Source organism: Cannabis sativa, chromosome 5 (assembly GCF_029168945.1).
Source record: "Cannabis sativa cultivar Pink pepper isolate KNU-18-1 chromosome 5, ASM2916894v1, whole genome shotgun sequence".
Taxonomy (NCBI): Eukaryota; Viridiplantae; Streptophyta; class Magnoliopsida; order Rosales; family Cannabaceae; genus Cannabis; species Cannabis sativa.
The window spans coordinates 37,750,682-37,822,770 of NC_083605.1; the positions used below are offsets into that span (position 1 = coordinate 37,750,682).

The 72,089-nt window shown below is 36.4% G+C and overlaps 1 long non-coding RNA gene across 1 annotated transcript; it reads right to left on the minus strand.

Annotated features, from left to right (window-relative positions):
• Window positions 1-17,667: 17,667 nt before the first annotated feature.
• On the minus strand, window positions 17,668-34,017 carry LOC115701527 (uncharacterized). Its single transcript, XR_004008568.2, has 4 exons — window positions 33,433-34,017; window positions 32,758-32,842; window positions 18,341-18,419; window positions 17,668-17,944 (listed from the first exon to the last, which is right to left on the minus strand). It is a non-coding gene; the product is annotated as an uncharacterized LOC115701527 (long non-coding RNA).
• Window positions 34,018-72,089: the final 38,072 nt, after the last annotated feature.

Below are 72,089 nucleotides of genomic sequence, written 5' to 3' on the forward strand. Positions count from 1 at the left end.
GCAATTTCTGAGATATATCTCGTATATCTTCAAGCTTCCAAGTCATGGTACAATCGCTACATTCATGGGATTGGTTCATGTCTTCAAAGAATAAAGCAATTAGCCTAAGTTTTCTATTTTCTTCATTGTAATTATGAAAATAAACTAGTTTCCCATTAATTTCATGTAATTAGTCCCTATAAATAGTGGACTCATCTCACTATTCAGGGACACGAAAAGATTCAGTGAGAGAGAGAGAGAACACTCAAGAGAGAAACCTCGATCTAAGAATAAATTGTTCAGAGATCATTGTAAGAGCTTCTGAGAGAGAATAAGTCATTCTTTTTCACCTTCTCACAAGTTAATACTACAAAAAAAAAAAAGAGTAGGCTATTACCAACTATAAAGGGTCGAACCTCAATAAAATCTAATGTTTTTTTGTACTTTATATTATTTTCATTTTGTAACATTATTATTCTCAATCACAAGTCAAATTTAATGTATATGTTGGATATGCTCTAAAAAAATATGGAATTTGACTATAAATTTGTTTTTTTTTAAGGGAAAGGGAGCCCATTAAAGGGAAAGAAAATCACTAAGATTGCAGGGGTCATCGCCAATCCAAATTGCTACTTCGTCTAGCCCCGAAGCCCATTTTCAAGCTTATCTGCAAATGTATTAGCAGATCGATTAATGTGGGAGACACGGATCACAGGGAGGTGAGACAAAGCTTCTTTGATTTGACTTATAAGGTCACCAAAGCATGAGATATCCTCTGTAATGACCGCTCTAGTAATTTGGATTAGTAAGGGCAATTAGTACTAATTTTTATTATTTTATTATTATTTGTGAATTTATTTAATTGTGGACCCCAATATTTAGAAATAAATATTAGAGTTATAATTTCTCAATTCTGGAAATTTTATTAAACTCTAGGGGTATTATTTAGCTTATATGGGTAATATGTTATTTTTGTAATTTTTGCTCGGTGACAACAGAAAATGCGATGGATGGCTAGATTGATCACATGGGTAAGTTTAGAACCTTATTTCATAGTGGGAAATATTTTAGAGGAAATAAATTATCGGGGTTGAGCGGGGTTATGGAATTTGACCATTTTACCCCTAGCTTTAGAAATACCTAAGTTATACCTTAAAGGGCATTTTTGTCATTTGGACAAATGGGGAATATGTGGCTGCCTAGGTGTTTGACACCTAGCCTAGAATTATTTTCAGCAAGAGTTATTGGAAAAAACTCTTTTCATTTGTAGAAAATTAAGAAAAGAAGAAAAAATTGGAAAATTGTATTATTCTTGAACTCTCTCTCTCTCTCTTTCCTTCGGCTGAAGCAAATCAGGGCAAGGATCAGCTTGTTCATCTTGTTTTTCTGGGATTTAGCTAGAATTCAAGGAGGTTTCATCTAAGGTAAAGCCCTAGAACTTTTGAAGATGTGATTTTAAGCTTTTTCTTTGGTTTGAATATGTGAAATTGTAAATTAGGGGCTGTTAAGGTTTGAATTGCCTAGGGTTCGAATTTTAGGATCTTGTTGAGTTGATTTTGAGTCCTAGCTGCTGGTTTTAATGATTGATTTAAGTTTTGTACAATTCTAGGTTTAGAGTTCAAAGCTTTGAGCTTTAATGGCAAATTGATTTTGAATGGTTTGTTCTGTGAATTGCTGGCTGGAATATGTTGTTTATGCCCTAATTAGGTACTGTGGAAGGTTTCATGGCATTTGGTGGAAGATTGAGCATTGAATGAAATGCTTTGGGGAAACTGGTGCAAACCGGCTAGCCGGTTTGCAGGGCCACAAAAACCGGCTAGCTGGTTTTGGCAAGGTTCCCCGAGCCTTTCATTTTCTCAATTTTTGCCATTTCGATGCCTCAGTTGGGTGTTTCCCCATTTCCAGAGTTAGAATAACCCTTTAAGAGCATAGCAGAACCTAGGGTTTTGGTTTTGGGATTCCCGGGATTAGGGTTTTAATCATGTGACTTACCCGATTTCAATATGTGATTAGGGCATCCATCTAGCACGAGATTTCCATTCAGGTCGGCCAGCACACTTGAATTCGGAAAACATGTAAGAACTGTGTATAATGTATGATGTGATTATCTGAATGTATGTATGTGTTAATATGTATACATGCTTATTTGTTGTGATTCATACACTACCAACACTTGTACGGTTGTGGTACGGAGTGCATTGGTAATGTGTATGATTTTTGGAAGTACATCATGGTGTTACCAGCACTTGTACGGGAAGGTATAAGGTGTTTGTGGTACAACACTTGATAGTACTCAAGGTGCGGTCAGACCCTACCTACACTAGTACGAAGGTATACTGGGTGCATGAGGTACATGGTACATGGTCGTATCCTAGTTAGAACGTTCATACTCATCTGTTAAGCTCTGTAAATAGGTGTATGGGCGCCTATTTACAGGTCGGAAATTATATGATATGTTATATGCATTTCTTACTGAGTATGTTGACTCACAATTTCTGCTTCCTTGTGTAGGTAAAGGAAAGGCGAAGGCTGAACAGGAGTGAACCTGAGCTCAGGGGAGATTGTACATGTCAAGCAGCGCGACCTGCAGTGTTCGGTCTAGGGACATTTGGGAGTTGTATTTTGAAAGTCCCTGTGCGACCTATAAATTTGTGTATTTTGGAATGTATAGTTTGAAAAGTAAATTTTACAAAGTTTGAAAACGGGATCCCGGCATTTGTAAATATTTTATTATATTACAAAGTTTAGTATTTAATACAAAAATTTTGATTTGACACGTTTTTCGAGAAATTTCTTTGATTAGCAAAGATTGCACAATAATTGAAAAAGCACTGTAGCGTGCCATAGCATTAGGGCGTTACATCCTCTTTGGGGTGATCCAACACATCAATAATAGCTTTCCAATCTGTTTCTATTGCGTGGACAGGGAAATGCTCTTCTATACACCACCGCAGAGCGACAAGGAGGGATTTAGCTTCAAGAATGGCTACATTTTCTGCCTCCTGTGTAGGGGGAAGCAACTGCCGCAACAACGAGACCTTTACTGTTTCGAATGACACCACAGAAGCCAAATTTCGCTCTTCCCTTGGAAACTGCAACATCCACATTTAGCTTGAGGCGAGCAGGTTCTGGGGGAGACCAGGTTATGATTGCGGAAGACTTGTTGGAGTGGGCATGCGGCGTTGGAGCCAACGCTGATAATTTGTAGTCTTCCAGAAAGCTTTTTGCCAAGTTCACTATGGCGTGGGTCTGATCTTGTGTCTGTCCTCTAGGAGCTCTGTTCCTGATAAACCAAATAAGCCAAGCAATACAAAGAAAGTATTTTATATCTTCGTTGGTTAAAGAGACATATATCCTGTGTGCAATATCATGGAAAGTAATTACAGTAGAGGTAGCAAAAATATAAGGATAAAAATCGTACCTTTCCAGACTCTTCGAATGCTCTCACAGTAGAACAAGGCATGTGACACAGATTCTTCCTGGATTCCACATCTATCACAAGCCGAAGACTGAATAATTTTCCAAAAAGCTAGATTCCTACGTGTGGGAAGGGTAGAATTAGTAGCACGAAAAGCAAAGTGTTTCACCTTGGGAGGGATTTTAAGATGCCATAAGTTTTTCCACCAAGGCGACAGCGAGGAAGAAGAGGGAATATCGAAGTGGAGCGTAGAAGAAAGACTGAGGTGGTAACCTGTTTTGACAGAGTAAACTCTCGATTTTGAAGGCTCCCGAATCAGCTCATCATTGGAGGGGTGGAGAGGAAGGGGGATGGACAGAATCTCCTCAACACCTTGAGCGGGATAGCATCTCCTAAGGCTTGGAATGTCCAAAGTTGTATTTTATTTATTGTTTTTAATGTTATATATATTTTTTGAAGTATAATTAATTAATAAATTTTTCGTAATTAAATAATCTATTACTTTTAAGCGCTTAAAGCAACACATGAAGCTTATTTTTATTTTTTGAAGTGCAAGTTGTAACATGGGCGGTAGGTGAAAATACGCACCAAATGAAACTTTTTTGAAAGAAAAAAAAAAGTCAAAAGGCAAAGATTTTCTTATTCTTTCGAAGCTCAGTCGCAGCCCTCCGTCTACGAGAGTAAGGCGCACAACTGATATTCATGTATCGTTGGCGTCTCAAGTCCCATTGGCGGCTCGAAACACAGTCACCACGTAGCTCTCTCCTTCCCTTCTCCATCTCCACCGCTTCACATTGGAGCTTCTAAGCAAGGGTTTTCTTTTGAACCCTGTATCACAACAATGGTGTTTTGGTGGCCTTTGATCATTCTTGCCTTTGCTTGCTATTTGTAAGTTCCTCTTGATGTTTTGTCCCTTCAATGTTCCCTCCATTGAGGTCAGTGCCCGATGGTACAATTTTCTCTCTTAGTTGTAAGAGTATACTTACTATATTTGCTTCAATGCAGACATGGATGACCAAAATCAAATTCAGGAGAACAGTATTATATGTGTGAGTTCTTCGATGCAATTCAGTTCAATTAGACGTTTTTAATATAAAAAGTTATTCTTCATTTAGTTTCTCTATTTCTCAGGTGTACGTTTATTACACTTTGTAATGAGTAGAAATTAGTTGTGAAATACTTGAAAATTCCCCTTACTAAGAAATAATTGGAGTGTTGTCTTTCTTTTAGTTGTGTGAATACTTAAGAGTCAAATTGGCTTGATTTACTTTTTAGTTGATCTGAGTTAGATTGATTGGCTAAAGAATAATGTTTTGGTTTCTGTTTTAGTCCAATTTCTATTACCGCTAAGTGTCTCAATCTAGCAAAGTACTCAATTTAATTTGGATGTGACAAGTCGAGTGCTAGTTTATAATGAGAATCTAAACCACCATATCAGCATATTAATCCTAATTTACATTAACCTTGTCTAATTGATAGAATTTCTTAGATTAGAAATCTGCTATCAAGTATTCGAATTCCCTGAATGAAATCCCTCAAAGAATTGTCTTTTATTTATGAATAATGATCAAATTACACCTAGCTTTCGAGAGGCTAGTCTCTCCCAAGTACACAACCTTTCGAGAGGGTTGTTCTCTCCAAAAGACTTCTCTTAATACTTAATTCCCTGCCTATAATGAGTTCTAATCTCTTATATATATACATAATAAGCCTGCCACATCAGCAGCTCTAATTAAACCCAAGTGACCAATACAAAAAGACAATTCAACCCTTAAATCAATTTGAATAAAACTCAACTAAAGACATAAGTGTGGCCTTTAGGCCCCTCTTTTTCTATGGTAAACAAATCTAACCAGGGGCTTATCAATACCCTCCCCTAAAACCTTCACCTTGTCCTCAAGGTGAAAATTTGGGAAGCGAGTATCCATAGCTGAGAAATTTTCCCATGTAGCTCCAAATTCTGGTAAAGATTTCCACTTGATTAACACTTCAGAATCAGCAAGGGTGCCTGTGGTTGTAAAACGATGTTGAAGCACTGTCTCGGGCTCAACGTGCAATTCTAGGTCTGATGTAAGTTGCGGTGGAATCGTGGGAGAAGAGTGGACATCACCAATGGCTCGACGGAGCTGGGAGACATGGAAAACCGGGTGTATTGTTGCCGAATCCGGTAGCTGGAGCTTATAAGCCACGACCCCAACCCTTTGTAGAACGGAATAAGGGCCATAGTATCGAGCAGAGAGCTTTTCATTGGATCGTTTGGCTAAGGTGCGTTGTCTGTAAGGTCTAATTTTTAAAAACACCTTGTCTCCCACTTTAAACTCTTCTGGACGGCGTTTTCGGTCCGCTTGAGCTTTCATTCTCTGTTGTGCACGTAAGAGATGCATCCTCAAATCATCTAAGATCTCATCTCTTGCAGCCAGCAGCTCATCCACCGACGAAACCACTGCAATACCTTTTTTATAAGGTAATATGGGTGGTGGATCTCGACCATATAATGCCCGAAAGGGTGTGGATTTGAGAGACGTGTGGTAAGATGTGTTATATGAATACTCAGCCCAAGAAAACCACTTTGACCATTATCTCGGGTGTTCATATGTGAAGCAGCGGAGGTATGTTTCCAAGCATCGATTAAGCACTTCTGTTTGACCATCAGTTTGGGGATGATACGCCGTGCTTCGTTTGAGGAATGTTCCTTGCAGCTTAAATAGGTGGGTCCAAAAATGACTCACAAAAATCCTATCTCGGTCAGTAATGATGGAAATGGGCAGACCATGTAGCCGCACAACTTCACGCATAAAAAGGTCAGCCACTGTTACGGCAGTAAAAGGATGTTTAAGCTTGAGAAAATGAGCATGCTTGGTCAAACGGTCCACAACTACCATTATTGTATCTCCTCCTTCAGATTTGGGAAGACCCTCAATGAAATCCATTGTGACTTCGTCCCAAACTTGTGCTGGAAGTGCCAGCGGTTGTAGTAATCCAGCAGGTGAAGTGGTGAGGAGTTTATTTTGTTGGAACACTGAGCACCTACGAACAAAGTCTTGAATATCACTGCGCATTCCTTCCCAATACAATTCAGCTGCAATACGCTTGTAAGTTTTCAGCTCACCTGAATGACCCCCAATCGGACTCTTGTGAAATGCATCCAAAATTTGTAAAATACTGTTAGATTTTTTTGGAATGACTAGACGATTTTTGTAATAGAGGCTGCCATCTAGGATGGTAAACCCATGGTGTTGGTGTTGGCCTGATTGAAGATCGGCACGGAGTTGTACCAAAAAAGGGTCAGCGGCTATTTCTTGTTGAATTTCTGGCCAAAGTGGCCATTCGGTTGTCACCAAAACCTGCAAGTCAGCGACATTTGTTTGGCGTGACAAAGCATCGGCGACCCTGTTACTAGCTCCACATTTATACTCAATGTCAAAATCTAAGCCCATTAGTTTAGAGACCCATTTTTGATACTCCGTTCCAATTACCCGCTGCTCCAACAAGTATTTAAGACTTTGTTGGTCGGTTCTAACTAAAAATTTTTTGCCCATTAGATACGGTCTCCATTTGGAAATAGCATAAACAATAGCCATTAATTCCTTCTCATATATCGATTTTCTTCTAGCTTGGGCCCCTAAAACTTGGCTGAAATACGCAATAGGTTGCTGGTTTTGAAGAAGAACCGCCCCTAACCCATGACCAGAGGCATCTGTTTCGATCACAAACGGTTTTGAGAAGTCTGGTAATGATAGGACAGGAACTTGAGTCATCTTAAGCTTGAGTTCCTGGAATGCCTCATCTGCCAATTGGTTCCAATTAAACTGGTCCTTTTTTAATTGGTCAGTTAGTGGTTGAGCCACCCGAGCGTAGCCTTCCACAAACTTCCTGTAGTACCCGGTAAGGCCAAGGAATCCTCTCAAAGCTTTCAAAGTTTTAGGTGTAGGCCAGTCCAACATGGCCTTCACTTTATCAGGGTCGGCTGCCACTCCCTTGTTGGAGATTATGTGTCCTAAATAGGATATTTCAGCTTTCCCAAAGTCACATTTTTTTTTGTTGACGTAGAGCTGATTTTGGGCTAGGATTTGTAAGACCTCATCTAAGTGTTTTTGGTGTTCTTTCACGGATTTGCTGTAAACCAATATATCATCAAAGAAGACGAGAACCGAGTGGCGAAGATGGGGTCTGAATATGCTATTCATTAATGATTGGAATGTAGCTGGTGCGTTGGTCATCCCGAAAGGCATGACTAAGAATTCGTAATGCCCATCATGAGTTCGGAATGCTGTCTTGTGAACATCTTCAGCCTTGACACGTATTTGATGATAACCTGATTTCAAGTCCAATTTAGAAAAAATTGAGGCACCATGAAGTTCATCAAGTAATTCATCAATGACTGGAATAGGGTACTTATCTGGAATGGTGACACGGTTGAGTGCCCGGTAGTCGATGCAAAATCGCCATGAGCCATCTTTCTTTTTTACCAATAGCACCGGACTTGAGAAAGGGCTGTGACTTGGTTGTATGATGCCAGTGGCCATCATATCTTTCATGAATTTTTCAATTGCTGATTTCTGAAAATGTGGGTATCGGTAGGGTCGCACACTCACTGGAGATGCACCTGGTTGTAAATTGATGGCATGTTCATGGTTTCGAACTGGTGGTAAGCCACTAGGTTGAGCAAAGACCCCTTCATGTTTGAGCAAAATCGGTTGAAGGAACTCCGGAGTATCGCTGGCTGTTTGGTTCTCCTCTAGGCCCCCAAAATTAAATTCAATTAAAAGGCCATTCCCCTCTGCATACATTGTTTTAGACATGGTCTTAAGCGAGACGAGGCTTCTCTCAAGAGAAGGGTCTCCTTTGATAGTAACTTGTTGGCTGCCAATTTGGAATTGCATCGTTTGAAGTTTCCAATCCGTGTGTGTCATCCCTAGAGTTGCCAACCATTGAAGTCCCAAAATAACATCAGCACTCCCCAATTTTAAAGGTAGGAAATCATCAAAAATTTCTACCCCTTGTAAGTGTAGGTGGACATTTTTGCATATCCCTTCATTGCGCATGGAATCTCCATTGCCCATTGTAACACCATATTGACTGGTCTTAACAATAGGAAGCTTGAGTTTATCCACCAACACTTGAGAGATGAAATTGTGTGTGGCGCCGGGATCAATTAAGATGACCACTTCACATTGTTCAATCAGCCCCTTCAATTTCATAGTCTTATTTGAAGAAAGACCCGCTACTGATTGTAGAGAGACTTCCACTGTACCCTTGAGTTCTGCCATTTCTAAATCAGCCACACCCTCGTTAGCCTCTTCTGAACCTTGTTCTGAATTGATACCTTCAATTTCATCAGCGATAATTACCACATTTATCTCTTTTTGTTTGCAGCGATGTCCCGGCGACCATTTATCATCGCAACGAAAGCAAAGGCCCTTCTCTCGCTTGTATTGAATCTGACTGTCGGTATATTTTCGTATTTCGGCGGCTGGTTTTTGGTATGTGTCTTTCATATGCCCTGGGGTAAAGGAAGTATGAAGTGGTGGTGTCGTGGTGCGGTTGAAACCAGAAACTTTTGGTCTGTAGTGGGTGGTTGCGTTCAACTCTTCCTCAATGTCTTGGGCAATTTCCATTGCCTCATCAATATTTCTTGGTCGTTGCACACGGAGTTTCGCGCGGATAGTGGGACGAAGGCCATTAATGAAAGTACTAAGTTGTATTTCAGGTGAGACATTTTCTAGAGGAGCCAAAAGTCGGATAAATTGCCTCTTGAACTCGATCACTGTACCCTCTTGCCTTACCGCCACAAATTGATCATATAAAGAACCAGCCCGTGTATCTCGAAAGTGCCTTAACACCAATCGTTTCATCTCCTCCCAACTCAAGATTGCTCGCTTTTTATTCTCAAACTGATACCAAAGGAGTGCGTCACCCGAAAAAGAGATAAACGCTGCCTCTACCTTTTCTTCCTCGCTGTAATGGCAGCAAGCAAAAAATCGCTCTGCTTGCATAATCCACCCGTCGGGATTTTCCCCTTCAAAGGTTGGCATCTTGAGTTTACGGAGCCGCTGATCGTTTCGATGATGGGGATTGTAATAATTTCGTTCCATTGGGGCATCCACTGTTATTGGATTTCTGCCACTGTTGAAGATGCGGGAAGCACCAGGACTCTTTTCCTCAGACGCATCTCGAGTGTCGGATCGGCGGAAGACTTCTCCAATATGTTCTTGGACGCTTCTTGATTGTCCGTGATCATTTCTTGGTCGTTCTTGGACCTTTCTTGACTGTTCTTGAGCCTCCAAAATAAGCTGCAGCTGCTGCTGCAATTGTTCATGAAGCTGGCGACTCATTTCACTCACCGAGTCATTAATAATCCTCTTGACGGAATTTGTGACAGTTTCCGTGACCGATTCCAGAATTGATTCTTGGACCGATTGCATCGTTGACTTCAAAGCCTCCTCTTCAGGGATGGACTCCTATTGACTCTTCTCTGCTGGTTTCTTCGGCATTGTCCGCAGCTCACCGCACCAAATTGATAGAATTTCTTAGATTAGAAATCTGCTATCAAGTATTCGAATTCCCTGAATGAAATCCCTCAAAGAATTGTCTTTTATTTATGAATAATGATCAAATTACACCTAGCTTTCGAGAGGCTAGTCTCTCCCAAGTACACAACCTTTCGAGAGGGTTGTTCTCTCCAAAAGACTTCTCTTAATACTTAATTCCCTGCCTATAATGAGTTCTAATCTCTTATATATATACATAATAAGCCTGCCACATCAGCAGCTCTAATTAAACCCAAGTGACCAATACAAAAAGACAATTCAACCCTTAAATCAATTTGAATAAAACTCAACTAAAGACATAAGTGTGGCCTTTAGGCCCCTCTTTTTCTATGGTAAACAAATCTAACCAGGGGCTTATCACTAATTTACTCAATTATGTTCCTTGATCTTTCAAGTTCTTTAGGTTTTTTACTTGTTGTCTTGTTGCAGGCTTCCAAGATGATCCTATAAAATAGAAAGAATTCTTTGTTAATGAACTTAAATGAAAATTGGTGGGACTACAACAGGTGAGAGATTATAATTGCCAACTAAAACAACTGTATGAAGCATCTAATGAAGGGGAAAATATATGAAGGATTTAAGTAATATCCGTTGGAGGTTTGTTATTAACATGCTCATGTTTTGTTCATTTATTGCCTGGTAATCTTTGTAGCTGGACAAATTTTCATTCCCCATCAGACTTGTTCATCTCAGAGGGATTAACATTAATAATAATTGACTTTGTGGATTTTAAAATCTAAATTAATGATGATGAACTTTCGATTTACTCCTGCATCCCTAGCTAAGTGTCCCAATCTTGCGTTCAATTCACAAAATTTTAGTACTATACATATATAAATATACTGCATATTTAACATATAATAAACTGTTTTATTTAAAGTTCCATTTCTAAATCTATTTTTATTCTGTCATCAGAAGCTAAGATCTGATTGATTATGAAAATCTTATCAGCCAAATGGTTATAAGATGAACTGGTAAGAGGCCTTTCTACTACACTATTATTATTACTACTTCTGCCAATAAGAAATTAAAGGTAACACTAACACATATGTAGAGAAATATGCCATGGCGTATTTAACATTTACTAACATTCAAAACTTATTTTTTGCTTTCTTTCATATGACCAAATTTTATACTTTATAAACAAGGATAGAAGTTGAAGAATAGAATAAACTTTTGCAGGAACTACAACACCGTCTGGCAGAGATAGAGATCAAAGTTATTGAATGGGAGGTAAAGTTTGTGTTGGTCACTTGGTCTGTGTACCATCATGAGGCCTAGTGAAGGATTCTTTATAAGCTCTCGTTGTTTATTTGTGTCCATAGTGCTCTCTTTGCTCTTGCTAATCATTATCTATGACTTGTCATTCTCATGAGCATATACTCAGTAAGTTGGATCCTTTGCTAGCTAGATAGTTTGCTAGGCCTTAGGATATTAAATAATGAGAGTAAATGAGTTATTGTAATAGGGTATTGAAGTAGTATATATAAGAGTGTATAGGAAATGGTTGAGAGGGAGAAAAATGAATTAGTTAATGAGCAGTAGCTCTTGGAACTCTCAAATACCCAGCAACATTGTTATCCTCTTCATCTATATCAATATACGATTCACCTTTTAGTTATATTTGCTACTGATATACTAAATTGATAGAAAATCCCTATCAAATTGTATCAAAGCAATCGATCTATGGGGTAAGGTATGACGGAAATTCGATCGAAACAAGCTTCTAATCAATTGGAGTTGATGAAATCATTGTTTCAGGCGACGATTGAAAAGACCATCGAGAAACATGTAGGCTTGATGATGCATCAACTTACTCAATTGATATAGAATGCTAGAGAGGCATGAAACCAATGACGAACAAGTGGTGATTGAGGATGAACAATTGATGCCCTCAAAAAGTTGTTCGAGGATGTTGCTGCCACAAGAAACAAAGGCAACGAAAACTGTAGAGGAGGACAAACTACGCGACGAAGCTGATAAAGGTGAAGCAACGACAATTTCATATTTGAGAAGTGTCTCGCTAACACTTCCAGCCAAACACCACGACATTGTTCTTCGAGATACGTCATCAAAGTCGAACCGTAACTCACCAGAGCTAGAGAAGATAATCGACACTCAACAGGAGGATAATAACACCGGTATTTTCTCTGTCCTACCTGGTTGAAGTTGGTTGGAGGTCTTTGGTTGGGTGAGACACAACGCCCCTTAACGGTGGAGGAGCAGCGTTCTCGACCGCTGGCATCAAGCTCATGCAAGTAGCAGTGTCGATTGGCGTCAGAGAAGACATTCTTCTTTCCATTAGACACCAAATGTGATTGATATCCTCTCAGTTTACCTGCTTTGAGTTGGGTAAAAATTCTTAGCTGGCAGGGATAGATTTCGACACGAAACCTCAACATGGTTGACGTGGGGAACACTCACCACTCCTCGTCGGAAATGCAGCGCCGTCGACTGCCGAGAAGGTGCCAGGGGAGCCGTCGGATCTGAACGAGTGTGCTAGAGATGTTCGAAGCTTCAGTATAGTTAGGATTGGAATTGTAGGCTCTGGGCTAAAGACTCCTTGTCATAGTCAAAGGCCCACTCACTGTGACCTAACCCATGAGGGCCCAATAAGTAAGAATATGAGCTTAATGTTTGTTTTAGGTATCATGGATTAAAAAAATGGCATCCTCGTAAGGCTTTATCATTTTCTAATCGCACGTGGTAATAAGAAGGGTTGCGACTTACAAACCCTACTTCAAGGCCGCTAGCGACGGGGCAACTAAGGAGGCTGGCTAGGACAAAGGAAACATGGTTGAACTTTTTATTCGATCAAGTGTGGAGGATCACTACTCGCTGGATTTTCAATAGAAGGAGAAGAGTCAACTTTGTGGTAATCGTAGTTTAAGAGACTAATCCAACTTTACAATCACGTATCTTTAGTAATTGTTTCTTTCCTTCATCTATATTTTAGACTTGCTTGGTTTATTTGGAGGGGTTTTCAAACAAACATCTTCACAAGAGTTGGACCTTAGATGATCGTGCTTCGACATTCAACAAGGTGATACATTTCATATGCATGTATTCTTGGCCTGGTATTCGTGATATCACACTGGCAAGGGTGAGTGTAGAATCCATTTACTATGGGTTTTATTTACCTGCGCACTATTCTCTCGAAATGTTCACTCTATTTATTATCGAAGCACACAAATTTGGGTTAGTGAAAGAGAATAGACTATGACACCCAATTTCTATAAATATTAATTGAGAATAAAGAACAAAAATGTGAGAGAACAAGCTTTGGACAAGAATAGACTGTGGAGTTAAGAGGTAAGTCCTTGTTGCCACTAAATTTGCACTTTGAAATTGGAATACAGTTGTCATCTAAAGAAGGTGCACTCATCACAGTTAGTTTTGAATTAATCTATATCAGCTAGCCACATCTTCTTATCCAGTCAGTTACTCAAGCTCATTTTGCTTGGGCAGATTACATTAGTTTATTGGAAAGGTTTAAGAGGAACTTCTTGTACAACAAATTGCAGAAGCATCACTTACAAAGCTGGAAATTTAATAACAGCTGGCAGACATTTCTCTTTTATGGTTGTGCAACCAATGTGTTTCCTTTGCACTAGGCTTCTACTTTTAGAGTTGAGGAACTTGTTCTGAGAAGGGCCATAAGGCGTTTCAATGGAGAAGACAAGCTTTACAATGCTCAATTACAAATTTTAATAGCTCGGCTGGTCCAATTCCTAGAGTCGTACCGAGATATATGCCACATGCGAAATTTGGAGATACATACTGCAGTTAACTATCGTAGTGGAGTGCCATTTCGTAATTGGTTTGTTGACAGAGGAGGAGCGCAGCAAGAGCAATTAGAGCGCGCCAGCTCTATTTAGACACTATTGTGTGTTTTTCATGCTCACCATTATCATTATCCGGGCCTATTAATGCAGCTAGCAACTACTTTTTGATTGGGGGACCATCGACATACAAATTTGAAAACGCCTAACCTTGCTGCCACATTTCAATGATCACTTGTTCATCCTACCAAAGGCGGGACTACGACTTTACTCTACTAGTTTTTTGAGCGAGGTTTGCTTGTTAAATGGTTTCTTCACTTTCGCAGTGTGAACAATGTGCATCTACTGACTTGGTTATTTGGTGGAGGACGAACAAAGACTGCCGTGGAAGCTTGTTGCTCTTCACCTTGAGCACAAAGTAAATTTCGAACTGCTGCTATTGTTAGGCCTTAAGATATTAAATAATGAAGGTAAATGGGTTATTGTAATAGGGTATTAAAGTAGTATAGATAAGAGTGTATTGGAAATGGTTGAGCCGGAGAATGAATTAGTTAATGAGCACTGGATCTCGAACACCTAGCGACACTGTTATCTTCTTCATCTATATCAATATACGAATCAATATTTTGTTATATTTGCTACTGCTAAGTTGATAGAAAATCCCTATCAGAGTTGTTCCTTGTTCATTCATAACACTGTGTCAAATCACATTGTCAACATACCATTTCAAGTCAATGAGGCAAATTTTCCTAGCTATCATTTAGGAGAGCTTCAAAGTTGTATTTTTTTAATTGTTGCCTAATTAAGGGGGCGTTTGGTAACACTTTTTTAATTAGTTTTTTGTTTTTATAATTAGAAAAGTGAAAATATTTTTCAAAAACATGTTCTATAAAACTGTTTTCACTTATAATTTTTTAATTAAGAAAAAAAATTTTAAAAACAAAAAAAAAATCTTTGAATATTTTTTTAAACATATTTTAAACTCGGACTAGATCGGACCCCAATTCCCCTCCCACGGCCCTGGGGCTGAACCCGGCCTCTGAGCCGAACGCGAATCCATCTCTGGACCTAGACCCGACTTAAATAAAATCAAAAAATGAAAATGAAAATGAACTTTACAGAACACGTTTTTTTTCTGTTTTTAAAATTGAAAAACAAAAGTGGTTGTATAACGCATTTTTGTTTTTCAAAAACAAAATTTTTAAAAACAAAAATTTTACTTTCATTTTGTAATTAAAAAATTAGAAAACAAAAGTTCTACCGAACGGCACCTAAGTAATACATTTTTGAAGTTTTCACGCCTATGTTCCTATTCCTGGAGAAAAAAAAAACGTTACACCTTCCTAAGACTAAATTAGGCAGAGAGGTAATTAAGAGGATTGCATTCGCTTATGTTATCTAAGTGATATTAAATTTTAGGAATGTGGTATTCGAATAGTTCAATCCATTGCTTAAGAAGACCACACAAATTAAGTGTAGAGAAGTATTGTGTCCTCGTGAGCCATTAAAATAAGTACCACGCAAATTCAATATTTTGAGGATGATGATAGACTTTTTCACAATTGACTGCGATGGTTAACTTCTGGCAAAAGTCAATGTAATGTTTATTATTAATTTCTAACTTTATCACGTTATTTAATATAATCAACTCGTGCAATAATAATTTTGGTTTTTGTGCCGTGGAAAGTTCTGTTACTTAATGGATGAGCCCAGTAAAATACTTGAATATTGGGCACAATACGATTGAATTGATGAAATATCTATATATATTTTTTATAATTAATAAGAGAGAATATTTACACATTTTTGTTGCATAAAGTATATGGATATAGTTAGAAGGCTAATTAGTAATTTTATTTTAACATGTACTAAATTGTGTACTTTGAACTTTTTAGGTCTTTAAAAATTCTTCTGAACTATTGAGATTGTTAAATTTAAGAACTTTTGTCTAATTTTAGTAAAAAAATTCTATCATCGATGAAAGTTCAAGGGGCATGATTTAGTACATGTCAAAGTTTGAGGGGCATGATTTCGTAGATATCAAAGTCTGGGGCGCATGGTTTAGTACATAAATAATCGCTGAAACAGTAAAATTGAATCAAATTAGATAAAAGTCCTTAAATTTAACAATCTCAATAGTTCGCGGGAATTTTTAACGGCCAAAAAAATTCAGGAGGCACGATTTACTATATGTCGAAATTCAGACGGAAAAATTACTAATTATCCTAGTTAGAATTATTGTAGATACAATTTATTACAATGGTGAATATAGAACTTATGATTTATATAATTAGAGTAAATTTTATTATCTAGCTTATTGCAATATCTGCCCTATTTTGAATTGGTTGTATAAGAAGCATGGGATTTTTGGTAAAATATATATGAAAAAGAAAAACAAATTTAACAACACTTGCCAATTGTGCGGAAATCGACTTACGATGCAAAACCTTCATAGGCTGCTTGTTAACAACCGACCTACCCTATTGAGCACTAGAGGTCTGTTTGTACAACGGACTCGTTGCACACCATAGGTCGATTCTATAACCAATCTCCCATGTTGCACAAAATATGTTGATTAGGCACCAACAGACTTCCCATGTTCTAAATAGTAAGTCATTGTATGGGAGTTCAACCGACTTCTTAAGTAATTTTTTTGTAGTAGTATATTATATTATTTTTTAACACATTAGTGATGTAGAATTATTTTTAATAAAAATCCAGCTATTTTTCAATGAATTTGTGTTGTGTATACATATGTCTTCTCTTCGATGTCTATAAACAATGCATTTATGATGATCATGAGGGATCCATATTCAAAATATCAGGTACTAAGAGACATGTATATACAAGTGCAAGTCTAGCTACTCATGTGATCTCTCTTTTGGCTTCATAATATCGTACAAATTACCACAAAACTTATGTGCATTTTCAATAACTCAAAAAGTAACGAGACAAATAGTCACTTTCACATTCATATTCATCTAAATGGTCAAGCTACCAATTAATGCTTTACAATACAGTTTCAAGATCAGCATTTTTTTAATGTATATAAAAGACGGTGTAGTTAAAGTACACTTGATTGGAATAAGATGAAGGCAAAACCATCATCATATGAATCATGTTAAGAAAAAGAAAAAAGAAAATAAAACACTCCTATCAACTTTAGTTGAGATACGCAAAGTACACAAAAGGCTTTTTATGAGACAAGATGAACAATCTTTGTTTAGAACTTAAGATATAATTTCTTAAGATGGAAACTGACACTAATATTATATGTTATTATTTGCAGTAAATTTACCTTTTCTTGTTTTTGTTTTAATGAAATAAACTTACAAAAAGCATAATGTTTTTAGTGGCCTTTCCCTAAATTACTGTCCTCATGTGCGATAAAAGAGACAGCTAACTTAGGTCACCATTAAAAAAAAAAAAATAGAATTTGTAATAAAATAAAAAAATAATATTCATAATACCAAATATATGTTGTAATTCAGTGATAATTTATTACATTATAATTAGACTGAGATAAAAAAAATTAAAAAAATGGCCAAATATAATGAAGGGGCTTTTTCATTTTTACATTTCAAAATAATTTTTTTTGCATTTTTACATAATTCTACATAGAAACCCCTATTACAACTACACTACAAAAAATTTGGCCTATCTCGACGGGCATGGCCCTTCGTTATTGCTCTATCTCGGCGGTCATTGCCTGCCGTGAATTTGAGCGCCGAGATTGAGTATGTTCTATCTCGGGGGGCCTAGCCTACCGAGATAAGTGAGCAATGTCGGTGGGCCTAGCCCTTCGATATAGGTGAGCTATCTCGACGGGCCTAGCCCTCCGAGGTAGGTGAGCAATCTCGACGGGCTAAGCCCTCTGCGATAGGTCATTTTTTTAAAAAAAAAAATATTTATTTTTTTTAGAGATAAAAATTCACATGCTGCCAATATTATTTGTGTATATAATAACCAAATTTAAACCACAAATATCAAACAAAAATGATCTCTATACAAATAGTACATAATTAATAGTAAAAATCTTTCAAAACAAATATACAAAGATAAATGTTACATACACATTTCGTCACTTTACAAGTATGGCAACCAATGATATCTCCTCTCATGAAAGTAACAACCAACTATTTTTTATTCCTAATCCTCATTTTCCAATAGTGGCTTATCCCCTTAAGTGCAACATTTTCAAGAATATTAACAACCTGCATACAAGAAAATCATTAAAGCAACATATATTCATATGTTGAACACAAAAATAATGTTGTAAACTCAAAAAATTATGTTGCAATTAAACAAAATATTTGTAAATATCATGTTAACTAATATAATGAAGAACAATGATATGCTTTACAACAAGAGTGAACTAATAGGTTTTTTTCCAATGCTATTTAGGAAGCTAATCATAACACAAATGTATATTTTAATTTTTATAGAATATGTTGTTAAGGCTTGATCACCGGTTATTATTACCTATGATTATTAACTTCATATTAAAAGACAATCCAATAACTCTCAATATTTAGATTACCATAAATGTTATAGATACAATAAAATATATTTTAGCATATATGTGTGAGTGCATAAGAAAAGACACTTACCAATTAATGTGATCAGCCTTCCAGTTTCGATAATACATTGGTTGAATCTGCTCTAATCCTAAATAATTTCGGGGGCACCCTGTAAAGAATAAATTAAAAAGTTATTAATCATAGTAAAAAAAGGTATTTAATTATCCACTATGACAAATTAGGTCAACATCAGAAAAATAAACAATGAATAATTAACCTAGTGGCTAATGATCCAAACTGACAAAGAGCTAATTTTTTTTTTTTTTGATTAAGTACCTCATAACCATTCCAAGTACAATAAGTAGTGGCAAACAATATAGTAATTCCCTTCTTTACGCCGGTTGAGGTTATAGAATGACCAAATATCTCTTTGCCATAGCTAAACTATAACATCCGAGTCACTTTTTGTAAAGCCCGCTTAGCTAATTTGGAAATTATCAGTTAATTGGGATTAATTATGAAATTATTTATAGCTATTTAAATAATTTATGATACTGTTATTTATGTTATTCAGTAGCTTGCATATTTTGCATTTCCGGTGTCCGGTATTTTGGAACTCGGCGTTTGGCTCAGTAGAAATCACAACTTAGTATGTTAGTAATTTGGGGACGGGTTTTAGACATTGGGAATGTCGGGAATGGCCGGGAATTTCGAATTTCCCAAAAATACCCCTTTAGTATGATTTATGTGATTTTATGGTGGAGGGGCAAAATGGTCTTTTTGCCCCAATGACTTTTTGTCTTTTAGTGACTTTTATTTGGAAATTAAATGTTTATTTTAATTGTTTTGTGGCTGAAATAAATGAGATAAATGACTTTGCTTTATTCTCCAATTTTTACAAAATTTGACTAAGTGTTGAAAAGAAAGAAAATTTCAAAGATCACTCTCTTTTCCTCTTCATTTTCGGCTGAAGCATTTGGGGTGCATGAACTGATTTTCTCTTTGATTTCCAAGCAACTTTCATCCATTCTTAAGATCCTTTGCAAGCTAGGTTAGCTCATCTTCTTCCTTCCTTAAATTCTTGAGTTTTTGATGAAAAATATGAGTAAATGCATGTTAATTTGTATGTTGTTTGTGACAGTCAGTAGTCCCGTGATCCGTAAGGGGAAACACCGGGTAAGCTGTGCAATCCCACACCGCCTGGGGAAGGTCAAGTGGGATGATTCTGAGACTGTGTAGGTATGGGACTACACAGTTAAAGAGAGCTTAAATGGATTGATTGGTACTACCTATATCAACAAGGTGCATCTTGTTTTTCGGTAGCCCATCTCGAAAGAACTCCACAGTTAAGCGTGCTTGGCTTGGGGTAATTTAAGGATGGGTGACCTCCTGGGAAGTTTTCCCAGGAAGCGTGCGAGTGAGGACAAAGCATGCTGGAAACACTCGTGTTGGTCTGTAGGGTCAGTCGTCAGTCCATGAAGCAGCCAGAGTGACGTACTCGTGTATAAGAGCCATTCATTCCGTGGGTGTAAGGACCCAATGGAGGCTTGAAGCGGGGACGTTACAAATGGTATCAGAGCCTTGACCCAGCCGGAAGTGTGGTCGACGAGGACGTCGGACCCCGCAAGGGGGGGTGATTGTGACAGTCAGTAGTCCCGTGATCCGTAAGGGGAAACACCGGGTAAGCTGTGCAATCCCACACCGCCTGGGGAAGGTCAAGTGGGATGATTCTGAGACTGTGTAGGTATGGGACTACACAGTTAAAGAGAGCTTAAATGGATTGATTGGTACTACCTATATCAACAAGGTGCATCTTGTTTTTCGGTAGCCCATCTCGAAAGAACTCTACAGTTAAGCGTGCTTGGCTTGGGGTAATTTAAGGATGGGTGACCTCCTGGGAAGTTTTCCCAGGAAGCGTGCGAGTGAGGACAAAGCATGCTGGAAACACTCGTGTTGGTCTGTAGGGTCAGTCGTCAGTCCATGAAGCAGCCAGAGTGACGTACTCGTGTATAAGAGCCATTCATTCCGTGGGTGTAAGGACCCAATGGAGGCTTGAAGCGGGAACGTTACATTGTTGCTGCTGCTTGTGATTGTTGTTATTTTTATGTTCAAAATACTGGATTAATTATGTTTAGTTAGGTTGGAAAGCATGCTAGATACGTTGTGCAAAGCTTGAAATTTTCTATGCAAAATGTGTGATTTTGATGAAATATTGTGTAATCTGTTACTATGTTGTTGCTGTTGTTCTTGTGTGTTTTCAGAAGCTTATTCATGCTTAGTTGAGTAGAATTAACTAGGTTTGGATGCATGTTAGTGGATTTAACCAAGTTTGAGTTTTGGAACTCAAAGCTTGGTCTTTAATGGTGATTTTTGCCTCTGTGTTTTCTGGGTGGTTTTGAGGCCTTAGATTTGTTCTTTGGGGTGTTTAGAACAGGTCTGGAAAGTTTGGTACCAATTGGGGTTGAATTGGTCGAGTTATGAGAATTTTAGTTGGCTGCCTGCGAGGAACCGGAATTCCGGTTGTGCATCCGGAATTCCGGATGAGGGTTCTGAATTTTCCAGAACCGGAATTCCGGTTGGGCAACCGGTCTACCGGTTGGGGAAAATTCAGGGACCCTAGTTTTCCTCGTTTTTATGTTTTTAGGGGTATTGCCATGCTTTTTATCGATAGGGAAACTTTTAGTTTCAAGTTTTAGTCCCCGGGAAGTGATTTAGCGTGTCACTTATAGCGTTGTGATTTTTATGGTTTAGGAGCCAGTAATCCGCCACTCAGCTTCAGTTCCAGTCAGGTTGACCGGCACACCTGAAATCGGAATCCAGGTAAGATTAGTATAACAGTATGCATATGTAGATTACATGTTTAGCGTGCATGTAGGAAGCCTGCTAGATTACATTAGTCATGTATTTAGGCTTCGAACCATCCAACCCTGTCACGTCGGTACAGGCTGGAGTATGACCAGCAGCCGGAGTATGACCGGTTCGACCGATCAGGCTGACATTTGGTTGGTGGTTCAGTGCTATTGACCTATCCCGTCGGTACAGGCTGGAGTATGACCAGCAGCCGGAGTATGACCGGTTCGACCGATCAGGAGGATACTTGTCAATAGTACCGTCCCTATGAACGTTCAAAACTCAGTACCATGTTGGACATGGCAGTAGTGGCTCAGTACCATGTTGGACATGGCAGTAGCGGGACTCAGTATCGTGTTGGACACGGCAGTTAGTTTTATGTATGATATTATTATGCTTTTCTTACTGAGTCTGTCGACTCACAGTTTATGTTCATGTGTAGGTAAAGGCAAGGCTATAGCTGATGGACCGTGAGCGAGCTTATGAGATTGTACATGTCGGGGCGGTTAGGCCTGGAGCGTACGATCCTCGGGACAGCAAGGCTGAATTTTTGTAACTGGTCGTTAGACGACTTTTATTTTGATGTAATAGTTAAACAGTGAAACTTTTTGTAAATATTTTTATATCGGGATCCCGAGTCTTTTGTAATATGTTTTATAAGTTTAATTAAAAAGCAAAATTTTAATTAATCACGTTTTTCCATAAACCTCGTTGATTAGCAACGAGCTGCACAGTACGTTTAAAAATCACGTAATACGCCTAAGGTAGTTAGGGTGTTACAATTTGGTATCAGAGCCTTGACCCAGCCGGAAGTGTGGTCGACGAGGACGTCGGACCCCGTAAGGGGGGGTGATTGTGACAGTCAGTAGTCCCGTGATCCGTAAGGGGAAACACCGGGTAAGCTGTGCAATCCCACATCGCCTGGGGAAGGTAAAGTGGGATGATTCTAAGACTATGTAGGTATGGGACTACACAGTTGAAGAGGGCTTAAATGGATTGATTGGTACTACCTATATCAACAAGGTGCATCTTGTTTTTCGGTAGCCCATCTCGAAAGAACTCCACAGTTAAGCGTGCTTGGCTTGGGAGCAATTTCAAGGATGGGTGACCTCCTGGGAAGTTTTCCCAGGAAGCGTGTGAGTGAGGACAAAGCACGCTGGAAACACTCGTGTTGGTCTGTAGGGTCAGTCGTCAGTCCATGAAGCAGCCAAAGTAACGTACTCGTGTATAAGAGTCATTCATTCCGTGGGTGTAAGGGCCCAATGGAGGCTTGAAGCGAGGACGTTACAAATGGTATCAGAGCCGCCAGGTTGTCTTCCGAAGATCGTCACGACATGTACAATCATCATCAGCAGTTAGCTCGGTTCACGGTTCAGTAAGCCTTTATTGCTTTAGTAGTTTATTTTATTCAGTTATGAAAAAGAAAAGCCTGTTAGGAAGCATGTTAGTAGCCTGATAGTAGAATAGGCGCATGTTTCGTTTTTAATTTCCAAATTAAGCGGCATTAGTAAGCTCGCCTTGAATACGACCTGATATGCCAACTCTTGGTTTCGCAGGCGGTTCTAATCAGATGGACGCCAGGCGGACTACCAGGAGTCAGGGCAACTCCGTAGGGTCGAACCAAGGACAGGGAGCTCAGTTTCCCCCACCTGCCAGGGGCCGAGGTAGAGGTCCCCGAGGCAGGGCTCGTGGCCGGGGTGATGAGAACCCGCCACAGGCTGCCCAGGCTCCCCCAGCCGATCAGGGAGCCCCGAATTGGGAGTTGCGGTTTGCGGAGATGCAAGCCCGGATCGAAGAGCAAGACCTCGAGATTCAGAGGTTGAGACAGCAGGGTGCTCCTGCAGTTCCAGTGCCTATAGTTCCAGTGGCACCTGCCCCTGCTGCCCAGGCCGAGATAGTGGTGGCGGCCCATAGATTGGAACCATTGTATGAGCGGTTCCGGAAGCAAGCACCTCCGGTATTCCTGGGAGGTCTGGACGTGATGAAAGCCGAGCAATGGCTGACGGTGATTACCAAAATCCTGAATTTCATGGGTGTCACCGGTAACGATAGAGTGGTGTGCGCCACATTTCAGTTTCAGGAGGACGCCCTAGTATGGTGGGACATGGTGTCTCAGATCCATGACGTCACCACCATGACCTGGGAAAGGTTCCAGGAACTCTTCAACGCAAAGTATTACAATGAGGCGGTCAGAAGCGCCAAGAGGAAAGAGTTCGTTCACCTGACCCAGCGGGAGAACATGAGCGTCACTGAGTATACTACTCAGTTTGATCGGTTGGCGAGGTTAGCCTCGGGAATTGTGCCGACCGACTTCAGCAAGAAGGAGAAGTATCTGGACGGGTTGAATCCCAAGATCAGGCATGATCTGATGATTACCACCGACGACAGCACCACCTATGCTCAGATGGTGGAGAAGGCATTGCGAGCTGAGGGCGCAGTGGGGTGCATGTCAGAATTAGCCAGTACTCCGGTTAGTGGCGGAGCTCCTACCCCTCCTGCATCAGGCTATAGCAGGGGGAGTAGTGGTTCGGCCATTGATCAGAGGAAGAGGGCACCCACTGCTTCCGGTGGCTCGAGTCAGAACAAGAGGTTCCGGGGGAACCAGAACAGAGGGAGTCGTCCTGGTGGTACTGAGACCCGATTCTCCTATCCCGAGTGCCCTATCTGCAAGAGGCACCATCGGGGTGAGTGCAAAGGTCAGGGATGCTTTCATTGTGGCATGCCCGGACACTTCAAGAGGGAATGTCCCCAGCTCCGGCTAGAGGCACCGAGAGCTCCAGCGATACCCACTCCAGCCAGGGTGTTCGCTATCACGCAGGCTGATGCAGATGCCAGCCCATCAGTTGTCACAGGTCAGCTTTTTATTAACAACTCGCTTTATTCAGTGCTGTTTGATTCTGGGGCTACACATTCTTATGTGGCGGCCAGAGTCTTTAGTAAATTGGGTAGACCCTATGATAGATATGAATCAGGGTTTGGAACCCTGTTACCTGGCGGAGAATTGGTTATCTCCAATAGGTGGATTAGGTCTATGCCGATCAGGATAGATGGTAGAGAGTTAAGCGCTGATCTGATAGAGATGAGCTTAGTCGAATTTGATATTATTTTAGGAATGGATTTCCTATCGAAATATTCGGCGAGCATTGACTGTAAAAGGAAGATGGTGGTCTTCCAACCGGAAAGTGAAGAACCGTTTGTATTTGTGGGTTCAGTTCAGGGATCTCGGATCCCTGTGATCTCGGCTATGTCAGCGAGAGAATTGTTGCACGGCGGTTGCTTAGGGTTTCTGGCCGTGGTGGTGGACACCACTCGGCCAGACACCATTCGGCCAGAGGACATCAGAGTGGTTCGGGAATTTTTGGACGTTTTTCCCGAAGAACTTCCAGGGTTACCACCTCAGCGGGAGATTGATTTCGTGATTGACTTGGCACCAGGGATGGAACCGGTTTCCAAAGCCCCGTATAGAATGGCTCCAGCTGAACTTAAGGAATTAAAGATTCAGCTCCAAGGGTTGCTTGACATAGGGTTCATTCGGCCCAGTGTATCACCCTGGGGAGCCCTGGTTTTGTTCGTCAAGAAGAAGGATGGATCTATGAGGATGTGCATCGACTACAGAGAGTTGAACAAGCTGACGGTGAAGAATAAATATCCATTACCTAGGATCGATGACTTGTTCGATTAGCTTCAGGGGAAGACAGTCTTTTCTAAGATTGATCTCCGTTCGGGTTATCATCAGTTGAGAATCCGAGAGGAGGACATTCCAAAGACGGCTTTCCGCACTAGGTATGGACATTACGAGTTTCTGGTTATGTCATTCGGACTAACCAATGCTCCTGCAGCATTCATGGACCTGATGAATAGAGTATTCAAGGATTTCCTCGATATCTGTGTGATTGTGTTTATCGACGACATCCTCGTGTACTCTCAATCAGAAGAGGAGCATGAGTTACATCTTCAGATGGTACTGCAACGACTTCGAGAACATAAGCTCTACGCCAAGTTCAAGAAATGTGAGTTCGGTTGTCTCGTGTGTCCTTCCTCAGTAAGTAATATTGTGAGTAAAGATGGGATCAAGGTGGATCCCGGGAAGATTGAATCCGTCGGGGATTGGCGAGAGGCGAAAGACAGTGACAGAGATCAGAAGCTTCTTGGGTTTAGCTGGGTACTACCGTAGGTTCGTGGAGGGGTTCTCCAAAATTTCAATGCCCCTAACCGAGCTTACAAAGAAGAATCAGCGGTTTATCTGGTCAGATAAATGCGAAGCTAGTTTTCAGGAGCTGAAACAGAGGTTGATTACTGCTCCGGTACTAGCTTTGCCTTCGGACAAGGAGAAGTTCGTAGTCTACTGTGGCGCATCCAAACAGGGTTTGGGGTGTGTATTGATGCAAGCCGATCGGGTTATCGCTTATGCCTCCCGTCAGTTAAAGGATTATGAACAGCGATACCCGACTCATGATTTAGAATTGGTCGCAGTGGTTTTTGCACTGAAGATTTGGCGGCATTACCTTTACGGGGAGAGGTGTGAGATCTATACCGACCATAAAAGTCTCAAGTATTTCTTTACTCAGAAAGATTTGAACATGAGACAAAGGCGTTGGTTGGAATTAGTGAAGGATTACGATTGTGAGATCCTCTATCATCCCGGAAAAGCCAATGTAGTGGCCGATGCCCTGAGCAGAAAGGTCCCCGGCAAAGTAGCTAGCATGGTTCAGATCTCACCTCAGCTAGCAGAGGATATGGTTAGATCCAGCATTGAGTTTGTGGTAGGTCAGCTTCACAACTTAACGCTGCAATCTGATCTGTTGGAAAGAATAAAGGTTGCTCAGATGACAGATCCGGAGTTAGTGAAGATCCGAGATGAGGTATTGGCTGGTCAAGCCAAAGACTTTTCAGTGTCAGACAGTATGATGCTTTTGTATAAAGCCAGGGTTTGTGTTCGAACAGGTGCGGAACTTAGAAATGAGATCTTTGAGGAGGCTCATTCTACTCCATATTCTCTGCATCCCGGCACCACCAAGATGTACCAAGATTTGAAACCGTACTTCTGGTGGAACGGTATGAAGAAGAATTTGGTAGAATTCGTATCGAGATGCCTCACTTGTCAGCAGATCAAGGCTGAACATCAGAGACCAGCAGGGTTGTTACAGCCTCTAACCCTACCAGAATGGAAATGGGAGGATATTACGATGGATTTTGTGGTCGGGTTACCTAGGACCACGGGTATGTATGATTCCATCTGGGTAGTGGTGGACCGATTTACGAAATCTGCTCATTTTCTGCCGGTTAGAACAACGTTCACAGTGGATCAGTTGGTAGAATTGTACGTCAGAGAGATAGTGAGACTTCACGGGGTACCGAAGTCTATAGTTTCGGACAGGGATCCGAAATTCACCTCCAAATTTTGGCAAAGTTTGCAACGGGCAATGGGTACAAAGCTAAAATTCAGTACAGCATTCCATCCTCAGACAGATGGTCAGTCCGAAAGGACAATTCAGATATTGGAGGATATGTTGAGAGCCTGTGTTATGGACTTTGAGGGTTCATGGAGTAAATATCTACCATTGATAGAATTTTCGTATAACAACAGTTATCAGAGTACGATAGGGATGGCTCCCTATGAACTGTTGTACGGTAGGAAATGTAGATCCCCTATCCACTGGGATGAGACAGGGGAGAGGAAATACCTAGGTCCAGAGTCAGTTCAGCGGACCAATGAGGCAATAGAAAAAATAAAAGCTAGAATGCTTGCCTCACAGAGCAGACAGAAGAGTTACGCAGATCCGAAACGCAGAGATGTTGAGTTCCAAGTAGGGGAACATGTGTTTTTGAGGGTATCTCGGATAAAGGGGATTAAACGTTTCGGGAAAAGAGGCAAGTTATGCCCTAGATTTACAGGACCTTTCGAGATTCTCGAGAAAATAGGTCAAGTGGCATATCGGTTAGCATTGCCTCCAGCCTTATCAGCAGTGCACAACGTATTCCATGTCTCAATGTTGAGAAAATACGTTTCAGACCCCTCTCATATACTCAGTTATGAGAGTCTTCAGCTTCAGCCAGACTTGTCATATGAGGAACAGCCAGTGCAGATCCTGGATAGAAAGGATAAAGTCCTTCGGAATAAGACCATAGCATTGGTCAAGGTTCTCTGGAGAAACAGTAAGGTGGAAGAAGCCACCTGGGAGGTAGAGTCAGATATGAGAGCTCAATATCCAGAGTTATTCAGGTTAGATTTCGGGGACGAAATCCTTTTAAGGGGGGGATAGTTGTAAAGCCCGCTTAGCTAATTTGGAAATTATCAGTTAATTGGGATTAATTATGAAATTATTTATAGCTATTTAAATAATTTATGATACTGTTATTTATGTTATTCAGTAGCTTGTATATTTTGCATTTCCGGTGTCCGGTATTTTGGAACTCGGCGTTTGGCTCAGTAGAAATCACAACTTAGTATGTTAGTAATTTAGGGACGGGTTTTAGACATTGGGAATGTCGGGAATGGCCGGGAATTTAGAATTTCCCAAAAATACCCCTTTAGTATGATTTATGTGATTTTATGGTGGAGGGGTAAAATGGTCTTTTTGCCCCAATGACTTTTTGTCTTTTAGTGACTTTTATTTGGAAATTAAATGTTTATTTTAATTGTTTTGTGGCTGAAATAAATGAGATAAATGACTTTGCTTTATTCTCCAATTTTTACAAAATTTGACTAAGTGTTGAAAAGAAAGAAAATTTCAAAGATCACTCTCTTTTCCTCTTCATTTTCGGCTGAAGCATTTGGGGTGCATGAACTGATTTTCTCTTTGATTTCCAAGCAACTTTCATCCATTCTTAAGATCCTTTGCAAGCTAGGTTAGCTCATCTTCTTCCTTCCTTAAATTCTTGAGTTTTTGATGAAAAATATGAGTAAATGCATGTTAATTTGTATGTTGTTGCTGCTGCTTGTGATTGTTGTTATTTTTATGTTCAAAATACTGGATTAATTATGTTTAGTTAGGTTGGAAAGCATGCTAGATAGGTTGTGCAAAGCTTGAAATTTTCTATGCAAAATGTGTGATTTTGATGAAATATTGTGTAATCTGTTACTATGTTGTTGCTGTTGTTCTTGTGTGTTTTCAGAAGCTTATTCATGCTTAGTTGAGTAGAATTAACTAGGTTTGGATGCATGTTAGTGGATTTAACCAAGTTTGAGTTTTGGAACTCAAAGCTTGGTCTTTAATGGTGATTTTTGCCTCTGTGTTTTCTGGGTGGTTTTGAGGCCTTAGATTTGTTCTTTGGGGTGTTTAGAACAGGTCTGGAAAGTTTGGTACCAATTGGGGTTGAATTGGTCGAGTTATGAGAATTTTAGTTGGCTGCCTGCGAGGAACCGGAATTCCGGTTGTGCATCCGGAATTCCGGATGAGGGTTCTGAATTTTCCAGAACCGGAATTCCGGTTGGGCAACCGGTCTACCGGTTGGGGAAAATTCAGGGACCCTAGTTTTCCTCGTTTTTATGTTTTTAGGGGTATTGCCATGCTTTTTATCGATAGGGAAACTTTTAGTTTCAAGTTTTAGTCCCCGGGAAGTGATTTAGCGTGTCACTTATAGCGTTGTGATTTTTATGGTTTAGGAGCCGATGTCAGCCACTCGGCTTCCGGTTCCGGTCGGGTTAATGGCAAGCACCTGCGAAATCGGAATCCAGGTAAGATTAGTATAACAGTATGCATATGTAGATTACATGTTTAGCGTGCATGTAGGAAGCCTGCTAGATTACATTAGTCATGTATTTAGGCTTCGAACCATCCAACCCTGTCACGTCGGTACAGGCTGGAGTATGAGCAGCAGCCGGAGTATGACCGGTTTGACCGATCAGGCTGACATTTGGTTGGTGGTTCAGTGCTATTGACCTATCCCGTCGGTACAGGCTGGAGTATGACCAGCAGCCGGAGTATGACCGTGTAACACCCTAACTATCTTAGGCGTATTACGTGATTTTTAAACGTACTGTGCAGCTCGTTGCTAATCAACGAGGTTTATGGAAAAACGTGATTAATTAAAATTTTGCTTTTTAATTAAACTTATACACCATATTATAAAAGTCTCGGGATCCCGATTTATAAAATCATTTATAAACGTTTTAACTTTTACATCAAAATAAAGTCGTCTAACGACAGTTACAAAAATCTCAGCCTTGCTGTCCCGAGGATCGTACGCTCCAGGCCTAACCGCCCCGACATGTACAATCTCATAAGCTCGCTCACGGTCCATCAGCTACAGCCTTGCCTTTACCTACACATGAACGTAAACTGTGAGTCGACAGACTCAGTAAGAAAAGCATAATAATATCATACATAAAACTAACTGCCGTGTCCAACACGATACTGAGTCCCGCTACTGCCATGTCCAACATGGTGCGAGCTACTACCGCCATGTCCAACATGGTGCGAGTTTTGAACGTTCGGGGGACGGTACTATTGACAAGTATCCTCCCGATCGGTCGAACCGGTCATACTCCCCCGTGGTCATACTCCACTGTACCGACGGGATAGGTCAATAGCACGAACCACCAACCAAGTGTCGGCTGATCGGTCGAACCGGTCATACTCCGGCTGCTTGGTCATACTCCGGCTGTCGTACCGACGTGACAGGGTTGGATGGTTCGAAGCCTAAATACATATCTAATGTAATCTAGCAGTCTTCCTACATGCACGCTAAACATGTAATCTACATATGCATACTGTTATACTAATCTTACCTGGATTCCGATTTCAGGTGTGCCGGTCAACCTGACTGGAACTGAAGCTGAGCGGCGGATTACTGGCTCCTAAACCATAAAAATCACAACGCTATAAGTGACACGCTAAATCACTTCCCGGGGACTAAAACTTGGAACTAAAAGTTTCCCTATCGATAAAAAGCATGGCAATACCCCTAAAAACTTAAAAACGAGGAAAACTAGGGTTCGGAAAAATTCCCCAACCGGCAGACCGGTTGCCCAACCGGAATTCCGGTTCTGGGAATTACTGAACCCCCATCCGGAATTCCGGATGCACAACCGGAATTCCGGTTCCTCGCAGGCAGCAACTTCAAAAATTCATAACTCGACCAATTTAACCCCAATTGGTACCAAACCTTCCAGACCTACTCCATATATCCCAAATAACATTTCTAAAGCATCAAACCTACCCAGAATGCACAGAAATGAAAAACACCATTGGAGCTCAAGCTTTGAGTTCCAAACTCAAGCTTGAGCAAATCCACCTAACATGCATCCAAACCTATTTAATTCTACTCAAATAAGCATATAATCACCTCTGCAAACATACAAGAACATCCAGCAATACACAGAAACAAAACATAACATTTTCTCTCAAAATTTACATATTTGCATAGAAAACTCAAAGCTTGAACAACCTAACTAATCATGCTTCAAACAACTCAATTAACATCAAATAAACATGCTTTGAACCTTAGAAAATAACAACCAAACACAGCAACAAGAACAGCCACAAAAGCATGCATTTTACTCAACTTTTTCATCATTTTTCTCAAAATTTAAAGGAAGAATCAAGAGAGCTAACCTAGCTTGGAAAATGCTTAGATTTAGGATGAAAATTCACTTGAAGATTGAACAAAAATCCAGCCCTTAGAATCCCATGCACCAGCCGAAAATGAGAGGAAAAGAGAGAGAGAGAGAGAGTTTTCTTTTTTTGAAATTTCTAATTTTTACTAAGTGTTGAAAATGAAAGAATTAAAAGAATATAGCCATTTAACTCATTTTATTTCAGCCATTAAAATAAACAATTATCATTTATTTTCCATTTAATAAATCACATAAGACAAAATACTAATGGGGCAAAAAGACCATTTTGCCCCTCCACCATAAAATCACATAAATCATACTAAAGGGGTATTTTTGGGACATTCTAAATTCCCGGCCATTCCCGACATTCCCATTGTCTAAAACCCGTCCCCAAATTACTAACATACTAAGTTGTGATTTCTACTGAGCCAAACGCCGAGTTCCAAAATACCGGACACCGGAAATGCGAAATATAAAGCTACTGATGACATAATCATGCATTTCTGAATTCCATAAATAACAGTAATAAATTATTTAAATAGCTATAAATAATTTCATAATTCAAACATAAACAACTGCTAATTTCCAAATGAACTAAGCGGGCTTTACAGACCGGTTCGACCGATCAGGAGGATACTTGTCAATAGTACCGTCCCTATGAACGTTCAAAACTCAGTACCATGTTGGACATGGCAGTAGTGGCTCAGTACCATGTTGGACATGGCAGTAGCGGGACTCAGTATCGTGTTGGACACGGCAGTTAGTTTTATGTATGATATTATTATGCTTTTCTTACTGAGTCTGTCGACTCACAGTTTATGTTCATGTGTAGGTAAAGGCAAGGCTATAGCTGATGGACCGTGAGCGAGCTTATGAGATTGTACATGTCGGGGCGGTTAGGCCTGGAGCGTACGATCCTCGGGACAGCAAGGCTGAATTTTTTTTGTAACTGGTCGTTAGACGACTTTTATTTTGATGTAATAGTTAAACAGTGAAACTTTTTGTAAATATTTTTATATCGGGATCCCGAGTCTTTTGTAATATGTTTTATAAGTTTAATTAAAAAGCAAAATTTTAATTAATCACGTTTTTTCATAAACCTCGTTGATTAGCAACGAGCTGCACAGTACGTTTAAAAATCACGTAATACGCCTAAGGTAGTTAGGGTGTTACACTTTTTTTTTTTTTTCATATTCTAAACTTAATTCATAATTTGATTTTATTTATTGCTCTTACTATTCTTATTTTTCTCTCTAGTTTTTCATTTAGTTGATCTCAGTCAAATCAATTATTACTAGGAGTGAAGAAAAATGAGAATAACAAGATTCACAGCAACTAATAGATGACATACTTTTTTTTTTGAAACAGAATTTACTATAATCTTTTAAAACGCATTCATTTAATAATCTAATCTTGCAAAACAATATATTGGTGGACTGAGAACAAGCGAGTAAAACGGAGGGTCTTCATCGATTAGGTATATACTAAGCTTAAACTTAGGATGGCAAGCTCATTAATTACAAGTTTATGACTAAACCTCATTAGTATGAAAGTAACCCAACATCAAATATGTTAATTTTTCCTTCCAGACATTTTGTCAAATATTCACTCAACTCTCAAAAGTACATCAATTCGAATATTCACAATAGAAGAAATTCCATATTATAATACCACAGAACCATACTTGTTAATAGCAAAAATAGGAGGATTTCTTCTTTCTATTTCACTATCTTATTAAGTATTCAGATGCATTTCAAATCTATTCCCAAAAAAGACTAAAGAACAACAATATAGAGAAATACAAACCTCAACTGGCATAAACAATAAGTGGTGGCAAACAATATAGCACCTCATACCAATATAGTACCTAACAATTTACAAAGAGGATCAAACAAAACCAAATATATTTTTTTTGCACTTAATAAACACTTGCAGAAGGGACCAAATAAACCAAATGTGTTGGAGGAGGAAAGAAACAAGTTAGCTTAATAAAAAAATGCTCAAAAAAGATTACAGATAGAAGCAAGTAGTTCATTTGTTAACCCAGAAAAATCATAATACGCAGAAGACAATAAAGTTGAAGGGGAAAAAGAGTTACCTTACTCCACTCATACTTTGTCTTCATTATCTTGCAAAAGGGTAGCATGAACTCTATATAATTTCCTCCACAAGGTAAAATTCAACTGAGAAAACCACAGTAAAGTCCCAAATTAGTAGGCCCATTGAAAAAGATAAATTTCTACACCACACTAAGAAAAAGAAAACAAAAACTTCTGGTTAGAGACAAATTCTGTTAAATCAATCAAACATAAAACAACAAAAAAGAAATATACCTTCCCAAAAATATAAAATAAATGTGTACTATAATATAAAAATATATACATACATAGATAAAGATATAGTCACTATAAAGCAACTTTTTTTTTCAGGGCAACCAAATCGACAACACACAAACTCCCTTTATCAAAATTCACTTCTCATGAACTTACAAAACATAGAGCAATCCAATATACAAATTTCATTGACAAAAACAATCCAATATATCTACCTGTAACAATATTAAAATCCTCAAATTCATATCAAATTCAACAAAAATAAATCTCACACATAATAGAAATACATACATACATATATATGTATAAATAAAAGAAGAAAATAAACTAATTAAAAGCAAAAAATACATATATACAGTATATACATATACAAATTACAAATATATATAGATGGAGGAAAAAATATAGATCTGACAATAAAGAGAAGAGAAAGCCCAAACTAGTGTTCGTATCCAGTGACCATGTTTCGTCGTCCCTAGCTCTGGCGTTGTTCCATCCCCAACGTCTTCTCCAATACTTGCTGCACCTGAAAAACGAAAGGAAGATGGTGATGCGAGATGTCAATTGTCAAATGTGAGCAAGAGAGAGAATCGACAAGAGGAGGGAGAGAGAACGAGAGAAGGAGGGAGAATCAGAGAGATAGATAAAATATGCGACTGAAATTTTGGAGGGAGAAAGAGAGCGAACAAAAATTGGGGAAGAAAAGAGGGGCAAGCATTGTGACGGGTTGGGCAGCTGATTAGGGTTTTTTCAGGGACCGATCTCGGCGGGCCATAATGTCTTTGTCGAGATTGGGTAGTCTTAATGCCCATAACCGTCTGCTTTAAATTTTAAGGGGAGGAATCTCGACGGGCCTTTTATAGCCTGCCGAGATTGGTCCATTGTTCAGTGATCTTTTTTTCAATTTTGACGGAACACACAAGGCCCGCCGAGAATGATGTGCTTAGAACTTATTCTTTTTAATTTTACAGTCAATCTCGGCAGATACACACGGGCCCCCCGAGATTGGGGTTCCGAATTTGCTCAGTTTTCTTGTAGTGCTAGCACTGCAACGTAAATTGCAACAAAAAATCGTATAGAAACCCCTACTGTAACTAGCGCTGCAACCACTTTAGAAACTCAAACCGTAAATTTGAAAAAAAAAATGTTAAAAAAATAGTATATGGGGTAATATTAGCTAATAAAATTATAAAAGTAAATTTGCTACATATTATTTTTTTAAAAAATATATAATAATTAAATTAATTTGTATAATTTTTTTAATAGTGCATAATATTATATTGTAACAAAACGAATAGATATATTAGATCATTAAATAAATACAATAGTATTTGATCTATCGTATCACTAAAAATTTACTAGTAATAAAATTATATACCACAAAAAATTATAACAATATTAAATTAATAATCAAAAAATATATATCATTAAAAATACTACGACTAAAATATGTATACATACCAAAAAGTTAATACATAATAAAATAAAAACTATTGACCTCAAAAAGTGATCAACTGACAGCGGGGTCGTATGAATCTGATGCTTGCCACGTATTACATACATAGAACGAAAAAGTAATAAATACACAGATTTGTTATAGAGGTTCGGCCTCCTGTGATAGCGGGTAATGACCTACTCCCCTTTTAGTTGTATTAATACCGAGGGTTAATATTATCCAGATCATTATCAGTAGGATCAGATATAGCACTCTGAAGGATACAATGTATGAATTAGAAATGGCAAATCTCAAGTGATAGTGCTTGTATGGGTGTGTGAGAGAGGAAGTGAAGAAGAAAGAAGTTATCAGACAGGATAAGAGCTTAAAGGTTAGTATCAGGCTTAACTAAGCTTAGATTTTCTAGGTTAGAGTTAAGGCCTTTATAACGAAAGCCTAAAACCCTAATTTACCCTTGAAATCCTAGGATATTTGCATAGTTAATTAATTAATTATAAAAGACTAAAATTCCCTTGAACATAGATGTTATTCAGCTATTCTATTAGGCTTTTAGGGCCCAATATGAAGTCTAGATAATGATGTCCACGTGTAGAAGTGCACACTGAATCATGTAGGGTCCCTCTTGGCTGGCTAGACTCCTCTTGGGAGCAGGCTAGCCGGTCATGGAGCAGTCCAAAGGCTTGCAAGCTAGGGGTGGGCTGCCAGCTTCCATGAGGAAGGTTGTCTATCACTTGATGCCCGTTTGAGTGCTAGGGTCTCCATTTGCTTAGGTAATGACTTGGCCTTCTTATTGGTGAGATGTACTACCACATGGCACCAGTTTTATCCACGCAAGCACTGCCACATTAGGAGGAAAAAAATTGGGATAGCATACCCCCCAAGTCCCTGTGCGAACGTCTATAAAGACAGGGACTTACCAGCTATGTTGGTGCGGTCGGGACTGTTGTAGCCTTGACTGAATAAAATTTCCTGTGTTTTTAGCTTTTAAAACACTTTGCCTTGACTGTTTGATCTCATTTGCTATTAAAAAATAACTACTTTAATTGTCTTTTAAATATGTTGGTGAAACAAGTGAAGAAAGGGTCCCACATGTACTATATAAGTACCTTTGGGGGGAATGGCCTTTTTCACTTTTCATTTTTCACATTTTACTTTCTCTTACTAAAAATTCACATTAGAAGAAGCTCCTCCATCTCTCTAAATGGAAAAACCCACAAAGCATCATTTTCTAGATATTTTAACACTGTTTTGAAAATTTGAACCTCCCACATTCTTCCTCAACGGTTTCTTGTTGGGTTTTGTGCCCTAAATAAAACCCATTTCAATATAATCAGATTTACTTATTAATAAATATTAGAAATAACATTTTATGTTGCATGGTTCACATGATTTATTTCATGATTATATATATAATGTATGAATTCCATTTAAGTCAAGAACATATGAATTTGTTAATGATTATAGTGTTGTCAGCATAGTGGAATATAATCTTAATTATATGTTCGAAAGTTTATTCCCTGATTTGTCAGAACACTGGATTTAGACTGACATGGTATAATCAGCGATAGGTATTCTTACACCTTGGAAAAGTGTTATGTCCTTTCCAGGACATTGGCAAAGTTTACCAGTATCGGATGTATGGAGTATACATCGGAAGGGACCGATATTGAACTTTGATTAGATATATTAAAATTTACCATAATATCTATTCAATTCAATATCACTTGTTGATCCTAGATCAAATGATCTTAATCCTGATATGATTAGGTTCAATCTCAAGAGTGTTATTCGTGTTCTTTGATTTGTTAGTTAAGCCTACTTTTAGGTCAGGGTGATACGTACATTTTTGGAACATGGTAGTGCAATTGAGTGGGAGCGCTAACATAAATATGGAATCAATAGCTTCTATCTGGCGAATAGAACGTAAAGGATGATTTCCTTCGAGCTTAACCAAACAAAAATAAATGGTGGAGTACTCATTTCACTTAGCTGAAATATCATTTATACAGGGTTAAGTGTTTTAAGGATAAAATACATTCTAGGGTGTTACGGTAATTTAATCCCTTTACAGTGTAAATCATCTATATAGAGGATCATTGATCAAATTAGGATTATAACAATGGATAACTAATGACGTATCTATATCGTGAAACATATAGAGCGTTCTATATGACTGAGAGTGCAATTCCAAGTTCTAAGAGTGGATTCAATAAGGAATTAATAAGTTAGGGAATTTACTTGGTGAATTCGGTTCGACTTATTGGAAGCTCGGTTATACAGACCCTTGGTCCCCATACTAGTTGAGACCATACTGCTTGTAAGACTCAGTTAATTGATTTTAATTAATCAATTATAATTCTAAAAGTTAGACTATGTCTACTTTATGAATTTTCACTAAGCAAGGGCGAAATTGTAAAGAAAAGAGATTCTAGGTTTATTTATTAATTAAGATACTTTATATGTCTAAATTAATAAATATATTAAATGACAATATTATTTAATAATTATTTTTAAGTTATTAAATAATTATAATTGACATTTAAAATGTTAAATTGGAAAATTGGCATTTTGCGAAAATGGGAATGAAAAATAACAAAATGGGAAAGTTGCATAGTGAGGCCCAATTTCCTATTCTAGCCGCCCACTATGCATAGGTTTTTACCATTTATTTTTCATTTATTTTAATGCCATACAAGTCTAACCTAAACCTAGAGGGCATTCTATAAATAGAAAGTGTTGGCTTCAGGAAACTCATAACTTTGCACATTATTTTCTTCAGAGAAAAGACAAGCTGCCCCTTCTCTCTCTTTTCTTCTCTAAATTTCGAAATTCCCTTGAGTGATAGAGTAGTGTCCACACACATCAAGTGGTACCTCAATCATAGTATGTAAGACTGTGGAAAATCAGCATCAAAGAAGGAGAGAAAGAGATCCAGATTCAGATCTTTATAATGCTCTGCTATAGAAAGGAATCAAGGGCTAGAGATCTGAATGGAAGGAGTCATTATATTCCGCTGCACCCAATGTAAGGTTTCTTAAACTCTTATATGTTTATTTCATTGTTTTAGAATTCATATTAGGATGTTAAACAAACATACTTTGTAGTAAATCTAGATCCTGGTAAAATATTTCCAACAACTGGCACCAGATCCATGGTAATGATTTACTTTCATGTAATATGAATTAAAACGATGTTTTATATATTTTGTGTTGATTTGGATGGTTTCATGTTGGTTTATGTGCTTATGTGATGAATGTATATGTTGTACGAATTTTTTCCATGAAAAATAATTTTTCTATTTTTGAAAATATTTTATTTGGATTTCTTGTGAAAAATTAAGCAATTTTCGTTTTTACGGAACTCGATTCCGATAAAAATTGAAAGAGTTATGATTTTTGGAAAATCGGAGTTCAATGGTGTCCCCGACAAATTGCGATTTTTTTGGGTTTTTTCCCCAAAAATCTAATTTTTTCATGGGATTGTTTCCCAAAATTCAATTTTTCCAATTTGAAATATTTCTAATTTTAAATAATTCCAATTTGAAATATTTCCTTTTTTAAATATTTCTATTTTGGAATATTTCTAATTTTAAATATTTACAATTACGGTAAGATTTAAAAATTTGTTAACTTCTTTAATATTTATATATTATTTAATTATAAGATTAGATATTTTGATATTTAACATATTTTAAATTAAAAGATAACTTTGTCTTTTTATTTAAAATATTATATTAAAATTATCTTATATGACAAATTAAATAATTAATAAATTTGAAATTAACATAAATATTTTTATAGATACACTTACCATAATATTTTCTAATTCAAAATTTGTTATTTTGTTAAATATTTAAATATTTATAAATTATAAGTTTAAAAATGATATTTTTCTATATATATCATTTTTTTTCTTATTGGAAATTTATAAATCATATCTTAAATATTTAAATAACATAGATATTTTGTAGAAATTTGAATATTGCTTAATTCGAGATATTTTGACATATAATTATGGTAATTATTATTTATTTATTATTTTCCTAAAATAATAATTATCTAACCAAATCCATTTTAAAATTTGTTTATTTTATTAAATTATAATATTTGAAAGTGATATTGAAGATTCTTTCTTTCAAATCATTGATCTTATTTGATATTTAATTTAATTTGATTCAAATAAACATAGATATTTTAAAATTAGTTTCCATTATTTTGAGATATTAAGGTTTGTTTTTAACAACCCTAAATTATCAAAAATTTATTTGGTTAGTTTAAGAATAATAATTTATTTATATTAATATCTTATTTCACATGACAATGTTTATTTATTTATGTATATTGTTTATTCAAATGTTTTTAACAAACCTATTATTTATTTGATCTAAATTGCTATGATTAACTTGTTGACAGATCCAATGATCTGATTTTAATCATAGTCCAATTCTCAATAGATCTTATAAATAATTTGTAACAAGTAAATTTTGTACTTCTTTCATCTGTGTAAACCTAGTAACATGATAGGGCCCATCCAAATCATTTGACCTGTGTGAGCCTATATGTTTGCTATTAGGCTTAGATGCATATAGGAAGCTCATTTAAGTTTTACTAAGTAAATGGACTAGGTTGCTAAAATAAAATTTGACATAAGTAATTTTATTTAGTCCCAATTAGATTTGGGCTTATTCAATGAATAACAATTGTTTATTTAAAGGTTAAATTCCTTTCTTTTGGGCCTTGTGTGAGAGTTGTGGGCCATTAGAAGTGGGTACGACATACTGAACCCAGCTCCCCCTCACATGAACTACCCCAATTGTGAAGGCCCATTTGCCTTATTTAAATAATTGTATTAGGTTAATTATATTAGTATAACCTAATTAAAATTGAATTAGCAACATAATTAACTTTTAAAATATATGAAATTTATTTTTCATTTAATATTTTAAAGTTAATTTTAGAAAAACACTTAGTTAATGATATATATTCTAGATAGTAATTTCTAGTCTTAGTTATTATTTCTAATATTAAATAGGAAAATATCATTGATTGTGAAATTAATTGTTTATTAATTAATTTTGGTACAATTTAAGTTTAGTATATTTTCCTAGTATTAAACTAGAATTAATAATTAAGTTTCCTCTATACTTAATTATTTATTTCTTGAATTTAATACATTTACTTAAATTGAAAATTCAATATCTAAGTTGATTTTCATCATCATACTTAAATATTGTTATTTTCATGTTATTTAATTAAAGTTGAAATTATCTTAAGTTTGGAATCTTATTTCAGAATAACTTAAAGCTGAATAATTTTCAAAATATATTTTATTTTATTTTATTACTCATTTTACCAAAATTTCGAAATTGCATTTCTTTAATGCAGAAATTTCGAATTTTATTTGAAAAATAGATTTAAGTTAAAAATTATTTATTTTAATTTTGGACCAACTTAATCAATTATTTTTTCATTTAATGATTAATTAAAATAAATAAACTAAAATATATTATAATTAGAAATTGAATTAGTTAGTCAATGAAAGTCTAGATAGATATTATCTGTTTTGCTTGAAGTATTTTTCTAGTGATATTTAATTAAATAGAAAATTAATATTTAAGTTGATTCTTAATCATGATACTTAAATATTTAATTAAATAGAAAAATTATATTTTTTGCTGTAAATTAATTTTATTAATTAATTTTGGGTCAACATAAAATTAAGATAATTTTTCTAGGATTTATTTTTATTTTATTTTAAAGCATTTTCGAAAGTAGTATTTTTATACACTTCATTTTTTGAAATGCAATACATATTTATAGAAAATTAAATTTGAGTTGTAAATTAATTTAAATTAATTTTGAAACAACTTAAATTGCATATTTTTCTAAATATTTATGGAAATTATTACTATGATGGAAATAATTCACGTTATTTTCATATCCATCTAAGTATAATTTATAAATATTACATTAAAATTTATATTAAGAATTTTTCATTCTAAATTGGAAATTTTAATTAAATAAATATATATATTTAAAATAAATAAATTAAAATAAGTTTCAGAAGAAAATACAACTTTCATTAAATAATGAGCTTTATTATTAGGATATTCGATCTCCATTGTTGGTTTTACATAGCTATTGTTTTAGTGAGTAATCCTCGCTAATGGAGGAACGTTCATTAAAAAGCTAGCACCGTTTAATCTCGAAAGATAAGTATATTTGTAAGTGTTTTATATGGTATTGATCACCCTAATGGTGGCGACTGTATTTGACTTACAAAATATGAAACAATGGTGGAAGCTCATAAGATAGAATAGCCTTGACTCTCGCCTAAACGGGAAAACGCTGGATTCCAATCTTGATCGAATAAAAGGTTGCTAAAATGTTTATCATTTTAGATGAGCTGACAATTCTATTTAATGGATGGTATCACTGACTCTCGCCTAAACGGGACACTGATATCAGTTTGTTGAAGACCTTGAAAATTATTTAGGATTGTATGTTTATTATTTTCACTTGTCATTCCTACTTGCTATATGTTTAATAATTTTTTAATTGTGTATGAATTTATATTGAACCATGTTATTTTCTGTTATTAAATTGTAGTTTAATTTCGAATCTTCATTGTTGGTCTAACTTGGTTTGTTTTTCTAATGAGATAAATCCCTAATGGATTTTCACCATTAGACAAACATAATAGTATTAGATCTCGAAAGATAAATATTGTATGTGCAACATCTAGCTGTTCATCAATTGATGACACCTTAGACTAGTATTTTACAATATAAAACAAGAAGATTGTATAAATAAGAATACTTTCACTCTCGCTAATCGGATCATCGTTGGATTCTTATTTAAAACGAAATTATCCTAATTCCTCTTAGCTTATTTTGAATTAGCTCAATAACATATCATTGGATGAATGGTCTATAAATCATATAAAGTCATTCTATATTTTCTCTTAAGAAATTAAATGACGAATATGATTATATTCCCGAAATGATATAAATCCTCAATCTTAAAAATCTCCTACTTGTATGGGCAAATCAACTTAGAGTTAAATTAATAGTGGTGGTCCAAGAAAGAATTACTCATTATACAGTTACACTTTCACAAGTGTTTAATAACCATTTTCTTTCAATGAATTCAAACTGTATGAGTTTAGTATTCTGTGACCAGAATCCACTTGTACTATTCTAAGAACTCCTTGATGTAACTAAACTTAAGTCATCAAAAGATACAACCACATATTTTATAAATCTATGGCATTTGTATCTTGTTCATAGTGGTTTTGACAAGATCATTCTCTGCAAAGAGTTAATATGCCTATATCCACTGAAAGTATAATCATCTCATTTGTAGATGGATGTACATTCAGGGGTGGATATGAGTTTTCGTTGTATTCTTAAAACGATCACTCTAGATTTTACCATATGCAAAAAGAAATTTGAAATGTTTGAAAAATTTCATGAATTTCTAGCAATGGTGATAAACCATTAAGGTAAGTGGTTAAAGATCTTGCGAACTGATAGGGGTGGAGAAATAGTTAGTAGATATGCAGTTCAAAGATCATTAATTTGATTTTTGAATTATATCCAAACTTACCTCCCCTGAAATTTGAGTTGCATATTGATGATTAGTTACTAGTCGTTGCCTAAATCCTTGTATGGTAATACAATTTCAGAATGATGCAATGGTTGTATACTCAACGTAAATCATTACTAGATTCATGGATTACCTAATCGAAATCTTAAGAAAAGCTAGAACTGTTAACCATGGTTTGCATGTTTGTTAGCTATTCTAAGTGATTAGGGGTGGAACATCTCATAGTCAATAGATAAGAAAGTGTTTGTTTAAATAAATACTACTTTTCTAAGAAAATGACTAAGTCCGAAAATAAAGTAGCAAATAAAGGAGATATTTTTTTTCTTGATTCCATAAGTGATCTATCATCTTATTGTTTACAAGATGATCCCACTGCCTCTGTTGTCTTAACACAACCGAAGAGGTCAATACCATTTACTTTTCTTAGACATAGTTCATGGTACATTGTCGTAGTGGGAGAGTTTCTAGGAACTCACTCTTCTTATGACTTGGAAGACACTAGTGATTAAAATCCATTGTGAGTTTAAACAAGTAATGGATTGTCAAGATAAGAAACTAAGAAGAAAGCCAAGAGAACTATAGTTTGATCCATTCACATGGAATAACCTTAAGTTTTCTATTACAAGGACATAAAAGGAAATTTTCATTAATAAGTCTATTCAATGGACTTAACAAAACTTCCTGTTCCTAGTATTATAGGTTTGAGTTTATCTAAACCTATGGCTTGTGGTATACCTGGTAATTACTTACTCTAATTCAAGCAACTTACTTTAGTAAGATGCTGAAGCATTTTCTTTTTATGGCAATCTATAGAAGCTTCACGACTTCTTAGACATAGATTTTATTTATCTAAGAAAAAGTCTCAACTATTCCAAAAAAGATAAAGTCATGAAAGAATTATTTAAATCAACAGTGAGAGGTCTCAGATATGCTTTTGTATGCCTTAGACCAGACACCTGCTGTTGAGTGGGAGTAATGAGTAGGTATCAGATTAATCCAGGAGAGGAACATTGGAAGACAATCAAGTAAATCTTAAGATTAAGAAGAGGAACTATATGTTAGTCAATAAGGGTGTGTTTAAAACTCTTAGACTACACCACATCAGATTTCAAGACTTGCCTTTGTGCTAGAAAGTCTGCTGATAAAATGGTGATTACTCTGGGGTGGAGTAGTGATTTTGGAGAAGTGTAAAAACCTATCTGAAGTCTCTTAGTCTACAAGAAAGAGACTGAATGTTAAAGTTGCAGGAAAGGTACTTATTCAGTCTAAGAAAAGTTCTATACATTTGTGGCACTCTTCCAACTTGCCTTAACTACTAGCGTTACTTCCTGAATAACCAAAAAGTAGTTGCCAAAAGTATAGAATCCAGTATCCCAAGAGAGTAGACATATAAAGAGGAATTTCACATTATCAAGGATTTTGTGATTAAGGAAGACTAATGGTGGAGAAGAGGTTGTGTTTAATTCAACCTGTCAGATCCTATTACGAGGAGTTTACTACTATTACACTTGATTTTTATATCAAGGTGTTGAGATTATTTGAAATGCACATTTTGTTTTATATTAGTGCAAGTGGGAGTTTGTTGGGTTTTGTGCTCTAAATAAAACCCATTTCAATATAATTAGATTTACTTATTAATAAAGATCAGAAATAACATTTTATGTTGCATGGTTCACATGATTTATTATATGATTATATATATAATGTATGAATTCTATTTAAGTGCAGAACATATGAATTTGTTAATGATTATAGTGTTGTCAGCACAGTTGAATATAATCTTAATTATATGTTCGAAAGTTTATTCCCTGATTTGTCAGAACACTGGATTTAGACTGACATGGTATAATCAGCGATAGTTATTCTTACACCTTGGAAAAGTGTTATGTCCTTTCCAGGACATTGGTAAAGTTTACCAGTATTGGATGTATGGAGTATACATCGGAAGGGACCGATATTGAACTTTGATTAGATATATTATAATTTACCGTAATATCTATTCAATTCAATATCACTTGTTGATCTTAGATCAAATGATCTTAATCCTGATATGATTAGGTTCAATCTCAAGAGTGTTATTCGTGTTCTTTGATTTGTTAGTTAAGCCTACTTTTAGGTCAGGGTGATACGTCATTTTAGGAACATGGTAGTGCAATTGAGTGGGAGCGCTAACATAAATATGGAATCTATAGCTTCTATCTGGCGAATAGAAAGTAAAGGATGATTTCCTTCGAGCTTAACCAAACAAAAATAAATGGTGGACTACTCATTTCACTTAGCTGAAATATCATTTATACAGGGTTAAGTGTTTTAAGGATAAAATACATTCTAGGGTGTTACGGTAATTTAATCCCTTTACAGTGTAAATCATCTATATAGAGGATCATTGATCAAATTAGGATTATAATAATGGATAACTATTGACGTATCTATATCGTGGAACATATAGAGCGTTCTATATGACTGAGAGTGCAATTCCAAGTTCTAAGAGTGGATTCAATAAGGAATTAATAAGTTAGGGAATTTACTTGGTGAATTCGGTTCGACTTATTGGAAGCTCGGTTATATAGACCCATGGTCCCCATACTAGTTGAGACCATACTGCTTGTAAGACTCAGTTAATTGATTTTAATTAATCAATTATAATTCTAAAAGTTAGACTATGTCTACTTTATGAATTTTCACTAAGCAAGGGCGAAATTGTAAAGAAAAGAGATTCTAGGTTTATTTATTAATTAAGATACTTTATATGTCTAAATTAATAAATATATTAAATAAAAATATTATTCAATAATTATTTTTAAGTTATTAAATAATTATAATTTGCATTTCAAAGGTTAAATTGGAAAACTGGCATTTTGAGAAAATGGGAATGAAAAATAACAAAATGGGAAAGTTGCATAGTGAGGCCCAATTTCCTATTCTGGCCGCCCACTATGCATAGGTTTTTACCATTTATTTTTCATTTATTTTAATGCCATACAAGTCTAACCTAAACCTAGAGGGCATTCTATAAATAGAAAGGGTTGGCTTCAGGAAACTCATAACTTTCCACATTATTTCCTTTAGAGAAAAGCCAAGCCGCCCCTTCTCTCTCTTTTCTTCTCTAAATTTCGAAATTCCCTTGAGTGATAGAGTAGTGCCCACACACATCAAGTGGTACCTCAATCATAGTATGTAAGACTATGGAAAATCAACATCAAAGAAGGAGAGAAAGAGATCCAGATTCAGATCTTTATAATGCTCTGCTACAGTAAGGAATCAAGGGCTAGAGATCTGAATGGAAGGAGTCATTATATTCCGCTGCACCCAATGTAAGGTTTCTTAAACTCTTATTTGTTTATTTCATTATTTTAGAATTCATATTAGGATGTTAAACAAACATACTTGGTAGTAAATCTAGATCCTAGTAAAATATTTCCAACATTTCTCATAGTCGATAATCTTTCTATTCCTTCTATTTCACTTAATTTGGCTGATCTTGCCATGAATGCATGAACACTACTTCTTGTTTTGAACATGCTTTGATTCTGAGATTATATTATTGTCCTTTCGATATTTTGATCCGCATGATAGCTGTACAATACATAATGTATAATTTCTAGACAAAAAAGATCTGAATCCGACCTTCGTAGTGATTCTTGGCTCTTTGAGTCATAAAGAACATGAAGAACACGGAGAACACATTTGACTTCTTAAAAAACACTAAACACCAGTTTAGATCTGTGCAGGTCCTGGCCGATCAAGGAGGTCTTGTGCAAGACCTGGCTTGCCATGGTGGGCTGTCAGAGGGTCTAGACGGCTAAGGGGGTTACCCCATAGGTTGGTCGGCCTATGCCTGTGGTGGAAATTATTTTACCAGGATCTTAGATCTACTCACAAGTATGTTTATTAACATCCTAAATAAGAACTTTCTAAAACGATGAAATAAACACATATAAAGTTTAGGAAACCTTACATTGGGTGCAGCGGAACATAATGACTCCTTCCGTTCAGATATCTAGCCCTTGATTCCTTTCTGTAGCAGAGCATTATCAATATCTGAACCTGGATCTGTTTCTCTGAATCTTTGATGCTGAACTCCTTTGCTGATGATCTTTCTTCACGATCTTCCTCACTATGATTGAGGTATCACTTGTTGTGTGTGGGCACTACTCATACACTAAGGATTTCGAAATTAAAGAGGGAAGAGAAAGAAAAAGTGGCAGCTAAAGATAGGGAGAGAGAAAGGCTCAGGTTTTTCTCTGAAGAAAAAATAGAAAATTTAAGTGTAAATTTCCTGAAGCCTTCACTATCTATTTATAGCATTCCACTAGGGTTAGGTTTGAATTATTTGGCATTAAAATAATGAAAAAATCAGTTTAAATTTCCTACAAAATTGGCTGGCCCTACACTTAGTGGATTGGGCCTTGCTTTTTACAATTTTGCAATTTTAACACCTTTTGTATCTGATTTTCTCAAAAATGCTAATTTCCTAATTCAACCATTTAAATGCCAATTCTAACTATTTAATAACTATAAATAATTATGAAATAATATTATCATTTATCATATTTATTAATTGAACCATACAAAGTATCATAATTAACAAATATGCCCCTATTAACTCTTTCTTTACAATTTCGCCCTTACTTAGTGAAAAATTCACAAATAGACATAGTCTAATTTGAGAATTATAATTGATTAATCAAAACCAATTACATGAGTCTTACAAGCAATATTATCTCAACTAGTGGGGGGACCATGGGTCTATATAACCGAGCTTCCAATAAGTAGATCAAGAATTTATTACTAAAATTCACTAACTTATTAATTCTTCGTTGAATCCATGCATAGAACTTAGAATTGCACTCTCAGTATATAGAATGCTCTATATGTTCCACCATATAGACACATCATTAGTTATCCATTGTTATAATCCTAATGTGATCAATGATCCTCTATATGAATAATCTACACTATAAAGGGATTAAATTACCGTTACACCCTACAATGTATTTATTCCTTAAAACACTTGACCCCGTATAAATGATATTTCAACTTATGTGAAATGAGATCTCCACCATTTATTTTCGTTTGGTCAAGCTCGAAGGAGATCATCCTTTGCTTACTATTCGCCAGATAGAAGCTATAGATTCCATGTTTATGCTAGCGCTCCCACTCAATTGCACTACCGTGTTCCCAAAATGTACGTATCACCCTGACCTAAAAGTAGGCTTAACTAACAAATCAAAGAACACGAATAGCCTTTCAAGATTGAGCCTAATCATAACAGGATTAAGAACATTTGATCTAGGATCAACTAGGTGATATTGACTTGAATAGATATTACGGTAAGTTTAATAAATCTAAGTCAAAGTTCAATATCGGTCCCTTCTGATGCATACTCAATGCATCCAACCTGAGCTTTACTTTAACCAATGCACTGGAAAGAACATAGCACTTCTCCAAATGCAAGTAAACTCTGTTGTAGATTATCATATCAGTAAAACCCTATGTCTGATAAATCTAGGAAACTTTATTCACATAGTCATGTTTACTTTCCAATGTGTTGACGGCACAATAAATAGGATCAAGTATGTGAAAAGGGTTTCAGATGAATTCATACATTATGTACATATAATCATGAAATAAATCATGTGAACCATGCAACATTAAATGTTATTTCTGATCTATATTAATAAGTAAATCTGATTATATTGAAATGAGTTTTATTTAGGGCATGAAGCCCAACAAACTCCCACTTGCACTAATATAAAACAAAAAGTGCGTTTCAAATAATCTCAACACCTTGATATACAAATCAAGTGTAGTAGTAGTAAACTCCTCGTCATAGAATCTGAAAGGTTGAATTAAACACAACCTTTTCTCCACTATTACTCTTCCTTTAATCACAAAATCATTGATAATGTGAAATTCCTCTCTATATGTCTACTCTCTTGGGATACTGGATTCTATATCTTTGGCAACTACTTTTGGTTAATCAGGAAATTAACACTAGTAGTTTAAGGCAATTTGGAATGATGCCAAAAATGTATAGAACTTTCCTTAGACTGAATAAGTACCTTTCCTGCAACCTTAACATTCAGTCCCTCTCTGGTAGACCTAGAGACTTCAGATAGGTTTTTACACTTCTCCAAAATCACTATTCCACCCCCAGAGTAACCACCATCTTATCAGAAAGATTTACTAGCACAAAGGCAAATTTCGAAATCTGATGTGGTGTAGTCTAAGAGTTTTAAACACACTCTTATAGACTAACATATAGTTCCTCTTCTTAATCTTAGGATTTACTTGATTGTCTTCCAATGTTCTTCTCCTGGATTAATCTGATACCTACTCATTACTCCCACTCAACAGCAGGTGTCTGGTCTAAGGCATACAAAAGCATATTTAAGACCTCTCACTGTTGATATAAGAAATTCTTTCATGGCTTTATCTTTTCTGGAATAGTTAAAACTTTTCCTTAGATAAATAAAATCTATACCTAAGAAGTTGTGAAGCTTCTATAGATTGCCATTAGAAAGAAAATGCTTCAGCATCTTACTAAAATAAGTTGCTTGCATTAGAGTAAGTAATTACCAGGTATACCACAAGCCATAGGTTTAGATAAACTCAAACCTATAATACTAGGAACAGGAAGTTTTGTTAAGTCCATTGAATGGACTTATAAACGAAAATTTCCTTTTATGTCCTTGTAATAGAACACTTTAGGTTATTCCATGTGAATGGATTAAACCATAGTTCTATTGGCTTTCTTCTTAGTTTCTTATCTTGACAATCCATTACTTGTTTAAACTCACAATGGATTATAATCACTAGTGTCTCCCAAGTCATAAGAAGGTGAGTTCCTAGAAACTCTCCCACTACGACAAGGCACCGTGAATTATGTCTAAGAAAACTAAATGGTATTGATCTCTTCGGTTGTGACAAGACAACAGAGGCAGTAGGATCATCATATGTTATATAAGATGATAGAACACTTTTGGAATCAAGAATTAAATATCTCCTTTATTTGCTACTTGTTTTTCACACTTAGTCATTTTCTTAGAAAAGTAGTATTTGTTTGAACAAACACTTTCTTATCTATTGACAATGGGATGGTCCACCCCTAATCACTTAGAATAGCTAACAAACCATGGTTAACAGTTTTAGTTTTTCTGAAGATTTTGATTAGGTCATCCATGAATCTATTAATGATTTACATTAAGTATACAACCATTACATCATTCTGAAATTGTATTACCATAGAAGGATTTAGGCAACGACTAGTAACTAATCATCAACATGCAACTCGAAATTTCTGGGGAGGTAAGTTTGGATATAATTAAAAAATCAATTTAATGATCTTTGAACTGCATATCTACTAACTATTTCTCCACCCCTATCAGTTCGCAAGATCTTTAACCACTTACCTTAATGGTTTTAACCATTGCTAGAAATTAATGAAATTTTTCAAACATTTAAAATTTCTTTGCTAAAAGGTATAATCTAGAGTTATCGTTTTAAGAATACAACGAAAAACTCATATCCACCCCTGAATGTACATCCATCTGCGAATGAGATGAACTACTTTCAGTGGATATAGGCATATTAACTCTTTGCAGAGATTGATCTTGTCAAATCCACTATGAACAAGATACAAATGCCATAGATTAAAAAAAATGGTAGTGTCTATTGATGACATAGGTTTAGTTACATCAAAGAGTTCTTAGAATACTGCAAGTGGATCCTGGTCACAGAATACCTAACTCATATTCCATACAGTTTTAATCCATTAATAGAAGATAGGTATTAAACACTTGAGAAAGTGTAACTGTATTGTATTCTGGAATTAGAAATATAAGAAAATTTCTGTTTGGATTCTAAAATTATAGTCAAAGACTTAAATTCAACCAAATATAATGAGTAATTCTTTCTTGGACCACCACTACTATTTAAACTCTAAGTCAGATTTGCCCATACAAGTAGGAGATTTCTAAGATTGAGGATTTATATCAATTGGGAATAGAATTTCGGGATTATAATCATATACGTCATTTAATTTCTTAAGAGAAAATATAATGACATGAAATGATTTATAGACCATTCATCCAATGATATGTTTTTAAAGCTAATTCGAAATGAATAAGCTAAGAGAAATTAGGATAATTTCGTTTATAAATAAGAATCCAACGATGCTTCGATTAGCGAAAGACAAAGTAATCTTATTTATGTAATCTTCTTGTTTCATATTGTAAAAATACTAGTCTAAGGTGTCATCAATTGATGAACAGCTAGATGTTGCACATACAATATTTATCTTTCGAGATCTTACACTATTATGTATGTCTAATGGTGAAAATCCATTAGGGATTTATCTCATTAGAAAAACAAACATGTTAGACCAACAATGAAGATTCGAAATTAAACTACAACTTAATAACAAAAAATAACATGGTTCAATATAAATTCATACACGATTCAGAAATTATAAACATATAGCAAGTAGGAATGACTATTGAAAATAATAAAACATACAATCCTAAATAATTTCCAAGGTTTTCAACAAACTGATACAGTGTCCCGGTAGGCGAGAGTCAAAGCATCATTTATTGAATAGAGTTGTCAGCTCATCTAAAATAGAAACCATTCTAGCAACCTTTTATTCGATAAAAATAAGAATCCAACGTTGTCCCGGTAGGCGACAGTCAAGGTTATTCTCATTTTATGTGCTTCCACCATTGTTTCATGTTTTATGAGTTTATCTCTAAGTAGTCACCGTAGGGGAGAGTCTAAATAGAGACGAAAACTCACCAAACACTTATCAAATGAAATCTTACGGTGTTAAATGCGTTCAACGAATAACCATCCATAGGGGACGAAGTCTAGCGTCTCGAGGTTATATTGAAAACATTTAACTTTTGTAAGACCAACAATGGAGATCGAATATCTTAATAATAATCAAGCTCATTATTTAAAGTTAGTTGTATTTTCTTTGATTCTCTTTATTTAATTTATTTATTTTAAATATATATTTATTTAAAATTTCCAATTTAGAATGAAAAATTCTAAATATAAATTTTAATTTAATATTTATAAATTTTACTTAGATGGATATAAAAATAACATGAATTATTTCCATCTTAGTAATAATTTCTAATAAATATTTAGACAAATATTCAATTTAAGATGTTATAAATTAATTTACAACTCAAATTTAATTTTCTATAAATATATATTGCATTTCGAAAAATTAAAGTATTTAAGAATACAATTTTCGAAAATGCATGTTAAAATAAAAAATTAATCCTGGAAAAATTATTCTAATTTAATGTTGGCCCAAAATTAATTAATAAAATTAATTTACAACAAAAAATATAATTTTGCTATTTAATTAAATATATAAGAAAAATTTCAAATATTTAAGTATGATGATGAAAATTAACTTAAATATTAATTTTCTATTTAATTAAATACACTAGAAAAATACTTCAAGCAAAAATATCATCTATCTAGATTTTCTTTTGACTAATTAATTCAATTTCTAATAATATACTTTAATTCAATTTATTTTAAATTAATCAATAAATGAAAAAATCATTGATTTAAGTTGATCCAAGAATTAATTAAAATAAATAATTAATTTACAACTTAATATATTTTTCAAGATAAAATTCGAAATTCTAGCATTTAAGAAATGCAATTTCGAAAATTGATTAATAAAATAAAGAAAAAATATATTTTGAAAATTATTTAAATTTAGTTGAAAAAATAAATTTCAACTAAAAATAATTTTCTATTTAATTAAATGTCATGAAAAAGAAATATTTAAGTATGATGATAAAAATCAACTTAGATATTCAATTTTCAAATTAATTAAATGTATTAAATTCGAGAAATAAATAATTAAGTGTAGATAAGGCTTAATTATTAGTCTCTAGTTTAATACTAGGAGAAATGTACTTAAAATAAATTGTACCAAAATTAATTATATAAATAATTAATTTCACAATGTATAATATTTTCCTATTTAATATTAGAAATAATAAGTAGTCTAGAAATAACTATCTAGAAAATATCTTATTTGACTAAGTATCTTTTCCACAAAATTTGAAAAAAAAAATATCTAATTTAAGTTGTATTAGAAAAAATCTAGAACTTAAATATTTTTCAAATTTAAATTTAATTAAATATCAAAAATTAAGTTGTAACCACTTAATTTAAAAATATTCCATTTTAAGTTAATATTCGAAAAGATATTAACTTAAAAAATATCTAAAGAATCTTAATAACCAATGCCTAAAATTCCTCACCTTAATTTTGAAATTTGAAATTCAAAAGATATTCAGATTTAAGTTGGTTAGTTGTAGATAACTAAATATCAACTTAAATAGGAATATTTAATGAAAAATTTAAATTAGGCTTCAGAAAGAATCTAGATGGTTATAATTCTATATTTAATTAAATACAAGAAAATACACATAGTTTAGCTTAGAATAAAAAAATTCTTTAAACTATGTTTTTCTTAAATTAATTTCAAAATAAATGAAATTAATTATGTTGCTAATCAATTTTATTAGGTTAAACTAGTGTAATTAACCTAGTACAGTTGTTCAAATCAGGCAAAAGGGCCTTCACAATTGGGGTGGTTTGTGTGAGGGGGTGCTGGGTTCAGTATCTCGTACCCACTTCTATGGCTCCCAACTCTCACACAAGGCCCAAAAGAGAGGAATTTAACCTTAAAAAGAACAACTGTTATTAATTGAATAGGCCCCAAAACTAAATGGGCCTAAATAAATTCTATCAATAACTATGATAATTTATTTTAGCAACATTAACCTATATGCATCTATAATAAAATTAAACACATAGGCTCACACAGACACACTTTGGATGGGTCCTATCATGTTGCTAGGTCATACACAGATGAAAGAAGATTGTAAATATACCTGTTACAAATTATTATCTTCACCAAGGGAGCCATCAGATCATTAGATCTGGCAAAAGGTAACCATGGCTATTTGCAATCAAGTAATAATAGGTTTTGAAAACTTACACATAAGCTAAAACACATACTCCTGCAACAAGGTTAGCTGGATAGTTGGATGTAGGATTTATTTAATTTTAAATTAAATATTTAATTTCGAAAATAATTAATTAAATAATAAAAAAAAATTCGAAAATTTTAAAAAAAATTTGAAAAAATTCGAAAATTAAAAAAAATTAAATTTAAAATTAAACCTACAATTTTGAAAAATTAGGTTTCAACCAACCTAAATATCATTTCAAAAATTTGCTAACTACTTTTAAATTTTAAATGTTATTTTAAAAATAAAAAAATTAAATAAAAATTAGAAAAGATAAATGAAATATCTTTTCAGATTTTAAATTTAATTTAAATAAATAAAATAACAAAATTTAAAAGTTAGCAAAATATCTTATATCTATTTAAAATTACATGATTATAAATATCTTACTTTAAATTTAAATAAGGTCAAAATATCTAAAAAGATTTAATTTTTGAAAAAAAATCTTAAAAGATAAGATATAATTAAAAATATCTTAAAAGATAAGATATCTTAAAAATATCTTAAAAGATTTTATAAATATCTTATAAAATCTGACCTTAAATTTTTAAAAAAATAAGATATAATCAAATTTAAAAATAAGATAGATTTTTAAGCAAGAAGATAGATACTAATTCTATTCAAATTCAAATTACACTAATATCTTGAATTAAATTTAAAAAATATTAATTTAATTCAAAATGATAATTAGAATTGAATTAGGAATAGTAATAGTATATATACAAAACCATACGAAAATCGGAAGTTAATTACATGAAAAAGCATGAAAAATCGAAGAAAAACGAAAAAATTCGAAACTGTACGGACAGATTTGCGATCGCAGGAAAATATCAGCACAGCCCCGATTTTTTCAAATCTTCAAAAAATCATAACTAATTCAAATAAAATCCAAATTAAGTTCTGTAAAAGGCTAACTTGCTTAAATTTTTCCATACTATCCAATAAAAATAATTACAGAGATGAAATCGCAATTATTTTTCACGAAAATTTCACAAACATCAATCAATCATCAAATAACACTCAATACAACATGATACCATCCAAAGAACATACAAAGAATCGTTTTAAAGTCCAAATTTCTTGCAAGTAAATCAATTACAATGGCTCTGATACTAGTTGTTGGAAATTATTTTACCAGGATCTTAGATCTACTCACAAGTATATTTATTAACATCCTAAATAAGAACTTTCTAAAACGATGAAATAAACACATATAAAGTTTAGGAAACCTTACATTGGGTGCAGCGGAACATAATGACTCCTTCCGTTCAGATATCTAGCCCTTGATTCCTTTCTGTAGCAGAGCATTATCAATATCTGAACCTGGATCTCTTTCTCTGAATCTTTGATGCTGAAACTCCTTTGCTGATGATCTTTCTTCACGATCTTCCTCACTATGATTGAGGTATCACTTGCTGTGTGTGGGCACTACTCATACACTAAGGATTTCGAAATTCAAGAGGGAAGAGAAAGAAAAAGTGGCAGCTAAAGATAGGGAGAGAGAAAGGCTTAGGTTTTTCTCTGAAGAAAAAATAGAAAATTTAAGTGTAAATTTCCTGAAGCCTTCACTATCTATTTATAGCATTCCACTAGGGTTAGGTTTGAATTATTTGGCATTAAAATAAGAAAAAATCAGTTTAAATTTCCTACAAAAGTGGCTGGCCCTACACTTAGTGGATTGGGCCTTGCTTTTTGCAATTTTGCAATTTTAACACCTTTTGTATCTGATTTTGTCAAAAATGCTAATTTCCTAATTCAACCATTTAAATGCCAATTCTAACTATTTAATAACTATAAATAATTATTAAATAATATTTTGATTTATCATATTTATTAATTGAACCATACAAAGTATCATAATTAACAAATATGCCCCTATTAACTCTTTCTTTACAATTTCACCCTTACTTAGTGAAAAATTCACAAATAGACATAGTCTAATTTGAGAATTATAATTGATTAATCAAAACCAATTACATGAGTCTTACAAGAAATATTATCTCAACTAGTGGGGGGACCATGGGTCTATATAACCGAGCTTCCAATAAGTAGATCAAGAATTTATTACTAAAATTCACTAACTTCTTAATTCTTCGTTGAATCCACGCATAGAACTTAGAATTGCACTCTCAGTATATAGAATGCTCTATATGTTCCACCATATAGACACATCATTAGTTATCCATTGTTATAATCCTAATGTGATAAATGATCCTCTATATGAATGATCTACACTATAAAGGGATTAAATTACCGTTACACCCTACAATGTATTTATTCCTTAAAACACTTGACCCCGTATAAATGATATTTCAACTTATGTGAAATGAGATCTCCACCATTTATTTTCGTTGGGTCAAGCTCGAAGGAGATCATCCTTTGCTTACTATTCGCCAGATATAAGCTATAGATTCCATGTTTATGCTAGCGCTCCCACTCAATTGCACTACCGTGTTCCCAAAATGTACGTATCACCCTGACCTAAAAGTAGGCTTAACTAACAAATCAAAGAACACGAATAGCCTTTCAAGATTGAGCCTAATCATAACAGGATTAAGAACATTTGATCTAGGATCAACTAGGTGATATTTACTTGAATAGATATTACGGTAAGTTTAATAAATCTAAGTCAAAGTTCAATATCGGTCCCTTTCGATGCATACTCCATGCATCCAACCTGAGCTTTACTTTAACCAATGCTCTGGAAAGAACATAACACTTCTCCAAATGCAAGTAAACTCTGTTGTAGATTATCATATCAGTAAAACCCTATGTCTGATAAATCTAGGAAACTTTATTCACATAGTCATGTTTACTTTCCAATGTGTTGACGGCACAATAAATAGGATCAAGTATGTGAAAAGGGTTTCAGATGAATTCATACATTATGTACATATAATCATGAAATAAATCATGTGAACCATGCAACACTAAATGTTATTTCTGATCTATATTAATAAGTAAATCTGATTATATTGAAATGAGTTTTATTTAGGGCATAAAACCCAACAGCCTGGAACATGGGTTCTTGGCTAGCCACTTGGCTGGGTCCTCGGGCCTAGCCGACCACTAAGGCCTAGAACCCTATCCTGCAAGGGCAAGGCTCCAAGAGGGTAGTTAGTTTGTTTCCCTCTATGGACCTAGGCTAGGGTCTCGTGACGGGTTTGGAGGCATATACAACTATTACCTTATGCGGGGTCACCCTTGGGAACTCAGTATAAGGATCGGTAGTGAGTCCATTATACTAAAAAATATAACTTAGGGCTCACTATTTGTCTTAGTAGGTGTACTTAATACGGTACTTAGTCGATAATAGACCTTATACATTGTGATTTACCTGGAAGGTACCATTGGGTACTGTTAACTAGAATGTCTTTGTAGCTTTGTCAGGTTGCTCACCTCCCATTATTTCTTCTATGGAGGTAGCACTGGGTGTTGAATAGGGGAGGTGAACATCGTGTAGGTCCCTTATTTATTCTTTATTTATGGCAAGAATGAACTAAACTCTCTCTAGAGCACCACCGTGTGACCCTCAAGTTGCCAGAGCAGCCACAAGGGGTCGAGTCAGGACCGTTGAGGACGTTGCTCAACCCCAAGTCGATATCAATCCAGAGATAGATCAGGGAGCTGAGAGTCCTGATGCCAAGTTCGACCATGAGAAGGTTGTACTAGTGAGGAGGAGGAGGTACAAGACTTGTTCTATCCTCCAAAACTGTCCATTGGGTAATTATGACACCAATGGTAACCCAGTAAACATTCTTGGCGAGCCTTCAGAGCTTTGATGGGATCATGACTTAGAACTGTCTTCTGAGGCAGAGATACTAGATGCGAGATCACAAGGAGACAGTTGGGTTTCTCCTGCTTCTACTCTTTCTAATGAGGCCTTTAGCAAGGTTCATGCAAGTGGCGTAGTGAGGGGTATCAACTGTGCGATACCATGTAGAGATTATCAAGCGCACCGACTCCCCTTGGGATGGTTGGCGTGGTCAGAAGGCCACATTGAGCATAGCACAGTGTTACCATTTAATCAATAATTTCTAGACAACGCTACATACTTTAGCCAAGGTGAACACCAGTGGCCAGATGGTACAAAAAATTCACCTACGCCGAAGGTTTGCGAGTATGCCGATAAATACTTCATTGCTTGGGATGTTAAAGAGGTTTGTCATGGGCGCTTCCAGAGTGTGCCATTTTGCAAGCGTTCTATCCCCACTTTGCAAATAAGGGATATAGACAACCACATTATGTCTCTCTCAGCAGAGCAGAGAAATATACTCTGGTTGATCAGTGTGGCCATTTTTTAGAAGTATGGTTTATATCCTCCTTCCCCTAGGGTTGCAGGAGTCCCAGCTGTGGACAAAGACTGAGATGACAAGGTACCTTTATCTCACATTGTGCAAAATTTGGAGAGGAAGGAGAGGGCTCTTTGTTGGTGCCTGGGTAGTGGGGGTCTAGTTGGTGATTTTTCTCTCCGCATTGAACCTAGAGGCCAGGCTTTTAAGGGACCTACTTGCCCCTTGCCTACATCTAAAGGCAAGGGCATGGCGGTTGTAGAGGACTCTGATAGTTCCTCTTTTGATGACGATGGTATTTGATAGTTGATAACACCATATTTTTGTCTTGCATTGAATGTTTATGATTGCTTTCTAACTTTGCTACTTTTTGCAGATATGTCTTCCAAGCTGAGACGTCTCACTGGGGGACCTTCAAATGAGCCCGCAGGACGAGTGAGAGCCAAGGTGGCCTGAAATTCTCGTGGAGGGGATGTTGCTGGGTCGTCTCTGCCTCTTCCTCCACTAGGGCCCACACCTACTGGGCAGCTTGTGATACAGCCCACAGGCCAGGGTGCACGGAGGCCCGACAGAGGAGCGAGGTCAGTTGCAGGGTGGAGGGCTGTTGAGGCAGCCCTTAAACGGATAGAGAGAGTTTTCCCTTTAAGGATGAGGAGCTCAAGGAGCTTGGTGATGGTGAGCCTAATAGGATCTACTATACTCGCCTTCAGGACCTTTCTCTAGTAAGTTATAATTTCAACTTCATTCATTTTCTAGCACTGTATAGGCTGCCTGACCATGGGGATTATTGCATGTGTCTGGTTCGTCATGGATGTTCCTGTGTGGGGCTAGCTGGGCATAGCAGTCCCAAAGAGTGGTTGGCCATCCAATGTTGTAATTTTGACAATGATGCTATCTTGTTTTGTTTTTAGGCCTTGATGAAGCTGTGCTTAGTACGTGATGGCTCCTAGGGGTCCTCAAATGCTCTTTGGGAGCAGGTGAAGACCCTAGAGGCTTCCCTTCCGGTGAAGGCAGAGCCATGTCTGACAAGGACTTGGTGAGAGATAGAGTATGATTTTTGGCCAAGAGTCCATGCTCGTTTCTAGAAACAAGGAGAATACCACTAAGCTGCCTTTATGTCTAGGTTACATTCTAACCTTATTAAGAATGAGGAGCAACTGTAAGCGGCTATTGAGGGCCAGTAGGCCATCAGGGAGGAGTATGTTGATTTCTCCTCTGAGCTCACTTTTGAGTTCATGCTGCATAATCACAAGACCAAACTGTTATACATGGGTAATGAGGCTTTTGTGGGGTGCACATTTGTACGAGGAAGGGTGGTTTTCAAGAGTCGGTGGGAAGCAGACCAGCCCGTTGCCTATTTAGAGGGGTCTTCAAAGGATATCATGACGAGGGGCTGGCTAGTGCACCTACTAAGGGGGTGGATGGCCAGGATATTTGCCACCAGGCCGGCTAGCATGTTGAAGTTGATGTCGGTGCAAACTTCGGCGATCTCGATCTTGCAACTTCTGACTCGACTTCACCTGCCCCTGCACACACATAGACAATATTTTTCATTAGTAGTATTCCTCATTATGTTTGTATCACATTGGCAATATTTTCATGTTCTGTATGGCCTATGGCATTTTATTTTGAGAACATTACTTATTTTCATGTTCCATGTGGCATGTGGGCTTTTTGGAACACTACTTATTCTCAACTCCAAGGCCTTCATGTTTGTATCTTTGGCCTATAGGCCCTCTATTTTTGAACATTACTATTGTTTGGCCCTATTGCATTTTTATCATGGATTGTGTGACCAACAAGATGGTCTTTAATTTTGGCTTTCTTCTTATGGCCCTGACATGTAAGGGTTCGAATTTACTATGTCATGTTGAAGTATGCCTGCACGACTTACAGGTAGGTTTAGTAGCTTCTTCCAATCGTTAAAATTTCTCTACATAAGCTATCTGTACTAGTTCAATGTATTGTACAGTTTGGGTGCCCCTCAAGTGACCATGTAGACATGTCTCTTGGTCACTTGCTATTAACCAAGGTTCACAGACTGTGCCTGGGTTCTTTCTTGGGAAGGTACCATAGTACACACATGGAATGAAAAGAGTAACTTTAAGAAATTAGTCTTGTGAGCAAGTGGTTTAGACACAATAAATAGAACGTAAACATGGTTTTTTATTCATTAATTGGTCTTTTCCTCTGTGCAACTTACATAAATTTAATTTACAAGCTTACATTACAAAGATTTAGCTTCTAAAGGTCATGGGTGATAGCTCTTTTGTACTCTAAGGTTAAGTAGGTAAAACTGCCACTTCAAAGTATTGTTTTGTAAGCTAGTTACTGATAGTATTTGCGAAGGTGCTCTCCATTCCAGTATCTTGGTAGGAGAACAAGCTCTATGTTCTCGTTGTACCTTCCTAACTTGTAGGCTCCCTAGCTAGTTATCTCTGTAACTTGATAGGGGCCTTCCCAGTTAGGTCCGAACACTTCTGCTGCTGAATCTTAATTGTTCAGGAACACTCTTTGGAGCACCAGGTCTCCTATGAAGAATTTCCTACTCCTGAATTCTTTGCTGAAGTGCCTTGCTACTTCTTACTTATAGGCCTACAACTTTATGTTGGCTTGATCTATTCTTTCTTCTACTTTGTTAAGGGATTCTGCCACTACAGGCAATATCGCCTTGTAGCCATAAGCTAGAGCGAATGGAGTTTCCCCAGTGGCTGTCTTCTCGATAGTCCTATGCGACCAAAGGACCCCTAGGAGCAATTCAGGCCAGTTCCCTTTTGCTTCCTCAAGGTGCTTTTTTAGGGTGTCATTGAGGGTTTTGTTGATTGCTTCTACCTGCCCATTTGCTTGAGGATGGGCCACGACAGAAAAGCTTTTGATGATGCCATGCCTATTGTAGAAATCATTGAACATGTCACTATCAAAATATTTTTTGTTGTCTGACACAATCTCTAAGGAAATCCGAATAGACATATGTTGTTCTTGAAAACAAAGTCAAGGACTCTTTTAGAGGTGATTGTTGGCAGGGGTTTAGCTTCTGTCCACTTGGTGAAGCAGTCTACTGCGACTGCAGCAAATTGTACCCTTCCTTTTCTCGTTTGGGAGTTGACCACTCATGTCTATCCCCTATAATACGAAGTTCCAAGGAGACTGGATCATCGTGAGCTCGTTAGGTGGAGCTCTTAGATTTTTTTAGAATCTCTAACATTTTTCACATTTTTTGACACAGTCCATTGAGTCCTCTATCATTGTTGGCTGGAAGTACCCCTGTCGGAGTATCTTCTTGGATAGGCTTTGCCCCCTAGCATGGTCGCCACAGAAGCCTTCATGCACTTCTATCATTAGGCGTTCAAGTTCGGATTTGGTGACACACTTCATGTACATTACCTATTTAGGATTAGATACCTAGCAACTTTTCTTCTTAGCTTGTTTACTTTATTGTTGCCTTCCAGAAAGGCTCCAGTTTTGAGGTAGGATGCAATAAGTGTCATATATGTTGGAGCATCATCCAACATGTTGACTTCTTCTGGGATGGTAATGCTGGGTTCCTCTAGGAACTATATTAGCACAAAATTTGCCTTGTCGATAATGGTGCTACTTGCTAGATGGGCAAGTGCATCTGTTGTAGTGTTCTGCTCTTTGGGATCTACCTGATTGTGTAGCCTTTGAGCTGACTTAGTAAGTCTTTGATTTTTCTCAAGTAGGCCACCATTTTTTCACATCAAGTTATGTATTCAACTACAAATTTATTCACAACTAGTTGAGAATCGATAATTATGTTCAGGTGGTCAGCCCGTACTTCATATGCCAACTTTAGGCAGGATATTAGGCTTCATATTCGACCACATTATTTAAGGCTTTGAAGCTGAATTTTATTGCTCCGTGCAGTTGCTGTCGCGCAAGTGTTATAAGGGCAATGCCTGCAACAGACAATTAGTAAGTGCAGCTTCCGCCAACACGTAGTTTCCATGTTAGTTCCTCAAGTTTTTGCTGCATCTATTGCTCTCGCTTCTTCTCTGGCTCTTAATTTTCTCTTGAGTCTTAAGAGATCTCAAGAGTTTAGTTGGTGCACTCAGCCACGAAGCATGCAAGGGCCCGACCCTTTATGGCTTTTCTTGGTTGGTATGTGATCTCAAAATTTCCAAGTCCAATGGCCCATTTGAGTAACTAGCCTGATGCTTTGGGTTTTCGTAAAACATCACATAATGGTTGATCGGTATACACCTTTATGGGGTGTGCTTGGAAGTAGGGCCTTAGCTTTCTAGAAACCAAGAGTAGACTGTAAGTTAGCCTCTAAATGAGTGGATACCGACATTCGGCATCGATAAGCCTTTTGTTGATGTAGTGGTGTTGTGTATTGTCTTCTTCTCATGTGAGGACAACACTCACATCATACTCGTTGACTGCTATGTACACGCCTAGCTCTTCATTTTCTAGGGGTTTAGACAACACATGAGTTGAGCAAATTATTTTTTTAGCTCCTAGAATGCGTTTTCACATTCCTCTACCCACTCAATTTTTTTGTTTCCTCTAAGAATATTGAAGAAGGGTACACATTTCTCTGTAGACTTACAGATAAATCTGCTTAATGCAGCAATGCGACCTATCGGGCTTCGTATGTAAAGACCGCTAAGTTTAAATTTGGAAATTAGTACATAATTAGGGTTTAATTATGAAAATTATTTATTAATATTAAATGAATTATTTATGTTGATGTATTTGAATTCAGAATGCATTTTATATGTCATATAGTGAAATTTCATATTTTTGCATGATCGGTGCCCGACAACATTGGAAAGCGGTGTATGCCTCAGTAGAATCACATCTTAGTATTTTTGTATAGCGGGACCGTTTATTTAGACATTGGGAATGTCGAGATTAGTCGAGAATTATAATTTCCCAAAATACCCTTAGTACCCTTTTTATGTCATTTTAATGTGAGAGGGCAAAAAGGTCATTTTTCCCATATGTGCTTTGTCTTTTATGGATTTTTTAATAAAGCTATTAATCTGATTTTTTCTAACTTAGTTTGGCTGAAACAAAATAAGGAAAATCATTTCTTTATCTCATTTTATTCAAAAATTTAAAAAGTTAGGAACATCACTATTTCTCTCAAACTCTCTTTCTCTCTTTCGAAAATCCTAGGGGTTGCTAGGGTTTGATCTTTTGTTCCTCAAATTCTGCAAGTTTTCATGAATTCTAAGTGTAATCCAATCTAAGGTAACCATTGTGCAACTTTCTTGTTAGTTTCCTTGAGTTTTAAGAAAGAAAATTGATGCATGCTTATGGTTTTGTTGCTACAGCTACTGTATGTGTTTATTGTTGTTTTGTTAGGCTTAATTGTGTTCAGATGAATGGATTAGAAAAGGTTTTAGTGGTTGTTAATTGATTTTATTCAAGTTTGGAGTTTTAAACTCAAACTTTGGTTTTAATGGTGAAATGTTGTTAGCTTGCTGATATTGGTGTTGTGGTTAAATTATGTTTTCTGTAGTTTAATTATGGTTTTATAAGGTGATTTGAGCTAGTTTTGATAGCTATTTAGTAGGATGAGCAAGCTTTGAGTTTTTGAACTCAAGGTTAGCTCATCAATGGTAGTTTTCGTATTTGTGCATGATGAAGCTATGTTTTGTTGCTTTAGAAATGTTCATTGGGTTCTAATTAGTAGGTCTGGAAAGTTTGAATTGGATTGGGGTTGATTTGGTCGAGATATGAATTTTTTTGTGTTACCTGCACTGAACCGGAATTCCGGTTCAGGGAGGCCTGTAGGAACCGAAATTTTGGTTAGCTTCCAGGAATTTTTCCCAGAACCGGAATTCCGGTTGGGGAATCGGTCTACCAGTCGGGGGAAATTTGGGAACTTTAGTTTTTCCCATTTTTTTGTTATTTAGGGTATTTCCATGTTATTTATCGATAGGGAAACTTTTAGTTTCAAGTTTAAGTCCCCGAGAAGTGATTTAGCGTGTTGCTTATCAGTGATGTGATTGATGTGATTTAGGAGCCTGTAATTCACCGAGCAGATTGTTCCACTCAGGTTGACCGACACACCTAAATTCAGAATCGAGGTAAGATTAGTAGAATAGTATGCATATGTATTTACATGTTTAGCGTGCATGTTAGTAAGCCTGTTAGATTACATTAGATATGTATGTTGGCTTTCGTGCTATTTGACAATATCACATCGGAACAGCTAGAGTATGACTAGCGTACCGAGTATAGGCTGATATTAGGGTCAATAGCACCGTACTGTTTGACAGTATCACATTGGTATGGGTATGATTAGCGTACCGAGTATAGGCTGATACAGTATCACATCGGTACGGCTAGAGTATGGCTAGCGTACCGAGTATAGGCTGTTACTATGTCAAAAGTACCGTCGTACGAACGTTCGAGACTCAGTATCGTGTGGGAAACGGGGATTAGGGTTATGGTCAGAGGTATGGGCGTCTGATCATAATCCGGGATATATGTATGTTATATGATTTAGTCTTTTCTTACTGAGTGTGTCGACTCACAGTGCTATATTTATGTGTAGGTAAGGGCAAGGCTAAAGTTGAAGAATCGTGAAGATGAGCAGATGAAGATTGTACATGTCGGGGCGGTTAGGCCTGGAGCGTACGATCCTCGGGACATCAGGGCTTTTGTTGTTAGTCGCTGGGCGACAAATATTTTGTAAATGAATAGCAAACTTTTGTAAAATATTTTGTAAACGGGATACTGTAATATTTTGTACGTAATATTATAAGTTTTAATTAAATAAGCAAACTTTTAATTAATCACGATTTTCATTAACCTCGTTGATTAGCAAGAGCTGCATAGCAAGTTTAAAATCACGTTAACACGTCTAGGCTAGTTAGGGTGTTACATTGTACTTCCTTGACAGTTGTGGGCGACTTCATGTCCAAAAGGGCTTGGATCTTGTCTGGGTTTGCTTTTATTCCCCTAGAGTTGACTATGAAGCCAAGGATTTTTCCTGAGCCTACACCAAAAGAGCATTTGAGGTTGTTGAGCTTGATGTTGTAGCTGCAAGGATATAGAAGCATTTGTCTAAGTCCTCCACGTGCCCCGTAGCCTTTTTAGACTTGACAAGCAGGTCATCCACATACACCTCCATGTTGCAGTCGATAAGATCTTTGAACATCATGTTCACTAGTCTTTGATATGTTGCCGCTGCATTTTTTAGCCCGAAGGGCATGACATTGTAGCAGTACAGGCTTAGATCTGTCATGAAGCTAGTGTGCTCATGATCTGGTGGATGCATCTTTATTTGATTGTAACCTGAGTACGTGTCCATGAAACTCAAGATTTCATGGCTAGCTGAGGCATCTACAAGGTGGTCAATTTTGGGAAGCAAAAAGTAGTCCTTTGGTCATGCTTTGTTCAGGTTGGTGAAGTCAATGCATACTCTTTACTTCTTGTTGGGTTTGGCCACCAGTACTAGATTGGAGACCCATAGTGGATAGAATGCCTCCGCTATGAAGTCATGGGCTCATATCCTCTCGACCTCATCTTGGAGCGCTTGGGCACGCTTCTTGTGCAACAACTTCCTTTTTTGCTGAACAGGTTAGATGCTTCGATCGATGTTGAGTGCATGGATCATCACGGAGCGGTCAAATTCGACCATATGTCCGTGTCACCATGCAAAAATGTCCAAGTTTTCCCTTAGAAATGTTATCGGTATTGATTTAATTTATTGCGCTAAACCTTTCCCAATCTTCAGTCTTCTTGTTGGAAAAGTGTGATCGACCTCCACTTCCACCAACTCTTCTATAGGCCTAAAGCTTCCTGTATGATCCCCAAAGTGATGATCTATGTCTATGTCCCTGCTTTGGGGCGGACTTCATTGCCCTTTGCTAAGCGTGTCTTCTAGGCCCTTGGCGAGCATCTTCTCTTTCTTGGCTTTGGATAGAGCCAAGTTGTAACAGTGAGGAGCAGACTGTTGGTTTCCCCTCACACACGCCACCCCATGCCTTGTTGGAAATTTAAGGCATAGGTGGTAGATGGATGTTACCGCCTTCAGGTCATTGAGGATTGGTCAACCTATCATTGCGTTGAAGGCCGAGGCATCGTCGATCATGACAAACTGTGCCATCAGAGTTCTGGCGGTTTGATTTTCTCCAACTACGAGGGGTAATCTTATATACCCAATAAGTGCAATGCCCTAACCAAAGAAGTCATAGATCACTTGATTGTAGGGTGCCAGGTCGGTGAGCTGGAGCCCCATCTTTTCATATGTTAGTTTGAAAAGAATGTTGGAGGAGGCTCCGTCGTCCACCATGCATCTTGCTACGGTCAATTTCCTAATCTATACAGTAATGACCAAGGAGTCATTGTGCGGGAAACTGATCTAAGCAACGTCTTCTTTTGTGAAGGAGATCATGGGCTCTATAGGATTTTGTTGCTTAAAGCTCCTGTCTTCGACAACTAGGATATAACTTTTCAGCTCATGACAGAGTGTCTAAGCATAGCGCTCCCTAGATTTTCTATTCTTGCCTATAATGTGGGATCTGCAAATGATGACTCCTAGATGTCCTGCAACTCGTGGTGGCATTGGATCTCCATTTTGGGCACCTTGTGCCCGAGTTTGGTCGTCTTGCACATAACGATGCAGGTGAGGATTGTTACGCCTTATGAGGTATTCAATCTCTCTTATCAGATTTTGACACTCATTTGTGTCATGTCCAAAGTTGTTGTGATACCAACAAAACATTGACATGTCCCTTTTGGTCCTCTCCCTTTTGATAGGGAAGGGCTTTCAGTATGGGACTGTTCCCTGAGTGGCCTCAAGTTTCTTTGTCAGGAGTGTGAAGTAGGTGTACTTCTCCTCCTTATTCTTATGTGGCATGGGAGAAGTGTTAAACTTCCCCTTTTTAGTGATGTTCCTCGCAGAGCTATTGGATTTGCGCTTGTTTCTTGTGTTTTTGCCACTACATGTCTAGGTAGAGTTATTAGTGTTTGCCTGTGCGCGTGGTAGGTCAGGAGACTGCTGGATGTCTCGTGGTTGCCTATTGCTGACATGCATTGTTTGGGCTTGTCGTATGGCCTCCTCAAGCTTGATCATGCCATCAACTCTATCAAGGAACTCCTTCATCCTGTTAGTAGAGATCCTTCAGATATCTTTCTAGAAATTACTCAATAGGATTATGCCCTCGAGGATGGCCATATATCGGCCCTCTTATGTAAGGTTTTTGAATTTGGTAGCCTTGGTCATGAACCTTTTGATGTAATCCTTCAAAGGTTCTCCTAATTTTTATTTGACTTTGACATGATCTTCTAGCTGTGATGGTATAAGACTTGAAGATGAGAGTTTCATTTGGAATTCTCGAGAGAACTCATCCTAAGAGTTGAATCTTCTTGGGGTGAGTTTGAAGTACCATTGTTGAGCTGTCTCCAACAAAGTGGTTGGGTAAGCGGCACTGCACATCACCAATAATCTTCTGGAGGTCAAGTTGAATCTCGAAGTATTTGATGTGAGCCAACGAGTATACCTGCCTAGTGTACATCTTCCATATCGGGATCTTGAACTTAGGCAAGGGCAAGACATTTATGTATGCCGAGAATGGTGACCCCCTTGATCGATCAAGTTCAAGGTCCAAAGGCTTTAGACCAGCTATGCCTTGAATCATGTCCCTAAGTTTGTCCAACTGTGCTTGCACAAAAGGATCTGTTGCAGGGGATGACTAACTGGCCCTCCTTGGAGGGGTTGCTAATTGAGAAAAGATAGGAGCTAGCTGGCCATAATCTGGGAGAGTGTATGGTGAATTTTAGTCAGTCTTGTGTTGAACTGCAGACCATGGCCGACCATTCTCAGGTATGGGTGTTGGCTTTGGCCGGCCAGGCCTACACTTTGCTGCTATCATTGGTCGACTAGACCTACATTGGGCAGGGTTTGGCCAGCCATTTGGCCACCCATTGCTCTTCCATGGCTGGCCAAACTTGCAAAGGGCAGGGTCTGGCCACCCGTACTGCATCCATGGATGGCAATAACTGTAAAGGGCAGAGTCTGGTCGCCCGTGACTCTACGGTCAACTGATATTTGTTGTGCCTTTACAAGAGGTAGATCACAACAATTACTGAAGTTTAGGTGATATAGGTGTCTGAAGTGATCAGATTTGCTTCCTGAATAAGCATTTTAGGTGTTTCCACCCGCTCCTAGTCCTTATTGTTTGAAAATCAAGCTCTAGGAACCTCTCTCCCCTTGGGGAGGAAGTGTTGTCCTCTCGCTGGCCAAGGGTGCTCTTGCTCGTGGCTTGTTGGCGATAGACTATACAATGAGCGGTGTTGCTAAGCCAGAGATTCGTGGCTGGCCCTCCATGTCGCTGGTTGTTGGGATCTGGCAACCAGGTTAGTGAGCTTGTTAACAGACCCTCCCCGATCTATCAATGAGTCTTCATTGAAGTGGATCTCTGATCAGATCCTGTCCTCTCTCATTGGTTCTCTGGTTGATGTGCCTTTTCAGATCGCTGGCTCTCGGTTGCAACAATCCAAGTCTTCTTGGTGAGATCGGAGGATGTACTACCGATCATCCATCCATCTCACGAATTCACATCTCTACTAAGCAAACACATCACAATTAGTAGTGCGTGGTTCTTCAAATTGGCCTACTTGGCCTACAGCTTCTCTAAGTCTAGCTAACTTGAGATCTTCTCCTAAGTCCACATGGGGCTCACAAATCATAGGCTCGCCAACTACTGGTGCTGTCTCTCCAGCGTAATGTTAGAGACTAGATCCGATTGTTGTTCTCAGGCGCTCTTGCCCACGAGTCCTTCCTTTAGTGGGAGGCTCCAATGGTGGATCTTCCCTTGGAGGTAGGGGCCTGTTATTCAGATCCAGCAGGACGCTTGTGTCACTTTGGCTAGATGTAGAGGTAAGACTTGGGGCACCCATTGTGGTGACAGGATTCACCACCTCCGCAGTGTTCATTGGTATTTTAGCTATGGCTGGAACTTGAGCATTCGAATCTGCAATTTGTGGGTCTTCAGGGAGACCCGAGGATGCAAATGGTGTGACAAGGGTTCTTCTCGTGTTAACCATGGTGTTTGATCAGATACAATATCCATGTTTTCAATGAAAGCACCAAATTGTTGACTTCAGAAAGTGATCAACCGACCGTGGGGTCATATAAATCTTATGCTTACCACGTATTACACAAACAAAACAAAAAAATAGTAAGCACAAAGAATTGTAATAGAGGTTCGGCCCCCTGTGATAGCGGGTAATGACCTACTCCCCTTTGTTGGAAATATTTTACCAGGATCTAGATTTATAACCAAGTATGTTTCATTAACATCCTAATATGAATTCTAAAACAATGAAATAAACACATATGAAGTTTAGTAAACCTTACATTGGGTGCAGCGGAATATAATGACTCTTTCCATTCAGATCTCTAGCCCTTGATTCCTTTCTGTAGCAGAGCATAATCAAGATCTGAATCTGGATCTCTTTCTCTCCTTCCTTTGATGTTGATTCTCCTTCTTGCTGTTAGGATTCTTCATAGTCTTACACACTATGAATGAGATACCACTTGATGTGTGTGGGCACGACTCTATCACTCAAGGATTTTAAAATTGAAGAGAGGAAAAGAGAGAGAGGGGCGGCAAAGGCTTTTCTCTGAAGGAAACAATGTGTAAGTCATGGTTTCCTAAAGCCAACACTTTCTATTTATATAATGCCAACTAGGTTTAGATTAGAATTGTATGGAATTAAAATAATGGAAAAATAAATGGTAAAAGGCTTGCATAGTGGCCGACCATATAAGGAAATTGAGCCTCACTTAGCAACTTTCCCATTTTGTTATTTTTCAATCCCGTTTTCTCAAAAATGCTATTTTCTAATTTAACCATTTAAATGCCAATTCTAATTATTTAATAACTAAAATATAATTATTAAATAATATTATCATTTAATATATTTATTAATTTAGACATATAAAGTCTCTTAATTAATAAATAAACCTAGAATCTCTTTTCTTTACAATTTCGCCCTTGCTTAGTGAAAATTTATAAACTAGACATAGTCTAACTTTAGAATTATAATTGATTAAACAAAATCAATTAACTGAGTCTTACAAGCAGTATGGTCTCAACTAGTATGGGGACCATGGGCCTATATTAACCGAGCTTCCAATAAGTCGAACCGAATTTACCAAGTAAATTCCCTAACTTATTAATTACTTATTGAATCCACACTTAGAACTTGGAATTGCACTCTCAATCATATAGAACACTCTATATGTTCCGCGATATAGATATGCTATTAGTTATCCATTGTTATAATCCTAATTTGATCAATGACCCTCTAATAGATGATCTACATTGAATAAGAACTAAATTACCGTTACACCTTCAATGTATTTTATCCTTAAAATACTTAGCTCCGTATATATGATATTTCAGTAAAGTGAAATGAGATCTCCACCATTTATCTCTGTTTAGCCAAGCTCGAACGATATCATCGTTTCACTTCTAAATTCCTATAGAAGTTATAGACTCCATGTTTATGTTAGCGCTCCCACTCAATTATACTATCATGTTCCCAAAATGTACGTATCATCCTGACCAAAAAGTAGGCTTAACTAACAAATCAAAGAACATGTATAGTACTCTTAAGATCGAACCTAATCATATCAGGATTAAGATCATTTGATCTAGGATCAACGAATGATATTGAATTGAATAGATATTACGGTAAATTTTAATATATCTAATCAAAGTTTAATATCGATCCCTTCCGATGTATACTCCATACATCTGATACTGGTAAACTTTACCAATGCCCTGGAAAGGACATAACACTTATCCAAGGTGTAATAATACCTATCGCAGATTATCATGTCAGTCTAAATTCAGTGAGCTGACAAATTAGGGAATAAACTTTCGAACATATAATTAAGATTATATTCCACTGTGCTGACAACACTATAATCATTAATAAATTTATATGTTCTGGACTTAAATAGAATTCATACATTATATGTCTATAATCATGAAAGAAATCATGTGAACCATGCAACATAAAATGTTATTTCTGATCTTTATTAATAAGTTAATCTGATTATATTGAAATGAGTTTTATTTAGGGCACAAAATCCAACACCCTTTTAGTTGTATTAATACCGATGGTTAATACTATCTAGATCACTATAGGTGAGATCTGATATAAAACCCCTAAGGATACAATGTATGAATTTGGAATGGAAAATCTCAAATGATAGTGATTGTATTGGCGTGTGAGAGAGAAAGTGAAGAAGAGAGAAGTTATCAGACTTACAATAAGAGCTTGGAGGCTAGTATTAGGCTTAATTTAGCTTAGGTTTTCTAGGTTAGAGTTCAGGCCTTTATATAGGAAGCCTAAAATCCTAATTTACCCTTGAAACTCTAGGATATTTGAATAGTTAATTAATTAATTATAAAAGACTTAAAATGCCCTTGAACATAGATGTTACTCAACTATTATATTGGGCTTTTAGAGCCTAATTTGCAACCCATATAATATTGTCCACATGAAGAAGTGCACAAAGAATCCTGTAGAGTCCCCCTTGGCCAGCCAAACTCCTATAGGGAGCAGGCTGGCTGGCTATGGTGAAGTCCAAAGGCTGGCTGGCCATAGGGCAACCCAAGGGTGGCCGATCAGCTTCTGTGAGGAAGCTGGTCTGTCACTCGATGCCCGTTTGAGTGTCGGGGTCTCCATTTTCTTAGCTACGGACTTGGTCTTTTTATTGGTGAGCTATACTGCCACGTGGCACTGATTTTTTCAACATAAGCACTGCCACGTCTAGAGGACAAAAATCGAGATATCAAAAACTAAATATTATACAGCAAAATATATATACCTACAATAAAAAATAAAATAAAATAATATAATATTATTAAAAAAATTGTATATGCCATATTAACAAAATTATATATCACCTTTATAAATAATAAAATAAAAACTAAACATGCATGATCTAAAATAAAATGATATACTATACAATAAAATGTATATACCATATAACTAAAAATATATACCTTGTAATATAAATATATATATATATATATATAAAATAACAATAAATAAAATTAAAAATATATAGGATGCTGATAAAATTATACATCATGTCAATAAAAGTACAATAAAAAATAAAATTTAAATAATATTTATAAAAAATAATATACCGTACAACGATAAATACATATATCATTTACCAAAATATATATACTAACAATAACAATAATAATAACAATATATATTACTAATAGGGAGAGGTTTTAATGATTACATCAAATATGTAACCATCATGGTTACATATATTTTTAGTCATAAGATTACTATTGAATGGTTGTGATTAATTTAGAAATTAAAATAAATAAATAACTTGTAACATGATAGTAACCTGAAAATGTATTTCTTTATAAAATCTTAATTAAAATAAATTATATTTAAAATTAAATCACTAATAATTATTAATTAATTTTTTACAATTTGTAACTAAATAAGAATCTTTTAGAAATTAACTTTTTCAGACTTAAATTATTAAAATATTTATATAAAAATCCCTTATAATTTTAAATTATTACACCCATAATTTTAATTAATAAAAAATAATAAGAATAACCTCTAATTAAATGTAATTATCCAGTCAATCTGATTATCAATACTTTAAGTGACAAATAAGTGTGCCAGTCCAAGATTGGT